This window comes from Ovis aries, chromosome 15, assembly GCF_016772045.2.
Source record: "Ovis aries strain OAR_USU_Benz2616 breed Rambouillet chromosome 15, ARS-UI_Ramb_v3.0, whole genome shotgun sequence".
NCBI classification, from domain to species: Eukaryota; Metazoa; Chordata; class Mammalia; order Artiodactyla; family Bovidae; genus Ovis; species Ovis aries.
Genome location: NC_056068.1, coordinates 20,124,437 through 20,196,525, shown reverse-complemented (window position 1 = coordinate 20,196,525; position 72,089 = coordinate 20,124,437). Strand labels below are relative to the sequence as shown.

The following is a 72,089-nucleotide window of genomic DNA, read 5'->3' as shown; positions in this document are numbered from 1 at the left end:
TATAGCTCAGGGAACTCCACTCAGTGCTCTGAGGTGATCTAAATGGGAAGGAAATCCAAGAGGGGATATGTGTATACGTGTATCTGATTCATTTTGCTACACAGTAGTACAGTAGAAACTAACAAAACATTGTAAGGCAACAATAAAAAACAAATTTTGAAAAAGAAGATTCCTCAGGTGATTCTAATGTGCAGTAAGAGCTGAGAACCACTTCTAATCCAACATACTCATTTTGCAGATAAGAAAGCCACAGCCCAGTGGACTAGAAAATAAAAGACACTGGCCCAGTATAGGAGCAATTTTGTTCTTGTTCAGTTGCTCAGCCGTGTCCGACTCTTTGCGACCCCATGGACTGCAGCACGCCAGGCTTCCCTCTCCTTCACCATTTCCCAGAGCTTGCTCAAACTCATGTCCATCGAGTTGGTGATGCCATCCAACCATCTCATCCTCTATCGTCCCCTACTCCTCCTGCCTTCAATCTTGCCCAGCATCAGGGTCTTTTCCAAGGAGTCAGCTCTTCATATCAGGTGGCCAAAGTAACGGAGCTTCAGCTTTAGCATCAGTCCTTCCAATGAATATTCAGGACTGATTTCCTTTAGGATTGACTGGTTTGATGTCCTTGCAGTCCAAGTGGCTCTCAAGAGTCTTCTCCAACACCACAGTTCAAAAGTATCAATTCTTCAATGCTCAGCCTTCCTTATGGTCCAACTCTCACATCCATACATGACTATTGGAAAAAAACATAGCTTTGACTAGACGGACCGTTGTTGGCAAAGTAATGTCTCTACTTTTTAATATGCTGTCTAGGTTGGTCATAGCTTTTCTTCCAAGCAGTAAGAGTCTGTTAATTTTATGGCTGCAGTCACCATCTGCAGTGATTTTGGAGCCCAAAAAAATAAAACCTGTCATTTTTGTTTGTTTGTTTCCCTATCTATTTGCCATGAAGTGATGGGAATGGATGTCATGATCTTCATTTTTTGAATGATGAGTTTTAAGCCAGATTCTTCACTCTCCTCTTTCACCCTCATCAAGAGGTTCTTTAGTTTCTCTTCGCTTTCTGCCATAAGGATGATGTAATCTGCATATCTGAGGTTATTGATATTTCTCCCAGCAATCTTGATTCCAGCTTGTGCTATATTGTCTGGCATTTGGCATGATGTATGCTGCATTTAAGTTAAATAAGCAGAGTGACAATATACAGCTTTGGTGCACTGTTTTTCCAACTTTGAACCAGTCCATTTTTCCATGTCTGGTTCTAACTGTTGCTTATTGACCGGCATACAGGTTTCTCAGGAGACAGGTAAGGTGGTCTAGTATTTCCATCTCTTTAAGAATTTTCCACAAAAGCCATTTTGGAAGAAATCAAATCAGATCCTTATCATGCACTACACATCAAAATTAACTCCAGAAATGTAAACATTTTAAAAAATCAATCTTTATAAAAGAAAAATGGAAAAAAATGTGCATGTTTACCTGCTAGAAAAGTTAAAAAGAAATGCTCAGCTTCTTTGGTTAGAAAAAGAAATGTAAATTGAAGCAACACTGAAATGTCCTTTTCCATATAGTATATAAATAGGATTTTTAAAAGATGAATGCTGAACGGTGTGGGTGAGGCAGACACACACTGTATTTCTTCTCTTTTCTGAATGTCAGCTTGTGTCTTCTCATACATTACTGGAAGGAATATTCATTGTTAAGCATTCTGAGAAGCAATTCAAAAATAGCTATCAAAAACTTCGAAAATAATCTAGCAAGAGAATGTTCTATTAGTCAGAGTTTTCCAGAAAAACACAATTGATAGAATGTGCAATATATATATATATATATATAGAGAGAGAGAGATATTCTAAGGACTTAACTCATGCATTTATGGAGGCTGAGAAGTCCAAAATCTACAGGATGAGCTGACAGACAGGAGACAATGTTGTAGTTCAAGTACAAAGGTCATTAGGAGACTCAGAAAAAAGTTAAAGCTTGCAGTTCAAATCTGAAGATATCTGCTGCAAAATTCCCTTTGCTTGGAGTAGGATCAGTTTCCCCCCTCCTAGGCCTTCAGCTGACTGGATGAGACCCACCCACATTATGAAGAGCAATCTGCTTTACTCAAAAAGTGAAGTCGCTCAGTCGTGTCCGACTCTTTGCGACCCCATGGACTGTAGCCTACCAGGCTTCTCCGTCCATCGGATTTTCCAGGCAAGGGTACTGGAGTGGGTTGCCATTTCCTTCTCCATTTACTCAAAGTCTATGAATTTAAATGTAAATCTCATACAAAAACACACTCACAGAAATATCCAGAATAACGTTTGAGCAAATATATGGGTATTGTGGCCCAGACATGTTGACTCATGAAATTAGCCATCACAGATGTATTTTAGAATTAGACCAACCAGCATCTTAATCCCAGTTTTGCCACTTAATAGCTGTGTGACTCTCTGAATCTTCTTTCATCAGTAAAATGCAAATAATAATACAAAGCTTGCCGGATTATGAGCGTTAAATACATAATAAAGTGCCTGGCATATAGTAAGTGCTTAATAAATGACAGACATTTGTATTAATGTTACTCATAGATTCCTCTTTTGGTACTGTGTACTTTAATAAATAAACTTATATATGAAAAATTTTATCATCAAATACATTTATTACTATACTAGTTATATTGAAAAAATAGGAAATAACCTAAATGTCCACCCATTGAAGAATGGCCAAACAAACTAGAAAGAATATTAAGCAGTCATTAAAACTGATGAATGCAAAGTATCCTCAACACCTATATAAAGTAACGCTATTTCAAATCCTGAAAGATGATGCTGTGAAAGTGCTGCACTCAATAGGCCAGTAAATTTGGAAAACTCAGCAGTGGCCACAGGACTGGAAAAGGTCAGTTTTCATTCCAATCACAAAGAAAGGCAATGCCAAAGAATGCTCAAACTACCGCACAACTGCACTCATCTCACATGCTAGTAAAGTCATGCTCAAAATTCTCCAAGCCAGGCTTCAGCAATATGTGAACCGTGAACTCCCTGATGTTCAAGCTGGTTTTAGAAAAGGCAGAGGAACCAGAGATCAAATTGCCAACCTCCGCTGGATCATGGAAAAAGCAAGAGAGTTCCAGAAAACATCTATCTCTGCTTTATTGACTATGCCAAAGCCTTTGACTGTGTGGATCACAAGAAACTGTGGACAATTCTGAAAGAGATGGGAATACCAGACTACCTGACCTGCCTCTTGAGAATCTGTATGCAGGTCAGGAAGCAACAGTTAGAACTGGACATGGAACAACAGACTGTTTCCAAATAGGAAAAGGAGGACGTCAAGGCTGTATATTGTCACCCTGCTTATTTAACTTATATGCAGAGTACATCATGAGAAACGCCGGGCTGGAAGAAGCACAAGCTGGAATCAAGATTGCCAGGAGAAGTATCAATAACCTCAGATATGCAGATGACACCACCCTTATGGCAGAAAGTGAAGAGGAACTAAAAAGGCTCTTGATGAAAGTGAAAGAGAAGAGCGAAAAAGCTGGCTTAAAGTTCATCATTCAGAAAACGAAGATCATGGCATCCTGTCCCATCACTTCATGGGAAATAGATGGGAAACAGTGGAAACAGTTTCAGACTTTATTTTGGGGGCTCCAAAATCACTGCAGGTGGTGACTGCAGCCATGAAATTAAAAGACGCTTACTCCTTGGAAGAGAAGTTATGACCAACCTAGATAGCATATTGAAAAGCAGAGATATTACTTTGCCGACTAAGGTCCATCTAGTCAAGGCTATGATTTTTCCAGTGGTCATGTATGGATGTGAGAGTTGGACTGTGAAGAAAGCTAAGCACCAAAGAATGGATGCTTTTGAACTGTGGTGTTGGAGAAGACTCTTGAGAGTCCCTTGGACTGCAAGGAGATCCAACCAGTCCATTCTGAAGGAGATCAGTCATGGGTGTTCTTTGGAAGGAATGATGCTAAAGCTGAAACTCCAATACTCCTGCCACATCATGTGAAGAGTTGACTCATTGGAAAAGACTCTGATGCTGGGAGGGATTGGGGGCAGGAGGAGAAGGGGACGACAGAGGATGAGATGGCTGGATGGCATCACTGACTCGATGGATGTGAGTCTGAGTGAACTCCGGGAGTTGGTGGTGGACAGGGAGGCCTGGCGTGCTGTGATTCATGGGATTGCAAAGAGTCGGACATGACTCAGCGACTGAACTGAACTGATATAAAGTAATAAAAGCAGGAAACAAAAATCACGTACACTGTATGTGCTCAACTATGTGAAAAGGATACTGAAATATTAATTATTAAAATATTGATGATTTCTTCTTTCTTTATTTTCTAATTCAACAATGAGCTTTCATGTTTTAATAATTAAGCAAAATTAAAATAATATAGGTTTAGATGGCCCTCAGTGATGAGCTGTATTTGGTGTGGTGGCAGAGTCGTGACCAAGAACACCTTCTCCCTAGCCTGATCTCCCTCAAACTGGGCCTGAGCTGTTCATGGGCAGACAAGGTAGGCACAGCCCAGGCTGGCTGCCAGTTTCTTTGCGTGGTTTAGAGCCAAGCTGCCCCAGAGAAATGCTCCATATATTTTTTCATTAATTGATTCTCTGACAGAATAAAGCCACATTTCCTATTCTGCAGGTGACATAATAGCAGTTCCATTTTCTTGATTTCTTAAGAAAAAGTGAGGAGGTGGTCACAGGCATTAGAGCTAACTCCAGTCTCCTATCCTCGCTGGTGCAGTTAGCAGACAAAAGTTTGACACCCAGACTCCTGAGAAGCACTCAGGTGAGCTGAGAGTCTTAGTATAAGGAAGAGAGATGTCCAGCTAAAATCACCAACCTCTCCAGGCAACAAGAGCTGGCTGACCAGAAACCTAGTGTCCAGGAACTGAAATAACACCTTGCATTGCTTCACCCCATGAGCTCATGTGATCAGGGGAAAATTACTTACTACAGAAATCACAAAGTAAGAAGAGATTAGGAAGGAGAAACCAAGGAGGTAGTCTGCTCTCTGCAAGTGAATATACATAACGAAAGCATAAGAAGTGACGAAGTGATGTCGCTCAGTCGTGCCCGACTCTTTGCGACCCCATGGACTGTAGTTTGCAAGACTCCTCTGTCCATGGAATTTTCCAGGCAAGAGTACTGGACTGTGTTGCCATTTCCTTCTCCAGGGGGTCTTCCCGACCCAGGGATCGAACCCAGGTCTCCCTCGTTGTGGGCAGACGCTTGACCATCTGAGCCACCATGGAAGCCCAACTAAAGCATAAACTGGGCTTAAAATTCTGTCACTGTGACCAAAACTGAATTTCTGCTAGGGATGGACAGTCAGGAAATGATTTGTGCATCATATTAATAATTTAATCTTGGTCTCTGCAATAATCATCATGAATGAGCAATGCCCTTTTGCACTAAGGTTCCCTTTTCTCCACATTCTTAGCACTCTTAGAGTGGTTGATAATAACCACTCTAGCAGTTGAGGGTGATACTCATTATGCATTTCCTGATTTGACCAGTGATGTTGAGCATCTTTTCAGGTATCTGTTGGCCATCTGAATGGCTTCTCTGGGAAAATGTCTATTCAGATGCTTTCCCCATTTTTAATTGAATTCCTTAAGGAAGAATTGTCTGATCTTACAAAAATCCTTTTAAGTCCTAGAAGAAGTAATAACAGTTAACATATATTGGGGTTTCCCAGGTGGTGCTGGGGGTAAAGAACCTGCCTGCCAATGCAGGAAACATAAGAGACGCAGATTCGATCTTCCTGGATCGGGAAGATTCCCCTGGAGGAGGACATGGCAACCCACACCAGTATTCTTGCCTGGAGAATTCCGTGGAAGAGGAGCCTGACGGGCTATGGTCCATAGGGTCACAAAGAGTCAGATATGACTTAGAATGCACTCATTCAATATGTATTTGATAGTGATATGCCAGGTATTATTCTAAATGTTCTCTATTTATTACATTAACTTATCTGGCCCTCACAGCAAACTTGTAAAAATACTACTGATTTCACTGCCATTGCTAGATAAGGAAACATGGGCAGAGGTGGTGAGTAAGTTGCTGAAGCTCCTAGCTAGGAAGTGGAATAGAGAGCCACAGTCACTTTGGCTTTAGAACTTGGGGGCTGAATCACCGTAAGACGGATGGTAAGACTCAAAGTTTGAACTGGAGTCAAAAGTTCAGAGTTCAGAGATAAGGGCAGAACTGCTCATGAGATGAGGAAAGACACATGTTGTTGAAGCAAGAGAAGGTGGTGGGAAGAAGGAATGGGAAGGGAGGAGAGCAGAGTCTAAGGATGATGCGGGAAAGCGCCAGGAGAAGACCTACTCATGGTGAGGAAGCCTAAAATGGATCTCTGGAGAGCAGGAATGTTTATAATTTTTTTTAACAACAGCTTTATTGAGGTACAATTGACATGAACTGTACATGTTGAAAGGAGACTATTTGATAAGTTTCAGTTCAGTTCAGCCGCTCAGTCGTGTCCAACTCTTTGTGACCCCATAGACTGCAGCCCACCAGGCCTCCCTGTCCATCCCCAGCTCCCAGAGTTTACTCAAACTCATGACCATTTGAAAACTTGAAACTATCACCACAATCTAGATAGTGAACACATTCACTATCCCCACCAGCTACCCATCCAGTCAACCAAGACCTCTTTTCAGTCATTATAGATTAGTTTGCCTTTTGTGGAATTTTATATAAATGAAATCACATAGTATGTACTCTTTTTCTGTCTGGTGTCTTTAACTCAGTGCAATTATTTTGAGATTCATTGACAATTCATTGATAATTGATACTAGTCATTTATTTCTTTTAAATGGACAAATGCATTTATTCTACTAGAAGTAAAGTACCTGGGTCATATTTTTGCTGTTGTTGTTTAATCCCTAAGTCTTGTCCAACTCTTTGCAACCCCATGGACTGTAGCCTGCCAGGCTTCTCTGAGTATGGGATTTCCCAGGTAAAACACTGGAGTGGGTTGCCATTTCCTTCTCCAGGGTCATATTTCAGGTTTAGGTTTAACTTTTTAACAGATTGCTTTCAAAAGTAGTTATACCAGCAGTGTATGAGAATTCCAATTCCTCCACATCCTCAAGGATATTTGGTATCATTAGTCTTTTTCGTTTTAAACATCCTGCCAGGCTCCTCTGTCCATGGGATTTCCCAGGCAAGAATACTGGACTGGGTAGGCATTTTCTTCTCCATAAAGATTCTAAAAATATGTATCTCATCTAGTAGCATCTTATGTGATTTAATTTGCATTTCTCTAATAACAAATGAGGGCTTCCCTGGTGGCTCGGACAGTAAAGAATTCACCTGCAATGCAGGAGACCTGGATTGGGAAGATCCCTGGAGGGGGACATGGCCACCCACTCCAGTACTCTAAAACCGGCTTAAAACTCAACATTCAAAAAATGAAGATCATGCCACCCGGTCCCATTACTTCATGGCAAATAGATGGAGAAACAATGGCAACAGTGACAGATTTTATTTTCTTGGGCTCCAAAATCACTGCAGACAGTGACTGCAGTTACGAAATTAAAAGACGCTAGCTCCTTGGAAGAAAAGCTATGACCGACCTAGACAGCATATTAAAAAGCAGAGACATTACTTTTCTGTCAAAGGTCCATATAGTCAAAGCTATGGTTTTTCCAGTAGTCACATATGGATGTGAGAGTTGGACAATAAAGAAAACTGAGAGCCAAAGAATTGATGCTTTTGACCTGTGGTATTGAAGAAGACTCTTGAGAGTCCCTTGGGTTGCAAGGACATCAAACCAGTCAATCCTAAAAGAAATCAGTCTTGAATATTCATTGGAAGAACTGATGATGAAGCTAAAGTGCCAATACTTTGGCCCCCTGACATGAAGAACTGACTCCTTGGAAAAGACCCTGATGCTGAGCAAGATTGAAGGCACAAAGAGAAGGGGACAACAGAGGATGAGATGGTTGGATGGCATCATTGACTCAATGGACATGAATTTGAGTAAGCTTCAGGAGTTGGTGATGGACCGGGAAGCCTGGCATGCTGCAGTCCATGGGGTCCCAAAGAGTCGGATATGACTGAGCAACCGAACTGAACAGAATAACAAACGATGTTGAGCATCATTTCATGTATTTATTTACCATCTACATATCTTTCTTTATTAAATACCCATTAAAATATTTCCCCATTTCTCTTATTGAGTTGTTTTACTGAGTCTTGAGAGCTATTTATACTGTTGGATACAAGTCCTTTACCAGACATGTAGTTTACACATTTTTTTTCCACTCTGTGACTTGACTTTTCATTCTCTTTAACAGTGCATTTTGAAGCAGAAGTTCCCAATTTTAGTGAAGTCCAATTAATTCGGTCTTTTCTTTCCTGCATGATGCTTTTGGTGTCACAACTAAAAAACCTTTGCCCAACTCAAGGTCCCAAAGATATTCTCTTATTTTTTCTTCCAAAAGTTTTATACTTCTGGGTTTTACATTTAGATCCAAGATCCATTTTGAGTTCATTCTTTTGACATGGAGCAAGTATGTAGCACAGATCATATTTTTGCATATGGACATGAATTATTCCAGCACCATTAGTTAAAGAACATCTTTCTTCCACTGAATTGCCTGTATACCTTTGTCAGAGTCAATTGACCATTTATGTGTGGGTCTATCACTGAACTCTATTCTGCTCCATTGATTCATATATATCTATCTTTATGCTAATATCACATTATCTTGAGGACTGTAGATTTATAATATATATTAGACTAAGGTGATGTAAGTCTTCAAACTTTGTTCTTCAAATTATTCTGGCTATTCTAGGTCCTCTGTATTTGCATATACATGTTAGAATAAGCTTATCAATTTCTATATAAAACCTCTTAGAATTTTGAAAGGGACTGTGTTGAATCTATAGATCATTTTAGGGAGAACATTATAACAATGTTGAGTCTTTCAATTCACAAGAGTGGAATATTTCTCCATAAAATGGATTTTTAAATGTTGTCTGCTAACTTCAGGGAAGTCATAAACTTATAAACATATGCTCATAAAGTTTAGTGGGGTCTATGTGTGTGTCTGAAAACTGCTGAAAGAGCTTAGTTTCATGTTTTGATAACATGGTGAGGACCAAAGCGGTGTGTGTGTAGCCAAGGGCACAGGGCTATGGGAGGGTGCGTCCCCAAGAATTGATGGAAATTTGGCACTGGACCTCCACAGGCAGTGAAACTGATGTTATTATGTTATGTTAATATACTACTGAAAGATACTACTGAGATCTTAGGGGTCAGAAGTGCTTCTGGTAACATCCGGGTCATAGACTGAAAACCCCTTGCAAGAGAAAGAAACCCCCCTCATCAAGTGACCTCAGAATCAGCCTCTCCTTTCAGAGTAATGAAAAAGTCCCACCATAGCACTTCAGAAAATCTATTCACCTCTACTCCACATGACACAAGGCTCTATAGCATTGTAATTATACATGAGCACTCAGCCACATACTCACACCCTGCTCAGATTTGGCAAGTTGCTAACTATAAGTTTAAAAACTCTTTCTCTCCCTTCCTTCTTAAGTCTCTTTTGAGAAATAAATAAAAGTCTTCAGTCTCCCTAATCATCCTCTCTCCAAGATTCTGGAATGCCTTTGAAAGGTGCATTCCTCTCAATCTCTCATTTATCACTCCCAGAAAGTTGATGCACCAGGTGGAAAGTTCACCTGTTTTCACTTGCTCCCCTAGCTGTAGAAGACTACTGACTTGGAACTGGTGCTAGAACTTTCCCTGCCTGTATTGTTTACATGGCCAGTGTCATTTCGCAGTCTGGATCTACAGGGCAGGACCGGGATGCTATTTTATTTTTCAGTAGTTCCTCTACTACCTGAAACATTTTCTGTAGCTGCTACCTTCTTTGTGTTCATTAGGAACTGAGCAGCAGATGACATAATGCATCCTCCAGCTGGGACTTGGAAACCTGCCTCAACAGGGGAGTTGAAAATGAGCATATGAACTTCAGCCACCAAAAAGAGAACAGTGTTATTTTCATAGTCCCTTCCTTCTAGGAATGATGCGGGTTTCTTACAAAAGAACAGCATTCTTCTTGCCCTGAGCAGAATACCATTCCTTCAGGACTAGGGCCCTGATGTTTCCTGAATGTCCTTCGGCCAGGACCCAGAACCTATCCTGAACCCCACAGTGGAGCTGGCGTGAAGAATGGCTTTCTCTGAACCAAAATACCAGAGGGGAGTCACTTCACAGTGCATTTAGGGTTCTTGTCCTGACTTTATTCAACATTTTTGTTTGTGATTTGCTAGAAAATACAGAAAATCGTGGAATTATGACAGCAAATGTAATACAGAATATCAGTGCTCACCGGATATTTCATGTTTCCCAGCCTCCCTTGAAGGTGGGCTGGGGTCACATAACTAATTCTGGCCAATGGGCTAAGAGCTGGGAACCTCCTCCCTCTTTTCCCTTCCCCACAGCAGAGACCCTGGGATCCTTGTGTTCAGACAGCCCTGCCTCCAGGTAGAGGAGGGGAGGGGAGAGGCAATGAGTAAATGAGAAATAAACATTTTTGGATTACGTCACTAAGGTTTGCCGTTTTGTCTTTTAGGGCAGCTACTGCTATTATGCCAGTGAACAGAGCCACACTGTGGTTGAGAACCAGTATCTTGGTCCAATACTGAAGAGGATGAGCAGAGCTTTCAGGCATCAGGTGCTGTTAGCTAAAATGGAGGGCATCACTAGAGCCCCCTTTTGCCTTAGAATTTTCTAAACTAGCAGGGAAGCTTAACTCAGAGACACCATTTCAGAGAACTATGGCCAAAGGTGGTGGAAGCAGCCTTTCTGTGGATACATTTAATGATGTGTCTTGACACAGAAATTTCAGTAACCTCTGAATGAGGACATCGTTTACTGTTTACTGTGCTCTGAATGGCAGGTGTGCAGGTGTAGAAACCTCTGCCAGCCCCGAGGCAGAACCCAGATCAGGCTTTCCTTCCTGGGACCGACCAGCTTCCTATTCGTGCCAAGGGCTGACATCAAAACTTTCTTGCAACAGAAAGAAAGCAGTCTGCCTCCTTACCTCTAACAACCTCCAGCTCATTATTAGGAGGAAGGAGAAGCCCTGCCTCAGCAGGACGGGGGTGGTTTTTATCGATGCATGGTTACATAATGCTGTCTGCCTCAGAAGTTACAGTGTGCTAGGAATATTGGCATCACTACAAAAAATAAATGATAAATAAATAAAGCTCTCTCACTGGCTCCAAGCTTACCTTTGATTTGCCTTATATTGATCACAAAGAATACCTTAGGAGATTCCTTCAGGATTAGAGTCTCATTCAAGAAGAACTGGTATTAATCTACAGAGAGAATTACGAAGTGGCAACTTGATCATATTTCCCTTTTTACAAGGACTGCTTTTTTTGTTGTTTTTTTCTGTAGCCGTGGTGAACCAGTCTATTTAGAGCTCATTGCTTAAGTAGGAAAATGAACTCTGGGGGGGAAAAAGAAGAAAAGAAACTTTTAAACAGCACATTAGTCTCAAAATGGCTGAGACATCCATGTCTAAAAGAAGGAATACTCAAGACAGTTATCTGCTTATCACAGAGCTCAGGTATTTTAGAATTCCTTCAGATGTGGGGACAAAGAACTTTGAAAGATCAGCCGAAATGATAGCCTGATGTGACAGGACCAAGTGACAATTTAATCAAAGTGGGCTTTTCTTTTTGCTGTCTGCCTATGCAGCTGCTAAAGCTCATTGCTGTTACCCAAAGGAGACCAGTTCTAATGAGGTCTCAGTGGCCCAGAACTGTCCCCAGATGAGCACCCCATCTGGGTGATTGCTTCTTCTAAGCAATCAAGGGAATGTGCCATGTGGACAGAGTTTTAGGTCTGGAGGCAGATTTATTCAGGGAGAGCCTGGTTTGGCTGTGGTCTGAACCAGTCATTGCAACCATCTTTATCGAGCTCATGCACACAAAGCCCAGAAAAAGAGATGGTTTTCCATGATGCTCTCCACCAGCTGCCTTCTCACTTGGCGAGCAAGAGTGCTAAGCCTCATTCTTTCTCTAACTTCAGGGCCACCTGCGGCCTGATGGGTATCACTCAGCTCATGAGTGGGCTGTGTGGTTCAGAAGTTGAAAGACAAGAATGGCAACAAAAACAGGAAAGGCGTTCAACTGTTTCTTGTCCAGAACCCAGGTTGTTTACTTAGATTAGAATAACTTCAGATGTGGCGAAGCTATCAAAACATTATAGAAGATATCAACATTCTGTCTGGGGTCTGCTTGAAAATAACCAGAGGGTAGGGTTGGGGTAGGAGAGTCAAGTAAGGAATGTCACTTGCCACCCAGTTCTATAAGAATCTGGACATTAGGCCCTGCACTCACTGACCTGCAAAACACCCTGGAAAGAATTCGGGTGAACGCCAGCCATGAGGCACTCTATGCTCTGAGCAAACTGACAGAAAAAGCCTTCAGGTAGATTATTTTCAGGAGAAAAAAATTCATGAACCCAGATTCTTGCATCTCTCCATACTTAGATAAGCACTAAAATCATTAACTGATTGTGACTAACAGTAACCTTCTACCAAGATGTGAGCTTGACTGCACGTAACCCTTCTCCAAAATCACGTTGCTACTGACCTCCTCACCCCCACCCTCTCCGGAGCAGCTCCTCAGAGCTCTCTGTGAGGTGTCTCCTCACCTCTAGTCCTCAGTAAACCTCCAAAGAGACCCAAAACTCACATTGTGCATTTTTATTTCAGTTGACAGGGGCCTGGAGGGTGGGGTTGGAGGGGTTGAGGTTATAGAAGAAAGAGTCATTACTGGGAGTTGGCACTTGTTGAAACTGGGTGATGGGTAGATGGGGGTTATATGCTTATAGGATAGTTGTTAGGATCATACAAGTTAATGGATACAAACAGCTCAGCATATAGTGAATGCTTAATAAAAAAGCAGCTGTTGGCTCCACTTTACACATGAAGATGTGACGTTCAGAGAAATTAAGTAACGCCTGAGGTCATAAATCTAGGGCCTGGTGGAGCAAGGTCTCTAAACCACACCTACTGCATCTGAAAGCCGGGGCTCTCAGCCACTCTCCTGTGTCTCACTTCCCTCCTCCCTTCTTCAGATTTCTGTGCTTTCCCACTATCTGGCTCCTTTCTTCCCTTTCAAAGTTGTATTCGCTTAATCTCCCCTCCACTCAGAGTTCTGCCTGGACCCACGCCTGCTTATAACGTCAAGTTTCTCAATGATTCATTCAACTCACATTCAAGTGGCTGGCATGAACAGGGTGCTGGGGTGGTGGAGGTGAAGGCCCAGCTTCAGGAACTCCTAGTCTAGCGCAGCAGACTGAGGTTAACAGAGTTATCAAGGGCCTACCACGTGCCAGGCTCTCTAGTGTAAGTGTGGGCTGCACAACACGAGAACCATAAAACACGCCAAGTCCCTTGCACTCAAAATAAGAAGTCTGAGGCAGAGGTGAACTGAAGAAAGTAGGACATGGGTTATTGGCAGGGAGGCCACTGACTGTAATAAGTACTGGGGCTGTTCCTGTTCCAGCGAGAGCTGGGGGCTCAAGAAACACAAGGGATACCAGCCCAGAGTCCTAATGCTGAGCCTGGTGAAGGGGGCATGCAGCATGGGGCAGTGGGCAGAGCATGAGGAAAGGCGTGGAGTCATCCCCTAGCACGGAACACGTGAGTGGCACCTTGCCACTGCTAAGCCACTTCAGCCAGCTCTTTGGGACCTCATGGACTGTAGCCCCCAGGCTCCTCTGCCCATGGGATTCTCCTGGCAAGAATACTGGAGTGAATTGCCGTGCCCTCCTCCAGATGAATATTCCCAACCCAGGGATCGAGCCCACCTCCCGTCTGGCTCCTGCAGTAGTGCCACCAGCGGAATGGCTGGAGCCAAAAGGGCGCACAAGCGATGGCGGAATCGGCGCCAGAGAAACGGCGCTGTGGGTCTAAGGTGCCAGCCTGGGCTCCACTCTGTTTGTCTGTGCTTCCTACACAAGCCTGATAAGAATCACCCAGGTGCTTGTTAAAGGCTGAACCAGGCCTGCTACACCAGGGTCTTCAGCAAGGCTCTGAATGAGGCCTTTCAGCAAGACTTCGGTGGTTCTTATGACCAAGCACATTTGGAAACAGCCTGCAGGCAAAGTTGAGCAATGGGAGCTAATTCTAGAACAGCTCAAAACAAAATGTATCCTCACTCCTCCCCTTGCAGAAGTGCACACCCCCTGAATCTCTCCAGGGTCAGTAGGAGTTGGTCCAATGACCTGGGCTGCAGACTTCCAGATCTCATGACCTACTGAGGCTGGATGTAACCTTTGCCACCAGCAGCATCCCTGCAGGCCAGTACATTCCCACTGGCAGAAATCAAACAGCAGACAAAGAAGCAATAGAATATTGTCTGTGTCTTCTTTTCACTGTTGTTATTTTCTTTTCTCTTTATCAGGTGATGAGATCTTGTGTTTGCAGTGGGCACTAGCTATAGACTGTCTGAATACTGCAATTGAAACGGAGTAGAATGGAGAGGATGAATCCTGGAAGAAAGGTTGGAGTAGTGAAGAGAAATTTTTATGGGTCAGAAAATGAGGTTTGCAGCCATTTGGCCAAGTGTAATAGAACATGCCTTAATGACGAGACAAATGATATCTCCTCCTTCTAGCATTCTCAAGGAGTGCCAGCAAAAGCTTCCTCTGAGAGAGTGGTGAGTGATTTGACAATACAGATTCTATACATGCTGTGCATAAGTGGGCTAGGGATTAGATTTCCCTAATACCAAGTTAGTGTTGCTAAAGCTTCCCGTGATGGAAAAATGCTCTCGATGCTAAATATCTTGGCTTCAGATGGTTCAGAAAGGATTAGTGAGAAATTTTATTGCAATTCATGGTTGATTCAAAAAAAAAGGGGGGGAGGGGTAGGAGAAAAGAGAGAAAAGCAAGACAATGCCAAAAAATGAAAACTCATTTTAGCTCTTCTATTAAAGCCAGATGTATTTTAGGCCCTGTTTCTAGGCAACTGCATAATGGTAATATTCCTGAATCTTTTTTAAAGACTCACAACTGTCAGAGTCAGTAAAGGTCAGAAGGTAATTATAAAGTAATAAGGATGACATATGAGAGGCAGAATCACTCCAAGCAGTGACATTTTGTATTTCGCATTCATTTTCAGAAAATCTAAGAACTTCCTTGGGGCACTCAGAGCTGCCCTCTGGAAACACCGCTGACTTAGCGAAACCTGAACGTGACATCACCTGCCCACCCTATCATCACACCTCTCAAATCATCCTTGAGAAGGATGGAGTCCCCACAGTGGGCACAAGCTGGTTGCTGAGGGGGTGTAACTAGCCTCTAAAACAACGTAGAACCAGTGAAGAACTTTCTAACTGAAAACTGCCTGAGAGAGAAGTCCAACAGGCTCCGTACATGGACGAGAAAACTGAACCCAGAGACAGGGCGGGAAAAGGAGAAAGAAGGCAACTAAGACCTAGGAAGTGCATGGTTGTGCCTAGGCTCTGTGAGTGCCTTATATTTATCGTGTTGACTTTGTCCTTAATTGTGGGTGCCATCTGAGGACAAAGAAGGAGATGAACATTCGTTGTGTTCCCCAAGCACTTTGCTAGGCCTTTGATATACACTAGCATGCTGATAGGTATAATTTCTATTTCACAGGGGACGAAGCCAGGGCTTGCACAGAGGTTAACTCTCCCTGATCCTTAGTCACTCCAAAGAGGTGTGACTTTGGAAAAGATCATGCAGGCTCTCATCTGCAAAACGATGATCAAGTACCTTGTGGGGTACTTTACAAGACTGAATGGGTAGTTTATGTGAACGTCTAGCACAGAAAGCTGGGTGGTCAGAACATCACTGACTCACCAATCAGAACATCACACGGCTTTTCTCAAAAACTTCCAGCAGCTTCCATCCCACAGGAATAAGTCTCCTCGGCCTGTTCCCCCTGTAAATGCCCCTCCACACACAGATCTTTTAACCCCATCCTGATCCTCTTGGCTCCTGCTGTCCCTGAGGCATCCACCTGAGACCACCTCACTTAAAATGCAGTTCCTCACCCCCATCCTCTCCTCAACGCCGTGGCTCTCCTCTGCTTTTTTATTCTCCAAGGCACTTACCACCATCTAAAATATCCTATGTATTTTCATTTATTTTCTAACCTCCCTTGACCCTGGAAAGTTAAACTGTGAGGACAGGAACTTGGTTTGTTTGTTTTTTGTGCTTGCTGAATCCCCAGCACTACTAGATGCTCAATAAATATTTGCTAAATGAATACATGGATATTATCCTCCTTTCTCCCTCCTTTCCTTCCTCTTTCAAAGTCACACAGCCCACCCTTCCAAAATATAAAAAAGGCAAGAAGAAAACTTAACCATGAAAGTGAAAGTGAAGTCGCTCAGTCGTGCCCGACTCTTTGTGACCCCAAGGACAGTAGCCTGCACCAAGCCCCTCTGTCCATGGGATTTTCCAGGCAAGAGTACTGGAGTGAGTTGCCATAGCCTTCTCCAGGGAATCTTCCCAACACAGAGATCGAATCCAGGTCTCCCACATTGTAGACAGATTCTTTACTGTCTGAGCCACAGACTTAACCATAAGTAACTATCACTTCAGTTCAGTTCAGTCACTCAGTTGTGTCAGACTTTTGCGACCCCATGAATCTCAGCACGCCAGGCCTCCCTGTCCATCACCATCTCCCGGAGTTCACTCAGACTCACGTCCATCGAGTCTGTGATGCCATCCAGCCATCTCATCCTCTGTCATCTCCTTCTCCTCCTGCCCCCAATCCCTCCCAGCATCAGAGTCTTTTCCAATGAGTCAACTCTTCCCATGAGGTGGCCAAAGTACTGGAGTTTCAGCTTTAGCATCATTCTTTCTCCAAAGAACACCCAGGGCTGATCTCCTTTAGAATGGACTGGATGGATCTCCTTGCAGTCCAAGGGATTCTCAAGAGTCTTCTCCAACACCACAGCTCAAAAGCATCAATTCTTCATCACTCAGCCTTCTTCACAGTCCAACTCTCACATCCATACATGACCACAGGAAAAACCATAGCCTTGACTAGATGGACCTTAGTCGGCAAAGTAGCGTCTCTGCTTTTCAATATGCTATCTAGGTTGGCCATAACTTTTCTTCCAAGAAGTAAGCATCTTTTAATTTCATGGTTGCAGTCACCATCTGCAGTGATTTTGGAGCCCCCCAAGATAAAGTCTGACACTGTTTCCACTGTTTCTCCATCTATTTCCCATGAAGTGATGGGACCAGATGCCATGATCTTCGTTTTCTGAATGTTGAACTTTAAGCCAACTTTTTCACTCTCCTCTTTCACTTTCATCAAGAGGCTTTTTAGTTCCTCTTCACTTTCTGCCATAAGGGGGTGTCATCTACATATCTGAGGTTATTGACATTTCTCCCGGCAATCTTGATTCCAGCTTGTGTTTCTTCCAGCCCAGCATTTCTCATGATGTACTCTGCATAGAAGTTAAATAAGCAGGGTGACAATATACAGCCTTGACGTCCTCCTTTTCCTATTTGGAAACAGTCTGTTGTTCCATGTCCAGTTCTAATTGTTGCCTCCTGACCTGCATATAGGTTTCTCAAGAGGCAAGTTAGGTGGTCTGGTGTTCCCATCTCTTGAAGAATTTTCCACAGTTTCTTGTGATCCACACAGTCAAAGGCTTTGGCATAGTCAATAAAGCAGAAATAGATGTTTTTCTGGAACTCTCTTGCTTTTTCCATGACCCAGCAGATGTTGGCAATTTGATCTCTGGTTCCTCTGCCTTTTCTAAAACCAGCTTGAACATCAGGAAGTTCACGGTTCACGTATTGCTGAAGCCTGGCTTGGAGAATTTTGAGTATCACTTTATTAGTGTGTGAGATGAGTGCAATTGTGCAGTAGTTTGAGCATTCTTTGGCATTGCATTTCTTTGGGATTGGAATGAAAATTGACCTTTTCCAGTCCTGTGGCCACTGCTGAGTTTTCCAAATTTGCTGGCATATTGAGTGCAGCACTTTCACAGCATCATTTTTCAGGATTTGAAATAGCTCTACTGGAATTCCATCACCTCCACTAGTTTTGTTCGTAGTGTTGCTTTCTAAGGCCCACTTGACTTCACATTCTGTGGGGCCCTAACTGGGAAACCTTAAAAAGAAGGGCTAGCTTTGTGGTTTAGAGCTAAGATGGTGCCTGGCGGAAGAGATGAGGGCACGGCTTAAGTTGTTTGTCAAACTTTTTGATTGGCTCTCTTGATTTCTGTGCATGTGGACAATGCGTGATCATGATAGACCCCTGTCATGATGTAAGCACATGGTAATCTGACCTTTAACTTGACTGGTAGAACTATGGAAAGTCCCTCGCAAAACCCCCCTGCTTGCCTATATAAACCAGGAGCTTACGACAATAAAGCGGAACTGCTTAGACAGAACCCCTGTTGCGTCTGATTGTCTCTTGCTCACCGAGGGGCTGGGTTGGCAGACAGCAGGCTCACTTTTCCTCGGGACCCCTCAGCTCTGCTAAGGGAAGTTCCACTGCCTTCCTCTTTCTGAGGAGTACCCCCTGCAACATTCCAGGATGTCTGGCTCTAGGTGAGTGATCGTGCCATCGTGATTATCTCGGTCGTGAAGGTCTTTTTTGTACAGTTCTTCTGTATATTCTTGCCACCTCTTCTTAATATCTTCTGCTTCTGTGAGGTCCAAACAATTTCTGTCCTTTATTGAGCCCATGTTTGCATGAAATGTTCCCTTGGTATCTCTCATTTTCTGGAAGAGATCTCTAGTCTTTCCAATTCTGTTCTTTTCTCTATTTCTTTGCATTGATTGCTGAGGAAGGCTTTCTTATCTCTTCTTGCTATTCTTTGCAACTCTGTATTCAGATGCTTATATCTTTTCTTTTCTCCTTTGCTTTTCGCTTCTCTTCTTTTCACAGCTATTTGTAAGGCCTCCCCAGACAGCTGTTTTGATTTTTTGCATTTCTTTTCCATGGGGATGGTCTTGATCCCTGTCTCCTGAACAATGTCACGAACCTCAGTCCATAGTTCATCAGGCACTCTATCTATCAGATCTAGGCCCTTAAATCTACTTACTACTTCCACTGTATAATCATAAGGGATTTGATTTAGGTCATACCTGAATGGTTAGTGGTTTTCCCTACTTTCTTCAATTTAAGTCTAAATCTGGCAATAAGGAGCTCATGATCTGGGCTACAGTCAGCTCCTGGTCTTGTTTTTGTTGACTGTATAGAGCTTCTCCATCTTTGGCTGCAAAGAATATAATGAATCTGATTTCAGTGTTGACCATCTGGTGATGTTCATGTGTGAAGTCTTCTCTTGTGTTGTTGGAAGAGGGTGTTTGCTATGACCAGTGCATTCTCTTGGCAAAATTCTATTAGCCTTTGCCCTGCTTCATTCCGTATTCCAAGGCCAAATTTGCCTGTTACTCCAGGTGTTTCTTGACTTCCTACTTTTGCATTCCAGTCCCCTGTAATGAAAAGGACATCTTTTTGGGTGTTAGTTCTAAGAAGTCCTATAGGTCTTCATAGAACCATTCAACTTCAGCTTCTTCAGCGTTACTGGTTGGGGCATAGACTTGGATTACTGTGATACTGAATGGTTTGCCTTGGAAATGAACAGAGATCATTCTGTCGTTTTTGAGATTGCATCCAAGTACTGCATTTCGGACTCTTTTGTTGACCATGATGGCTACTCCATTTCTTCTGAGGGATTCCTGCCCGCAGTAGTAGATATAATGGTCATCTGAGTTAAATTCACCCATTCCAGTCCATTTTAGTTCACTGATTCCTAGAATGTCAACATTCACTCTTGCCATCTCCTGTTTGACCACTTCCAATTTGCCTTGATTCATGGACCTAATATTCCAGGTTTCTATGCAATATTGCTCTTTACAGCATCAGACCTTGCCTCCATCATCAGTCACATCCACAGGTGGGTGTTGTTTTTGCTTTGGCTCCATCCCTTCATTCTTTCCGGAGTTATTTCTCCACTGATCTCCAGTAGCATATTGGGCACCTACTGACCTGGGGAGTTCCTGTTTCAGTATCCTATCCCATTTTGCCTTTTCATACTGTTCATGGGGTTCTCAAGGCAAGAATACTGAAGTGGTTTGCCGTTCCTTTCTCCAGTGGACCACATTCTGTCAGACCTCTCCACCATGACCTGCCTGTCGTGGGTGGCCCCACAGGGCATGGCTTAGTTTCATTGAGTTAGACAAGGCTGTGGTCCTAGTATGATTAGATTGACTAGTTTTCTGTGAGTATGTTTTCAGTGTGTCTGCCCTCTAATGCCCTCTTGCAACACCTACCATCTTACTTGGGTTTCTCTTACTTTGGACGTGGTGGTATCTCTTCACAGCTGCTGCAGCAAAGCAGCCACTGCTCCCTACCTTGGTAGCTCCTCTCAGCCCTCCTGTACCCGCACAGCCACCGTTCCCTGGACATGGGGTTGCTCCTCTCGGCTGTTGCCCCTGACCTATAAAAAACATTTTAAAGGGCTCCAAGACAAAGAACAGGTCCAAACCAAGGTTTGGACCAGGTTACCAGCGCTAGTGTTACCAGGGCCTCTGGATTCATATTATAACTCCTTGCTGAGTTTGTGATATTTGGTACTTCGCCATTTTTTTGGTTTTTAGTGCTCACGTGGCTTGTCCCCCTTGCATGGAGGCACCCGCTCGCTGCCTTCCAACACTTCAGAACAAGCATCTGCTGGCTGACAAGTGTGTGTTGGACACCACGTTCTGGGCATTGTGATACCCAAGATGGGGCTCAGTCGGTGGCAGACAAACACCAACAGCCAACCTCAGCACATTCTAATACGGCAAATGCTAAGAGGAGAGTACACCCTAGGGGGCCCAGAAAGGGGGAATTTAACCCCAGTCGGGAATTCAGAGATGACTTCCAGAGACATCCGGAAGAGATCAAGCCAGCCCCAGGCCAAGAAGGGGCAGGAGGATGATCCAGGGGCCACTCTAAGTGCAGTTGCAAAACTTCATGATGTGTTTGGGGAACTACCAGGGTTGCGTGTTACCAGACATAAGATATGAGCTCAGAGTCTCTTACATGCTATATGCAGGGGAACAGACTTCACATTTAGAATGTGAAATGACCCCATTTTTTGCAGACTGATCATTTGAATGGAGGACAGTTTTAATGCAGGCTTGTGAAAGGTTCCTTAGGTCTATGAAAGCAAGACTTGGTGAGATCTTGGATGATGCATCTGGCCTTTTTCATATGGTAACAGGAGAAGATACAGACCCTTCAGAAGCTGCTGTAGCCAGCAGTGGTCTCCAATCTTTTTTGGTAGCAGGGGTGGATTTTATAGGAGGGTGTGGAGGGATGGTTTCCAGATGATTCAAATGCATTACATTTATTATACACTTTGTCTCTATTGTTATTATGTTAGCTCCACTGCAGATCATCAGGCATTAGATTCCAGAGGTTGGGAACCCCTGGCCTAGAGGATTTTTTATTAATAGAATTAGGAAAAATGCCTAGAGCAGCTGGGTGATCCACTAAAGTACATGGTCAACCTACAGGCTCACTCCAACTGTTGAGCCTGCTAAAACCAGAGAAGCAAGTGAATCAACTTTGAGACTTCTCGAAAATCAGATTCATTGAAAAAGACCCATGTTGACATTTCAGAGCCTTCTGAGTGTCATGAAAATCCTAACAATTAGGACTCAACCAACTCACTTCTCAGGGATTCTCTAGACCAGAGGTTGCAAAGTAGCAGCCACTATATCTGCTCAATGCTCTTTTATTCATCCCATGTAATATTAAAAACAGAAGCTAAAACAACTTAAAATCCATGCAAAAATATCAAAATCGGGAGATTTCACATGAAAATATGGGTCCCAGCTTTTTTTGGAGAAAATAATCTGAAAATACTGGCCTGCCTTCCTGTGTCGCAACAACTGGCTGGAGGGAAACAGCAGCTGCCACACCGCCCTGTCTTCCTCCTCCCCCCAGATGAGGCATGACATCACATGCCAGTCCTGCTGGGGCCCCTGCAGGGGACTTCTGAGTCTTCAGCAGTGGACCCTAAACATTCTTAGGTGTCTTCACCTTAGTCAAGACCACAGCCCCTCATCTCCCTCTAGATTCATCAGGTGATCGAACTGAAAAATTCTTTCAAGACTAATGAGCATTACCCACAGCTCTCTCTGGCCAAGTCCTCAGTGCTATTATTGGGTTCAATGTGGAAGATCCCTTAGTAAAGGAGGATATAATGGGCACTAACAGAAAGGAAGAAAAAGACAACGGAGGGTCATGTAGGAGTCAGGGCAGGCAGAGCACCCTGATGGATCAGAAGGGTTTATGAAGCTGATTAAAAAGATAACAATAATAATAAGACAACCACAAAAAGAACGGAATTGGGTCATTTGTAGTGATATGATGGACCACTTAAAGAGTGGTAAGTCAGGAAAAGAAAAACAAATATATTAACACATATGTATGGAATCTAGGAAAATGGTACAGAAGGACCTATTTGCAGGGCAGGAATAGAGATGCAGATATAGAGGACAGATGTCTGGACACAGTGAAGGAAGGAGAGGGTGAGACAAATAAGGAAAAGTGATGGTGGTGGTGGTTTAGTCGCTGAGTCATGTCCGACTCTTTGCAACCCCATGGACTGCAATCTGCCAGGCTCCTCTGTCCGTGGGATTTCCCAGGTAAGAACTGGAGTGAATTGCCACTTCCTTCTTCAGGGGATCTTCCTGACCCAGATCAAACCTGCGTCTCCTATATTGCGGGCTGTCTCCTGCATTTCAGGCAGATTCTTTACTGCTGAGCCACCAAGGAAGCCCGGGAAAGTGTGACTGACACGTATTACACTGCCGTGGACAATTTAGTGGGAAGCTGCTGTGTAGCACAGAGCTCAGCCTGGTGCTCTGTGGTATTTGCATGGGTGGGATGGCGGGGGAGCTTCAAGAGGAAGGGGATATATATACACACACACAGAGAGCTGATTTACTTCATTGTACAGCAGAAGGTAACACAGCATTATAAAGCAATTATACTCCAATTTTAAAAAAAAAAAATTGAGAGAGAGCTTGCTTTCTCTCTCTGCTCTCCTCCAGGTGAGGACACGATGAGAAGCTGGGAGTCTGCAACCCTCAAAAGGGCTCTTGCCAGAACCTGATCATGCTGGCACCTTGACCCCAGGCTTCCAGCCTCCAGATTGTGAGAAATAAATTTATCTTGTTTACAAGCCAAAAAAAAAAAAAAAAAAAGACCTAAATGGAGAGGGGAAGGATAGAGGTGGGGGGAGGAGGCACTAGAATGGAATTAGTATCTTGGCAGAAAGTGTGAGTGGGACAGGGAGGGATTCCTCTCCGTCTCAAGCCTCATGGTAAAATCTTTAAAAAAAAAAAAAAAAGCATTAGTAGTCACGCACTTCTAAATTTTATTACTAATTAGAATTTAACATGCTTGGGGGGTTGGGACGAGGTGTTAAGTACCAAGTATGTTACCTTGGACAGGGTGAGCTTTTTCCAGTTCAGAATTAATACCCCTACAGAAAATAAGAGCAAGGGGATGCCTCACCCAGATGGTTTTGCTCTTTGGTATCTACACATTTTGAAAACACTTAATGTACTTTTAAACTTTTTTGTGCACTGGCATTAGGTGATGACCGCTGGCTTTGCTCTCCAAACAACTTTTAGTTTGGAAGGCTGCAGTCAGCCCACAGTTGTACTAGTGGCATAAAAAAAATTGTGTAATAGTGGGGACACATGAGTGCCAACAGGTGGTTTTGCAATCTAATGTCTTATGATAACTTCTGTCATCCTGTTGCTCAGCATGAATTCTGAGCCTGATGATGGTTGTTTTGCGGTGTGCACATTAACCACATCAAGATGAGGCTCTCACCCACTCAGGATAGAGTCTCATGGGGGCTTTGGAAGGAAGGGTTCCAAGTCTGAACATGAAGTGAACTGAAAGTTACTCAGCTGTGTCTGACTCTTTGCGACCCCAGGGACTGCAGCCCAACAGATGACTCTGCCCATGGAATTCTCCAGGCAAGAATACTGGACTGGGTTGTCATGCATGACTACACAAACATAACCAGCCTGAGAGCTGGTACAACAGTTAGACAAACATTTTAGCCCCTGGTAGAGGAAGGAAAAGCCAAGGAACTCAGCTTCTTACTACCCTCTTTGTCTTCCACAGTAAGAAGCCTCCATCTCCTGAAGGTGTGCTCACCAGGCAGGACACCCCAGACAGTAGAATCTGATAGAAATGGGTGCCAGGTCAAAGTATGTCCACTCCACTGTTAGGTATATGAACAATTCCAGCCTTGTAAATTTTGGCAGCATCCTTAAAAGAAATAATCATCTTGTCCTTCTGAAGAGTTCAACTGCCTGGCAAGAGTAATAAAAACACTTGAGAGTCTGTCTTCTCATCATTCTGGTGATCGCTATGTGTGTGTGTGCGCTCAGTTGTGTCTGACTCTACGCAACTCCATGGCCTGTAGCCTCCAGGCTCCTCTGTCCAGGGAATTTTCTAGGCAAGAATACTGGAGTGGGTTGCCATGCCCTCCCTCCAGTGGATCTTCCCGACCCAGGGATTGAACCTGAGTCTCTTGCACCTCCTGTGTTAGCAGGTGGATTGTTTACTGCTGAGATACCAGAGAAGCCCCAAGAACAGCTATATCCCAAGACTTTAACCCTGAAAGCTGTTGATAGCATATAAATTTTTTGCTTTTCCTTTGGTTTAGTGGACTCATTTAACATAATCACACTTACTTAATCCAAACCCCTAAACTGAGATTTTCTCCTCTCAATCCCCTCCCACTTCACCCCTGAAACCTTTCAGAGTGCAGTGGTGGGCAAAGGAAATGGGTCTTTTTCTAGGAATTTCATTCAATAAATTCAACCAATATTTAGTGACCACCTACTATATGTCAGATACTCCTCTCAAGGCATTTGGAACATAATAAATAAAAGACTGAATGATTTACCTTATCATGAGCAGTGATCATGCTTTAAAAAATTTGGGGTATCAAGAAATGCATAAAAATTTTTTGAGCTGATTTTAAAACTATATTAAAACTCATAAGTATATCTTAGTTTACGGGAAGGGAGTAAGCTGATCACAGAAGTGCTGCTATTCTTTTCAAAACATGTTTCCATTAATAAAAAAAACCAAACAGGTTTCCATATAGCAATTTGTATTAATATTTTAGTATATGAATAAATGTGTGGTTTGAAAGAACTGACATTGCTCTAAAAAGTAAACAACTTATTGCTTCATTTTTCAGCAATGGGGCCCTCACTCCTGTCACTTTTATTGAAAGTTGCTCCTTGCTTTTTCTTTCAATAAAAAGACAGTTATTTCCAGTTCAGACACAGCTGTATTATCTTATTTGGTTCCTTTTGTAGTTATCATAGCCTAGAAATTTTCAACTCGTAACTGCTTCTTGAGAATTTAATATATGTGGTTACCAATGGAATATGTCTAACATAAAATATCATAATAAAGCAATTTTTAGTGCATTCATCAGGCGGGTAATAGGCTTAAGAGTAATCCCTTTGCATCTGCTTTTCAGAAATAACACTTTGAACATAAAAGTCAAAGAATCGAGTCTCAGTTTGCAATTCATACGTAACAGGGATTTCATGTTTTAATACCTGTTAGATTTTGTCAAGAAGCAACCAGTGCTTTACAGTTAACAAAAAATGTTTATATGCATCATCTTAAATAATTCCTAAACTGTGTCCAGCAGATACTACATCGCAGATGAGAAAGTAGTTTAGTTCAAGTATGGGTATTATCATCTCTACTTAAGATATGTAACCAGAGACTCTGCAGGGTCTCCCTGACTACCTCAAGATGGAACATTTGTGAGGAGGCATAGCCAGGCCTTAAGTGGACACTGTACAATTTCCTACAAATTATAAAAAACTCTCATACAAAGGTATAGTGACCACATGTCAAAGATTTAACTCATTAGCAAGGAGGTTAGCAGAATGACAAGGCTGGTTCAAAGACAGACAGGAGAAACTGATACACAAACACACACATGCGCACGCAGAGGGAAAACAGAATGCTGTTCTAAGACTGCAGAGATAGATGCAAAACCAGATGCCTTTCAAGGCAAGAAAACGGTAACTCAGAGTTACCTTTTTTACCAAACAATTCCTTTGCAACTTACCAGTCTTCTCTAAATTATCTCACATCTAACTTTAGAGGGGCTGGGGCCTAGTCAATAGTAAGTACCAAGTTACCTTCCTCCTCTGGAGCAGGAGTCAGCAAATTTTCCCTGTGCAGGGCCAGACAGCATATATATATACGCATCAGGCGTTCTAGGCCATTTGGTCCCTGTCACAACTACTCAACTCTGTTGTTGTGACATCAAAGTAGCCATAGGCAACAAATAATGAATGAGCATGGCTATGCTGCCCTAAGACATTACTTACATAAAACAGGGGATAGGCATGGTTTGACCCATAGGATACTTTGCCAACTTCCTTGCCCTAGAGCTTCAGATGATCCTTGGGTAGCCCAGTTAGACAACCCTCTAAGTACAACTTTGAAGTGACCTGCAGTAATCTTTCTGCTTTATTTCCAAGTTTTAGGTAATTTTTTAAAAACGATAGTACCCAGGATTCATGTTGATGTATGGCAAAACCAATACGGTAAAGTAAAATAAAGTAAAAAAAAAAAAAGCAACAACAACAAAGAAAAAATGGTAGTACCCAGGCTTTCAAACAACTTCTGCGGTGCTTTTCCTGCACTATATGACAGCTTACTTTGCTGTCTCTCTAAGGCTCATTCAGGCTTTGGACTTCTGTTACAGCACAGAAGGCTCTCATTAAAGAACTTTAGGGGTTTCCCCAGTGGCTCAGCAGTGAAGAACTTGCCTGCAATGCAGGAGACATCGCACGAGCTGTGCTTCAATTCTTGGGTCAGGAAGACCCCCTGGAGAAGGAAATGGCAACCCACTGCAGTATTCTTGCCTGGAAAATCCCATGGACAGTCCATCCGGACACAAAAGAGTTTGACATGACTTAGTGACTATACAACAGCAAAAAAGAACATTAAAGCAAAACCACTGAGTTCTTTTCAGTGTCTTTGCTTGCTTGGTTTGGAGAGATTCTGACTTCCTATTCCTTTTCCACAGCCCTGAAGAATGCTCATCAGAACTGATGGAAAACCCAGTGCTGATGCTAACTCACTGACGGCTACCATAAATACAGGATGCCAGGGCTTTCCTGGTCAAGACCCTGTGCTTCCACTTCAGGGGGTGCAGGTTCAATTCCTGGCCAGGGAAGTCACGCATGCCAAGCGGTGTGGTGAAAAAAACTACAGGATGTCAGACACTTCTAAGATGAAGCACCACTGATCTGCAGGCACGGTGGCAAGTGTCACACGATTCAAGAGAATGGAGTCCATGTATCACCTATAGGACCTCAGCACTCAGACTTCAGGAACCAGTGAAATCTTAAGACCAGCAGAGGGATCTGCATTGACCTCATTCAAAACTGTTTCGGCCAAAATGTTAGGAAAAAAAAAAAACACCACCTCATTCTTCTCATGGCTGAGTAGCATTCCAGTGTATATACAAATCTTCCTTACCCATTTATTTGTTCATGGGCATTTAGGTTGCTTCCATACTTTGGCTATTATAAATAATGCTGTTCTGAACAACATTGGAATACACGAATCTCTTTGAATTTTCATCTTTTCCTGGTATATGTCCAGGAGTAGGGCTGCTGAAACATACGGTAGTGTTGCTTTTACTTTTCTGAGAAAGCTCCGTACTGTTCTCCAGTGACAGCATCAATTTACATTCCCACCAACAGTGTACAAGAGTCCCCTTTTCTCATCCTTGAAAACATTTGTTGCGTTCTTGATGATCGACATTCTGATAGGTGTGAAGTAATATCTCATTGCGGTTTTGATTTGCATTTTCCTGGTAATTTACAATGTCGAGCACCTTTTCATGTGTCAGCTGGCTATCTGCATGTCCTCCTTGGAAAAATGTCTACCCATCTTCCATTCATTTGTAATTGGGTTTTTTGATATGATGTGTAGAGGATGCTAGTGTGTTTTGGATATTAACCCCTTATCAGTCATATCATTTACAAATATTTTCTCTCATTCAGTAGGTTGTGTTTTCATTTTGTCTATGTTTTCCTCTGCTGTGCAAAAGCTTTTAAGTTTAATTAGGTCCCATTAGTTTATTTTTTGCCTTTGTTTCCTTTGCTTTAGGAGACAGATCCAAAAAATACTGCAATGATTTAAGCCAAATTTTGCCACAACATGCATGGACTTGGAGAGTATTATGCTAAGTGAAATAAGTTAAACACTGTATGATATTACTTATATGTGGAACCTAAAAAACAAACTAGTGAATATAACAAAAAAGAAACATTCACAGATAAAAAAAAAAAAAGTGATTACCAATGGAGGGAAGGAGGAAGACAATATAAGGCTAGGGGGTTAAACAGTACAAAACTGTTACATATAAGCTACAAGGATATACTGTACAACACAGGGAATAGAGCCAGTATTTTAATTATAAATGACTATAAGCCTTAAAAACTGTGAATCACTACACTGTACACCTATAACTTACATAATATGGTATATGAACTATACTTCAATTGAAAAAAAAATCACAAGTTGAACACCATCCTTTTAAATATAATGGAGATTATCTGACCTCTCAAGAAAATACTCCTATGTATCTGACTCCCATTAAACTGGAGTTAGGATACAGGCACAGTATAAGGCCTATACTGGGCTCATGTAATCCCATCAGCAACAGGTGACTGCTGAAGAGCAAAGTGCCAGAATCACATTCCTTGTAAGACCAAGTTTTGATTAATTCACCTACGTATTATATACCTTGTTGTTTAGTCGCTGAGTCACATCTGACTCTTTTGTGACCGCAATGAACTGTAGCCTGCCGCTCCTCTGTGCATGGGAATTCCCATAGAGAAATACTACAGTGGGTTGCCATTTCTTTCTCCAAGGGATCTTCCCAACCCAGGGATTGAATCTGCAGCTTCTGCACTGCAGGCAAATTCTTTACCACTGAGCCACCCATGCTTCCCAGTGTACACCTACTGTGGGCTAAATACCACAACAGAAACTGCAAAGCTGAACACAACGTAGTCCTTACTCCAAGTGACCAGCAGACAAAGGGACAGAGGGAGCCAGAAAGGCACAATGGCTTTTCTTAATTTTATAACATTATTATCAAATCAAGTCTAAAAATTAAATGACCAATAATACATCCAGATAATAAGATAAGCAAATGGGATTCAAAAGGGAAGAGGAATAAGACATTGATTAGGTGATTTATTACTAACAGCTTTTGCAAAAGTAACACCTCTCACTGTAAAGATCTTTCCCATCAACTTCTCAAGTTGCTTGGAGATTTAAATTATCTTTTAACTTCCTGTTTCTGTTGTCATAGCCACATTTATTTCTGTCTGCTGGTGATCATATTTTCCTCCTGCCAGCTGGCTGTCTAATTTTTCAGTTTCTAGCAACTTTGAAACAGAAGAAAATCTGATAAAAATAACTTGATATCATGTGATGTGTTGATATGTTAAAGGAATCCTGTTGTTGCTTCACAAAGATCATGATTCTATTCTTGAAAACTTTTCCAACAAGAAACAAAGTTTATATATAGTTTCGGAATATCTATGAATGGTTTACACTTAGAATAAATTTTCACAGGCTGTTTTTAGGAATATGCATATAATTATTTTGTTTTTTTATTTATAGTGATGTGATCCTACAAATAAGAAAGTCATAAAAGAAATCCTGATCTCAAAATGTGGTTTACCACAAAATTTCAAGTAGCTTAAAAAAAGAAAAAGCAATTATAAGAGCTGTAAGAAGGAAGAAAAAAATAGAAAAACATATACTGAATCTAAATTTACCTCAGAAAACATTTTTCCAAGTGAAATGTAATTGTTCTATTGCTTAATGGCCACAAATACCATATGGATCACCATGGATACTTGAGTAGTTATTTAAAAAGGAGGACAGTTGTCCTTTAAGACAAAAATTTGACAGTATTTTTCACAGTGAAACTTAAGCAAAAGGTTTTGGAAATTCTTAGAACTGTTCACTTAAACAAATTCAGCAGTTCTGAATTACTTCCATAATTACAGGATGGTTTTATCTGTGAAAACCAAATACAACATTAAGTATTAGCACGTAACCAACAATTATATAGAGTACTGTGCCAAAGGAAGGTGCATTTCTTGATGGCAAAGTGACAGAGAAATGTAAACTAAAAATTACCCAGCTTTGCAAGAAAGCCTATCTTTCTTCTCCTGGATTTAAACCATCAAGAAGAAAACTATGAGGAGTCAGAATAAAAGAAATGAACCATCATAATAAAGGAGACGTAAGAATCTTTTGAAACACAATTGAAGAGTAAAACCTAGCCCTCTTTAAAAGTTTAGAGTACTGTTAATTAAAAGGCTAATCTTCACAGGCAATGAAGTGCTAGTAAATTAATCTGAAAGTAATGGTTACTGTGATGGATCAAAAATGTTGTCTGAAAATTCTCTGACATCCCACAATGCAAATGATGGGTCAGACTTGGTGTCTCACTTCTAATCAAACAAACAAGCACAAGCAATACTCCATGACTTTCAGCTTCTGCCTAGCAAAGCTTATATGCCCTCTTAGGGCACTGGCTCTCAGAAACCACCTAACCCATTGTAAGGACATCCGGCTCACATGAAGGGACCGTACATACATGAGGGTTTCGGTCAACGGCCCCTGCTAGATCCCCAGCAGACACCAGCATCAACTTGCCAGTCACATAAGGGAATCATAACCCTTCAGATGATTCTAGCACCTGGCTTCCAATGCTCAAAGTGCACAGATGTACTTGAAGCTAACTCAACTTTACAATTCACTTTGCACTAATTTTTTTCTGCCCTTCCCCATTAGTCCAAAATAGTTAGTTTCATTATACTTCCAAGAGCATACTTCATACCCCTTTATTGTCATTTATCAGTTTATTCAGAGTAAAGATAAAATACAAATGTCTGCCACACATGGATGGCGATCTGAGGGGCTCAAGCCCCCTGTCCCTCAGGACCTTGCCTGCGTGCTCACTGCACACCACTTGGCTCTGTCCTGGCCTCATTCCCTTCTTAGAACAGAGAAAATCTAATCCGTAAGATATCCATTTTGTCACAGGGAGAGATTTATAAATAAGCATTACTTTTTAGAGATTACAAAGACAGACCATTCTAATCAGGATTAAAAAACACATACACACACACATCTAATTTTTAGTTTACTCCTCTACCTCAGTCAGAATTGAGACCAAACATCTTTGACAGTGCTTTATTATCTGTGCTCAGACTTTAAATAAGATATCCCTAATATCCCCAGTTTCGATTTAAACATGCACAGTTCTGGTACTGACCTTCTAATTTGCAGTAGGGTCCTAGACAAGCCACCTTACATCTCTGCCTCTACCCACATCCAAGAGAGAGAATGATACCCTTTTTTAACCTACTTACTTATAGGTAAGTAGGCATAAGATTTATGTTGCTGATCAATCACAGGTAAAATATATAAGGTTTTATCCTATTAACTACGTTCTAGTATTTGTTTTTATAATTTAATCAAAATAAAAATGGCATACATCCAGAACTACAAAATTCAGCAGTTATATCAGATGAATTAAGTAGTAAATCTAGTCATAATAATAAATCCATTCATCCATGTTCTCATTTAATTACATTAAGAAATAATAATTATAAAAATAGGGTAAAATGTTGTGAAAATATTCCTATTTATTCTATCTTTGAGGAGTTCATGCCCATATCAATGGACTCTCTGGCATCAGACACGGCATCAGGTACTCGAACAGTCATATTGTCCATAGCCTTTGTCAAACAAATCTGGCAGCCCAACCGCGATCTGTATAAAAAAGGGGGAAGGTACGGTTTAGTATTAAGTATATCTTATTCACAAGGCAACGCAGTTAATAGGACCTTTTCTTTCCTAGAATATTGGGATTTATTTACCTTGTAAGCGTTCATTAAGTCAAAAAAGATAAATCCAACCCTTTCAACTAGAGGATAACTGAATGTAAGCATAAAAACAAAAAGTGTGATATGTCAAAGTTTTATTTTAATCTCCAGTTTCTATCTTCTACTACCTGTTTCATCAGAACTACTGCTTTTTGGTGACAGAAACGACAAGCAATGAAACAATAAGAAGACACAACAGTAAAGAAGAGAACTCAGGTTTTAGCAATGCCAAGACAGTAATTACCTTACAGTCACAACTACACTGGGAGGTGATAGGCACATCAGAGGTAGCCATCCCTTCAACTGAGTTATGGGAAATATGTTAATACTATGTATTGAATTTCATTACCATTCAAAATAATTCCAGCCCCAAAATTACACTATGGCTGATTCTTGTTGATGTTTGCCAGAAAGCAATACAATACTGTAAAGTAATTATCCTTCAAATAAAACTAAATTAATTAATAGAAAAAAGACTAAAAAAAATTAAAAATATAGAAGGCATAAATTGATAAAAGGAAAGTAAATATTTATCACTGGAAGAATAACTGTAATTTCATTTTTTTCACAGAATCCTTGGATCACAATAAACTGTGGAAAATTCTGAAAGAGATGGGAATACCAGACCACCTAACTTGCCTCTTGAGAAATCTGTATGCAGGTCAGGAAGCAACAGTTAGAACTGGACATGGAACAACAGACTGGTTCCAAATAGGAAAAGCAGTATGTCAAGGCTGTATATTGTCATCCTGCTTATTTAACTTACATGCAGAGTACATCATGAGAAACGCTGGGCTGGAAGAAGCACAAGCTGGAATCAATTGCTGGGAGAAATATCAATAACCTCAGATATGCAGATGACACCATCCTTATGACAGAAAGCGAAGAGGAACTAAAAAGCCTCTTGATGAAAGTGAAAGAAGAGAGTGAAAAAGTTGGCTTAAAGCTCAACATTCAGAAAACAAAGATCATGGCATCTGGTCCCATCACTTCATGGGAAATAGATGGGGAAACGGTGGAAACAATGACAGACTTTATTTTTGGGGGGCTCCAAAATCACTGCAGATGGTGACTGCAACCATGAAATTAAAAGACATTTACTCCTTGGAAGAAATTTATGACCAACTTAGATAGCATACTGCAGAGCAGAGACACTACTTTGCCAACAAAGGTCCGTCTAGAACTGATGACCAATTTTATGTTTAAAAAGGAATCTGACGCGGGATGCAGCATGCTTGGGGCTGGTGCATGGGGATGACCCAGAAAGATGTTATGGGGAGGGAGGTGGGAGGGGGTTCATGTTTGGGAATGCATGTAAGAATTAAAGATTTTAAAATTTAAAAAATAAAAAACTAAAATTAAAAAAAAAATGCACAAGGTGGAAAAAATAAATAAATAAAAAGGAATCTTAAACAGTGATGTACAAATCTACGTCTCAGTTCAGTTCAGTTGCTCAGTCGTGTCCGACTCTTTGCAACCCCATGAATCGCAGCACGCCAAGCCTCCCTGTCCATCACCAATTCCCAGAGTTCACTCAGACTCGTGTTCATCGAGTCAGTGATGCTATCCAGCCATCTCATCCTTGGTTTACATAGCTCTAAATCTAAGTATAAACAAATCTTTCAACAAGCATAAAATGTTAAGTTATAAGGTCATTTTACACCATATTTTAATTAGCAGAGCTTTTTCTTTCTTAATGGCATGTAAAAATAAATACTATATTCGTCTCATATTCCAACTGCCTTCAAAAATTTTGATGGAATGTGATATGCAGGTCTTGGTTTCATCAAAATACTCATCAAGCACCTGCTGAGCATTTAAAGAGACAGAATTAAATGTCAGTGGGTTTGCAAAGAGCAGTTCACTTCGAACCTTACTGAACACCTCTTACATGCCGGGTACCAGGGACGCCAGGAGGAGGCAGCACGGGGGCTAGAACCAAACAGACCAGTGGTCCAGATCCAGCACTGAATATGACGTGTTCACAGGCAACTTTCTTAATCCTGACAAGTATTAGTTTCCAAATGTCATCCTAAAGATGGATAATAAGTGGGTTCCTCACAGGACTGCTGTAAGGATTAGTTGCTAATATCAGTATCAAGGCGTGAACTTTAAATCAAATAGAAGAGCTGAGACACATTCACAGGTAATTAACATGTGAGACTGTGACAAATGTCATGGGAGAAGGCTGAAAGGTCTGAGGAGAAGCCCTGACTTCCAGCTGGGGAGGCGGTGTTTCTAATGGGTTCTGAAGACTGGGTAGGATTTAATAGTTAATAAAAGATAAAGGAGAAAGGCACTTGAGGCAAAGGTAATAAGGGTTCAAGGCAGGCTTGAGTTAATATGGGTTTCTGACTTGGCTGCTGTGCAGGCCAGACAAGGACAAGAAGAGTGATGGGCTAGAAAGCTAGTCAGGCCACGGACAGGCCTGAACACCAATGAAGGGGTGGTTCATGTTTTTACTAGTGAGCAATGAGGGGCCCTGGGAGGTTTCTGAAAGGGAGTAAGTACTACAGTCATGGGCTTCCCTGCTGGCTCGGTAGTAAAGAATGCACCTGCCAATGTAGGAGACACAGGTTTGATCCCTGGTTTGGGAAGATCCCCAAGAGAAGGAAATCGGCTCCAGTTCATGGGGTCAAAAAAGAATCAGACACGACATAATGACTCAACAACAACGAACAACTACAGTCATGGAAAATATTGACTGCTGATAGAAAAAAACCCCTTTCTGTTAGCAGTTCCTATTTGTTGAATTAGAAACAGTCCTGACAATCTTGAGCAAAGAATGCTCAAACTACCGCACAACTGCACTCATCTCACATGCTAGTAAAATAATGCTCAAAATTCTCCAAGCCAGGCTTCAACAGTAGGTGAACCGTTAACTTCCAGATGTACAAGCTGGATTTAGAAAAGGCAGAGGAACCAGAGATCAAATTGCCAACATCCACTGGATCATCCAAAAAGCAAGAGAGTTCCAGAAAAATATCTACTTCTCCTTTATTGACTGTGCCAAAGTCTTTGAATGTGTGGACCACAACAAACCCTGGAAAATTCTTAAAGAGATGGGAATACCAGACCACCTTACCTGCCTCTTGAGAAATTTATATGCAGGTCAAGAAGCTACAGTTAGAACTGGACATGGAACAACAGACTGGTTCCAAACACGGAAAGGAGTCAGTCAAGGCTGTACATCGTCACCATGCTTATTTAACTTATAGGCAGAGCACATCATGAGAAATGCTGGGCTGAAGGAAGCACAAGCTGGAATCAAGATTGCCAGGAGAAATATCAATAACCTCAGATATGCAGATGACACCATCCTTATGGCAGAAAGTGAAGAACAACAAAAGAGCCTCTTGATGAAAGTGAAAGAGGAGTGAAAAAATTGGCGTAAAACTCAACATTCAGAAAACTAAGATCATGGCATCTGGTTCCATCACTTCATGGGAAATAGATGGGAAACAGTGGAAACAATGACAGACTTTATTTCTGGGGGGCTCCAAAATCACTGCAGATGGTGACTGCAGCCATGAAATTAAAAGATACTTGCTCTTTGGAAGAAAAGTTATGACCAACCTAGACAGCATATTAAAAAGCAGAGGCATTACTTTGCCAACAAAAGTCCATCTAGTCAAAGCTATGGTTTTTCCAGTGGTCATGTATGGATGGGAGAGTTGGACTGTGAAGAAAGCTCAGCGCCAAAGAATTAGAACTGTGGTGTTGGAGAAGACTCTTGAGAGTCCCTTGGACTGCAAGGAGATCCAACCAGCCCATTCTAAAGGAGATCAGTCCTGGGTGTTCTTTGGAAGGAATGATGCTAATGCTGAAACTCCAGTACTCTGGCCACCTCATGTGAAAAGGTGACTCACTGGAAAAGACTCTGATGCTGGGAGGGATTGGGGGCAGGAGGAGAAGGGGGACGACGGGGGATGAGATGGCTAGATGGCATCACCGACTTGACGGACCTGAGTTTGAGTGAACTCCGGGAGCTGGTGATGGACAGGGTGGCCTGGAGTGCTGCAATTCATGGGATCGTAAAGAGTCGGACACGACTGAGCAACTGAACTGAAGAGTAACGCTAGTCTTCAAGGAACTTGAGGAAGAAGATAGAAAAAGCTATCAATGATATAGGTCAGAATCAAGTAAGCACAGTAACAGAAGAAGCAGAAGTACTTAGAACACAGGGAACCCCTCCTGGTTCTGTAACCCGAGAGGATAAGGCAGTGGTGCTGGGACCGCTCTCACTCCCCTACTTTCTCCTGGGATGTCTCCAGCTCTAAGGTGAACCAGTGTAAAACCTCTAGAGAAGGAGCTGAACAGCAAGTCTCCCTTGATTTCACTATTAATCCCACAAAATCTCCCACTTGTGCAAACCTTGAAGACATTTTCTACAGCCACTTTGTCATATACACCTGACAGCGGAAATATACTAGGTGTGTTAACTTGACTTCTGAAGTTTAGTTTTCAAAGCAAAGAAGCAGCCTCAAACTATAAGAAACCAACGGCTTTGGGGTCCAGTGTAACTGACTGAAACCAGGGCTCTGTCATTCTCCAGCTATGTGGCCTTGAGCAAATCTCGCCCTGTTCTATAAAGTGGTGATAATATTGCAAACTCTGAAGGTTAGAAACAATCTTTGTTAAGATTGTAAGCATTATAGTAAATGTCTGGCATTTGAATTAATATTATTATAGTTAAAATGGCAACAAATGCCAACCATTGAGTGAACGCTTTTTCCATCAGACACTATTTAAGGAGCTGCACGTGCATGTATTAGCTGACATGACACAACAATCCTATGAGGTAGGTACTATTTTATTATCCCCATTTTAGAAATAAGAAAATGAGGTCTCTGTGTAGGTTATCCATGGAAACTGGTAGCAGAGAGCAATGACAACTATCAAAAATAGATTCACAAATAATTTCTGAATCTATCAACCATTAATTCCAAAAATAGCTGGTGATGATGCCCTTTGTGAGTCAGGCACTAGAGATATAATAATGAAATATTAGATCATCAGTTTCCTTCCAACAAAAGTAAAAAAAAATGAATTGGAAGTATTAGAAGATAAGTTCTAGATCCTAATGAATCTTCTTTCATCTATTTTTATTCAAGGAATTAATATTTGTCACAATTTAATGAGTGGAGAAGAAATTTGACGCCTTTTCTGTATTCTTGAAGGACAGATTTGATAACTGAAAGAACTCATAATGAAAAGTTTTACCTACTCGAGATAATACAGTTTTTAGAAAAACTTAATATATAATAATAATGTTAAAATGAAAAGTTTTAATTGTACATTAAAGAAAATTAATCAGAACTTATTATTAATGGATCATCAGTCCATTATTAATCAAGGCTAAGTACACTCTATAAAAACATTAAAATGCTCTTCAATCTAAAAATTAAGGACAGTTACATCAAACTTAATTTTAAAATAAACTTAGATCTAAAGACTGAGTTTCCTTTAATCTTTGGAAGTATATAGTACCCTAGAAATAGAAGTTTACATACAGTTACCATTTTTGAACAAAATTATTTTCATTCCATTTTATCAGTGCTTTCTAAATCCTACCTGTTAAAAGCATTATACTCTTTCCCCACACCCTACTTATATAACTTAAATGTAGAGTACATCATGAGAAACACTGAGCTGGAAGAAGCACAAGCTGGAATCAAGATTGCCAGGAGAAATATCAATAACCTCAGATATGCAGATGACACCACCCTTATGGCAGAAAGTGAAGAAGAACTAAAGAGCCTCTTGATGAAAGTGAAAGAGGAGAGTGAAAAAGTTGGCTTAAAGCTCAACATTCAGAAAACTAAGATCATGGCATCCGGTCCTGTCACTTCATGGGAAACAGATGGGGAAACAGTGGCTGACTTTATTTTTCTGGGCTCCAAAATCACTGCAGATGGTGACTGCAGCCATGAAATGTAAAAGACGCTTACTCTTTGGAAGGAAAGTTATGACCAACCTAGACAGCATATTCAAAAGCAGAGACATTACTCTGCCAACAAAGGTCCGTCTAGTTAGTCAAGGCTATGGTTTTTCCAGTGGTCATGTATGGATGTGAGAGTTGGACTATAAAGAAAGCTGAGCGCAGAAGAATTGATGCTTTTGAACTGTGGTGTTGGAGAAGACTCTTCAGAGTCCCTTGGACTGCAAGGAGATCCAAACAGTCCATCCTAAAGGAGATCAGTCCTGAGTGTTCACTGGAAGGACTGATGTTGAAGCTGAAACTCCAATACTTTGGCCACCTGATGCAAAGAGCTGACTCATTTGAAAAGACCCTGATGCTGGGAAAGATTGAGGGCAGGAGGAGAAGGGGACGACAGAGGATGAGATGGTTGGATGGCATCACCGATTCAGTGGACATGGGTTTGGGTGGACTCTGGGAATTGGTGATGGACAGGGAGGCCTGGTGTGCTGTGGTTCATGGGGTTGCAAAGAGTTGGACACAACTTAGCAACTGAACTGAACTGAACTTTCCCCACAGAGCATTTCTACTAAAATTTTTGCACTTAAGAATACCAGCTATAAAAAGTCATAAAAGCTATTTCTTGCTTTCCATTATTTTGTTCTAAAATTTCTGAATTTCACTATCAAAATTTTTGGCTAGCATTTGCAATAGGCCTTATATCATCTCACAGTCATGTATCTCTCCTAAATGAAGCTCTCCCTTTCCTCTCATTTTTTCTTTTGGTTCAGAATATTATCTGTTACATGCACCTATAAATTTTATCTGAATAAAAGAGCAAGCAGCTGGCTATGGTTCTCCCTCACATTGAGAGAAACAATTTTCAGAACCAAATCAACACAACCACTGAGTGTGTTCTATGTGTTATCCTTTGAACAGAAAAGGAGGTGTTGATAGAGAATGTGGCACCTGAAGATGCGAGGGGAGACTGGTAGGAGGCAGCCACAATAAAAACCAATGAACTAAAAACTTCTGTGAGGATTACAGAGTTAACATCAAGGGTCTAAGAAAATGATGGTTACATAATACACATGAAATAAAGTTTATTATTACTTTTTTATTGTTTTCAACTATTTTTCATTAGGGTCACCAAACTGGAGTTAAAAGTCAAAGCCAACCTGAAGTAAACTCTGATTATCTTGCTCTTTGAAACATTAAATTAACTCTGTATCTTCCCTAACTCAAACGAAAATTCTAGATAATTTTTTAAAAAAAGGTATCATTTGAGATCACTTACTACTATAAATCTTACCACTTCCAAATTTAAGAATAATTCTATTAATAACAAGAATAATATCTGAGTTTCTTCAATGTACAATTAAAACTATTCATTTTAACATAACTATTATATATTAAGTTTCTGAGAACTGTATTCTCACAAGTAGGCAAAACTTTTCATTATAATTTCTTTCATTTATCAAATCTGTCCTTCAAGAATACCATAATAAAGCATTATATTTCATCCCAACTCATTAAATTGTGACAAATATTAATTCCTTGAATAAAAATAGATGAAAGAAGATTTATTAGGATCCAGAACTTATCTTCTAATACTTCCAATTAACTTTTTTTTCACTTCTGTTAAAAGGAAAGCTTCATAAGGGTTAAACTGTAGAATACATGGAGAAATGTCACATATTTGATATTCAAAGTTTGCGACTTATCTGTCTACACTGGGAGAACACTATTACATGCATGCAGATTACATGTCTCTGGTCAGAGACAGACATGAACAAATAAAACTTTCACCCTCCCAGATGATTCTTACACCAGAAATGGTCTGAAAATCTTACCTATCTGTTAGTCCATATGCCAGATCAAGCATGTCATTCTCCTCATCAGTGATTGCTTCCAATTTCTCATATATGTGCTGTTCAAAGATGAGGTGACAGGTAGAACAAGCCAAGGTCCCCTCACATGCACCTACAAAAGCAACAAACATTGAACACGCTCCTCTCTACATTCAGCAAGATTCAGAATTGCCTGGAATGAAGTAATTTCTAAATTTAAAGATCAGCATTAGCACACATCAATGGTAGGACTTTATTTCTGAATAATAATGAGAATTAGGGACAACTCCCCATACCCAGTACACACAGAGTTGGAAATCACTTTCAAATATTACTTTTAAGAGGTTATGGGTTAAATGCTGTGAGGGAGACTCAAAAATACAAATCCTAATATGAAAGAGTTTACAAGTTAATGAGACATGTATAGATACAAAAATATATGCCTTTTAAATTTATACAGTTATTAATTTACATACAGCTGTGGAAGTTACTTACCTTTTCCTAGAAAACTCAACACAATTTATAGGAGCTTTTGTGGTGTGTAAGAGGGATCAGAAAGTAATCAAACTGACATCTAAATAAAGTTAAATATTCTTCCCTCTCAATCTTTCTTTATAATCAGGACATAATCAAATAAGTCACTTTAAGAGTCACACTGGTTTAAAATAAAGAGAATATTTCTCCTGCTCCATGTTTTTAAAAGTCATTAATTTGACAGTTATTTATTAAGTGCCTATTACACACCAGGCACTATAAACAGAGAACTGAAAAGTCATCTAGTCCGACCAAACTCTGACTGAATATGCTATACAACACCCTTTTCTCAGGGTTTACCATCTCTTGCTCGAAACCTTCTGGCAGAGAAGTCCTCCTGCGTAAGCCGGCTGATCTCACATTTGGCTGCTTCTGTGCTAAAGTCTGTCACTCTGTAACTTTCCAACTACTGCTCCAACTCTACCCCATGGAGTCGAATCTTTCTTTTCCTTCTGGTTCTACTGAGGTAAAATTCACAAAACTGTAAGATATTTAAAGCACACATGATAATGATTTGATATATGCATATACTGTGAAAGGACTCCTCTCAGGACCCCAGTTAATACACCTGTAACCCCATATATGTCTATTTATTTATTTTCCATGAGAACATGTAAGGTCTACTCTCTCAGCAAGAGTTATAGCCACCATGATTTACATTTGATCCTCAGTCCTTAATATTAGAGGTAAAATTTTAAACCCTTTTACCTATTCACCTATTTCCATGATCTCCACCAAGCCCCTGGCAACCACTTTTCTACTCTCTGTGTCTATAAGCTTATTTAGTGAATCCTTCTAAACAACAGCTTTTCATATATTTAAAAATGCTCTTCTCCAGGCTGAGCATATGCAGGTCCTTCAGATTTTTCTTACATAGTAACATAGTTCTAAATCCCTTCTTTCAGTCTGGTTGGGTTTTCCTTAAAATACAGCATCCAAGAGCTGACCCGATAAAACAGAACCATCCATATCATGTTCTCATTAAACTCTACCTTAAAAAGTTGTTCTGGTTTCATTTTTAAATAATTTTTAAAGCCATAATACAATTGTAAAGATTATAGACTCTTGGAAGTAACATCAGTTGGATTTAGATTCTCTTGGTCGATAACATTATATAAAATATTAATAGAACTATTATCAATAGTTAGTGAATTTCTTACTTTTCCTGTGAAAAAATTTATCATTGTAATAAGAATTGTTCTTCCACAATTTAAACATTTGTTACTCATATTTTATTACTTTAAAACATAAAGAAACAAAAGAGGCTTCCTTATACATTCATTTTTATTAAATTTCATCCAAAGCAGATTTTATTAAATCTCATTCAAAGCGAAACAAGATGAAGCAGAGACATACCATATAGTGACGTACAGGGGTCATAAGCATGGACTCTGGAGCCAGATTCCCTGGCTTCAGTCTCAGCTCCACTTTTTACTAATGGCATCACCTTGGGCTACTCCACCCTCCATGCCTGAATTTCCTCAGTAGTAACTGTACCAACCTCACAGGGCAGTTGCAAGCATTACATATGAATGTGTACTTAACATATATACTTGCAACCATGACTGACTGGTAGAGTAAGACCAATTCAAGTGTTGGCAATTAATATTATTTGGAAGTTATAAGAAAACTTAAAAGAATTTCAACTTTCTTATATATTAAATTATATGTATGTTTATATAATAAATATATAAATATGTATATACATTTATGTAATATACAAATATATACGCACACCAATTAGTTATTTGAACAAGCAGTTTACTTTTCTATTTTTGCATAAATTTGAGGCTTTTCACACAAAAAGGTAAATGGATATATTTTACTTAAAAGGAAGTGGGCTTCCTCTGCTTAAAAAAAGGTAGGTAAATTGTGTTTAGTCGCTAAGTTGTGTCTGACTCTTGCGACCCCATGGACTACAGCCCACCCAGCTCCTCTGTCCATGGGAATTTCTCAGGCAAGAATCCTGGAGTGGGCTGCCATTTCCTTCTCCAGGGGATCTTCCCAACCCAAGAATTAAACACACGTCTCCTGCAGTGGCAGGCGGATTCTTTAGCGCTGAGCCACCAAGTAGGTAGGCAGAGAGGTAGAGAGAAAGAAAACCTCTGCAGTAAAAGGAGAACTGGTGGAGTGCAACCCTGAGGCCAGCTGGGCTCTTGATGAATCTGCCACACTGTCCGCTGTGTCCTGGGCAGGCCTCTCAAGGACCTCAATTTTTTTCTCATCTGTATCATGGGAGATTGAGGTAGATGATACCGAAGGGCCTGTTCACTCTAATATTTTATGACTCCACAAAGAAGAATTGTAGTTCTTAATGGATTTGTTCACTAGTATTCAATAAATACATACTAATTTTGCTTTCTGTTTTTATCTGATCAGTACCCAATCCAGACAAACTCAAAACTAAAATATCAAATCCATTTGGAGATACTGGGGGACAAAGTTCAGGAAATTCAGCATGTTTTGTCTTAAAATGTAAGTAAAACCCTCCCTAAAATATACCAAGCAACTACCCTAATTTAAAAAGCTTTAAAAAGCTTCAAGTTTTTATTATTAAAAAAACAAATCCTGAGAACTGCAAGCGATGCATAACAGAAGATGCAAGAAAAACAAACTCACCATCCTGGGCAGAATGCGGAGTTGGGAGCTGGCTATAGAGGCAGACGGAGGACCAAGCACAGAGCTCTCCCAAGCCCTCCTAAGGAGCCTGAGCGTGCGCTGTAAGCACGTGCTCCACTTGCCGACACACTGGGTAGGTAAACTAGCACATTCTCAGTGGGTGAGTTGCCACAGAGATGTTTCTGGCTGGGGATTACCAGCAACTGTCACTCTACCACCCTCTTGAATCCAGCCCCTGAATCCAATCCAGTGGTTGCTGCTGAAGTTCCAGGAAGCTACTAAAGGATTCTGAGCAGGAAAGTGACATGGCATGTTTATTTTGGATATATCCTGCTGGTGCCTGTGTGTAAAGGATGGGTTTGACATGGACAAGACAGAAGCAGAAGTCATGACATTTCACCAGAGAGGAGGGGGGAAAGAGGAAAAGAAGGATAAGAGACTGCGAGAGTCAAGGAGACGCTTTCCCCCACCCACCAAGAAAAGGAGTTAAAATACAGATGTGTCAGCTGGAAAACAGAGAACCAGAAAAGGGTGATATAAGAAAAGCCCAGGGAAGAAGCCAGTGCATACAATATGGTCTCAATCATCTTGGAATTCACAGAAAAGTCCACATGCCAATAAATCCCTGCAGAAAATTTAGGACATTCTTTTTACCACCTGGTCAGTCAAAATGAAGAGTTACCATCCGTGTTCTAGGTCTTTGCTTTCTTCCCTAGAAAATCCCAATTCTTTTAACCTTCTCTTAAAGGCTTTATTTTCACTCTCTAATAATTTTCATAGCTCCTCTCACGAACCTTGCCAGCTGATTCCACATCTTGCTTAGGATGCCAAGTTCAGAGCTGAAGAGAGTATTCTAATAAGAATCTGACAAATGTTGAATATATACAAAAGATTAACTTCTGGTTCCTACACTCAAGTTCCTATTACACATTCTAGTCCCATATTTATTCTTTAGATAAACACATCATGCTTGGGATTCCTCCTGATTTTACAGTTTCTTTCAAACTTTTTCTATCACAAGTTGTCAACAGATATGCTTTTCTTATTCTTTGTAGTGGGAAGAAACTCAAATACAATAGAAACTTTAAGGTTCAGGATGAAATCAACTTAGCCTATATAAAATGGCTATCACTGAACCAGAGACACATATGGTCATGTTGTGGAACAAATATCACTATAGAAAAAAAAATCTGGAGCAAAGATTTACAAACCCTGTGAATAGTACTTAAAAGAAGAAATAGTCTATCCTGCAAAACTCCAAAATAATACAACAATCTGAGCATTTTGGGGGAGGGTTTTTTTTTTCCTTAATCTGTATGTTCTATAAAAAAAGAAAAAAATTAGAGAACAGTGAAGACATGTCCCTGATAAGGTGTTTGGAGGAAAAAAGAGATTTTAAAAGACAACATAAAACTGTGAGAAGAAAACTTTAAGTTACTCCATTAAAAAAATTTTTTTTTCATCTCATGATTTCATGATGGGTATTTGTGCCAGTTTGTTTCCTGGTCTTGTAAAAAGCATCTGACTTTTGTCTTTTCGGTATACAGGTCTTTGAACCTTAACACATGTGCACCCAGTACGACAACCAGGACACAAAGCAGGTTCATTACCCAGAAGAAAATCCTCATGTCTGCTGTGCTCTCGGAGACACAGCCTCCATTTCTCCATTCAGGAAACAATTCCATTTATAATAGCATCAAAAAGAATAAAATACCCAGGAATAAATGTACCTAAGGAGGTAAAAGAACTATACTCAGAAAACTGTAAAACATTGATGAAATGAAAGACAATACAGACAGAGAGATACACTGTGTTCGTGGGTTAGAAAAATTAATATTGTTAAGATGACCACACTATCCAAGGCAATCTACAGATTCAGTACACTTCCTATCAAATTACCAATGGCACTTTCCACAAAACTAGAACAAAATTTTTTTCATTTGTATGGAAACACACAAGACCTGAAAAAGCCAAAACAATCTTGAAAAAGGACAGAATTGTAAGTATCAATTTCCCTGACCTCAAACTATACTACAAAGCTACAGTAAGCAAAAGAACATGGGACTGGCATAAAAACAGACACATAGATTAGTGGAACAGAATAGACAGCCCAGAAACCAACCCACTCATCTATGGTCAATTACTCTATGACAAAGGAGGCAGTAATATACAATGGAGAAGAGAGTCTCTTCATTAAATAGTGCTGGGAAAATGCTATTACATATAAAAGAATGAAATTAGAACAATTTTCTAACACCATATACAAAAATGAACTCAAAATGGAGACAACACAGTCTCTTCGGTAAATGGTGCTGGGAAAACTGGCTATTACATGTAAAAGAATGAAACTAGAACATTCTCTAACACTATATACAAAATAAACTTAAAATGGATTAAAGACCTAACTGTAAAACCTGAAACCATAAAATTCCTAGAGGAAAACAGAATATTCTTCAACATCATAGCAATATTTTTTTTTGATCTATCTAATAAAGCAAAGGAAATGAAAACAAAAATAAACAAATGGGACCTAACTGAAGTTTTTGCAGAGTAAAGAAAACCACTGACAAAATGAAAAGACAACCTACTGAAAAGGAGAAAATACTTGGACACAACTGAGCAACTTTCACAAGATATGAAGACAACCTAAGTGTATGCCTATGGATGAATGAGCAAGATACTATACATAAACACAACTGAGTATTATTCAGCAATAAAACAGAAGAAAATCCTGCCATTTGTGAGATAAGAGTAGACCTTGAGCTATTATGCTAAGTTGAAATAAGTAAGACAGAGAAAGACGAAAACAGTATGATCTCACTTATATGTAGAATCTAAAAAAGTCAAATTCATAGAAACAGAGAGTGAGGGCAGGGACTAAAGGAAATGGGGAGAGCTGTCAAAGGGTGTAAACTTTCAACTTTAAGACGAACAGGGTCTGAGGATCTACTGTGAAACATGGTGACTATAGATACAACACTGTGTTATATGTTTGACATTTGCTGAGAGTAATCCTAAATGTTTTAACCACCAAAAAAAAAGGAATGATGTGAGGTTAACCCTATTGTGATAATCATTTTGAAACTGATAAGTGTATCAAACCATTACATTGTACATTTTAAACTTACACAATGTTAGTCGTCAATTATATGTCAATAAAGCTAGAAAACAAATAAAACCAATAGTGATGATGGTTACATAACTGAATATTCTAAAAAAAAAACCCAAAAACCTGTATACTTTCAATGAGTAAACTATATGGTATGTGAATTAAATCTCAGTGAAGTTCTTCTCCAAAAAATCAACTAGACCAATTTTTTTTTTGGTATTATTAGACTGTCTTGCTTACTGTAACATCAAGGTTTTTTATCTGTACTACACGTACTTCCAACTTTATCCTTCTCTTCTAAAACTGGCTGTTGTAGTTCCTTTGTTTTCCTGTAAAAAGTTCAGAATCGCTTGTTTGTACCTACAAAAAATCCTGCTGAGATTTTAACGGGAAATGTAACAAATCTATATATCAATAAAAACTAGCATCTTTACTATGCTGTCTTCCAATTCATGAATATAGTATGTCTCTCAACTACTTAAGTCTTTGCTTTCTTTCATCAGAGTTTTATAATTTTCAAGAAATTGATGTTATATTTTGTTAAACCTAAAAATTTCATTTGGGGTAGGTATTATAAATGTTCTTTTAAAAACTTTTTTGGTTCCCAACTATTCATGCTGGTATACAGAAATACAATTGATTTCCATGTGTTGATCACATACTAGGACCTTGGTAAACTCACTTAGATCTAAGTTTTTGTTTGTTTTTTTTTTAAGATTCCTTGTGATTTTCTATGTAAACAGCCATCTAAAAACCAAACAGCTGTATTTCTTTCTTTTAAATCAGTATGCCTTTTTTTTTTTTTTTTGGCTTCATTACATAGACTAAGACTTTCATCATAATGTTATAATAAGATGTTAAGAACAGACATCCTAAGCTTGTTCCTAATCTTAGGAGAAAGACATTTCCTCCTTCACTATTAGGCATGATATCAGCTGTAGGTTTTTGTAGATAACTTTATCAGCACCAGATCTTCACCAGAGCTGATCTGGCACTGCCTACTTGTCTTTAGTTAAAATGCAAGAGCTGCCACCAATTCTGTATCCTATTTGACACTAACTTCATGTCCTTACTGACCATCCCTGCAGCTCCAAGCTCGACTAAAGCCACAACTCAAACTGCACACGCTACAGGCAAGAACAAACTGAACGACACTCACCTTGGGCTTCATCTTCTAACTTTTCTTCCACATTATAGAATTCCCAGGTTCCTATCCACCGTGAAATCACCAGCATTGAAAATCAGCAGTAAATATATTCCTACTACCAAACTGGAATGCATATGAGGGGATACATGCATTGTGCCTATGCAGTATGTGGGCCCAAGGAGTTTAGAAGTTCTTGATCTAGTATTAAAAGTTAGACATTGTAATGCAGTCTCTCATAGAAACCAGGCTATAAATGGTTAGTTAGCTATTAAGTTAGTTCTGTGGGTTGGCCTGAAAATTTAGCCATCATGTGTAACAGTATTTCCATGGGAAAACAAATTCCAAACACTAAGAAGTTGACCTAAAAATGAATCTGGTAAACAAAACCTATCCCAGAAATGAAAAGTGTTTGTTGTTTTTTATGCTAATCACATATATAGGGAACAAGTCCACAAAACAGTGGGAGACAACTTATCAAACAAAAAAGGATACACAAGCACCAACTACTATAGAAACTTCAATCTAAAACTGATAATCTAAAATAAAATTTAAAAGTTAAAATGATAGCTGATCAAAATATGGGTATATTGATACAATAATACATGCGGAGAGATGGGAACTGAAAGTACAAAAGTTATGTGACTTATGCTTATACACAATCCCAAAGCAGTACTGACAACTTTTGGTTTTAAGTGTCTTTGTAAGTGGTTGGCTATAATAAAGTAAATTAATAGATAAAATCTGTAGATATGTGTGTATATATACACATGTATGCTGCTGCTGCTAAGTCACTTCAGTCGTGTCCAACTCTGTGCAACCTCATAGACGGCAGCCCACCAGGCTTCCCTGTCCCTGGGATTCTCCAGGCAAGAACACTGCAGTGGGTTGCCATTTCCTTCTCCAATGCATGATAGTGAAAAGTGAAAGTGAAGTCGCTCAGTCATGTCTGACTCTTAGCGACCCCATGGACTGCAGCCTACCAGGCTCCTCCGTCCATGGGATTTTCCAGGCAACAGTACTGGAGTGGGGTGCCATTGCCTTCTCCATATACTTATATATACAGATACATACTCACAATATATTAAACAGAACATGATCACATTTTATGAGGAAATATTCTCAAAGATTTTGAAATTGTTAGAAGTCTCACAATTCAAGAGTTATATTCTCAATGAAACAAAATGGATTCTTACGGTCCATAAATCTTTAATCTTCAAATCATTATTTTTGTTGCAATATATACTTAACTAGAACAAACATTTGAAGTGAAACTTTTTATACTACTATGTCCACCTTTCAAATAATCAAAAATACTCTGTGCCTTACAACAGACGATAATCTGATACGACTTAGGGACACATTACAGCCTCATGAGCCCACGGTACCAACATTTTACCATCGTCCAATAACTGTCATGAACTTAAAGGTATATCCAGTTTAGTGCTGCTTTCATTTTGCTGGCGTTTTGCCTAATAATTCAGAGTTCTTTCTCCTAAATTAGCAGTAATAGAAATTATGACAGGTTTTTGGCTTCCTTCACTGCATTCTGTCACATTTAACTTCTGTTCCAAAATAATTCATTTTCAGATGCATTTTTCAGTATTAACACTTAATGAATGCTTGGCTGAAACCGTCATGGGCTTTAAAATGATATTAAACTATAACCACATTTTAAAATATCAGCACTACAGTCAACAAAAATCACACAGACATCAGATGTCTGGAAACAGCACAGTTTACATGATACTGACAAAGCTGACAGATATTGGCTTGTAATTGTAAAAGGTATCGAAACAAATACACAATTTATAAATTCACAGTCTGCCAGCCTGAAATTATGGGATTCTTGACAAAAGTTTTGGGCTTCACAGTACTTCTGATTTTACTAGAGTAAGAAACTTAATATTATTAATCTGTACAATTTCAATTTTGTATAATTTTAAAATTATGTTAAGTAAGGTATTTTGTTTAGTAAGGCATGGCTATTGGCTAATTTCAAGGCTGATGATGAATAAAACTTGTTTTTTGTTTTTAACAAGACTAATACTAAAGATTAAAATTCCTGTCATAAAAAAAAAATTCCCAGAATAAGTTAGCTATCTGCAGACTACTACTCCTTTCATGTAACTTAAGAGTTTTCCACCAGGAATAGATTGTTTCATGGGTGTGTGCATGTGTGTGTGTGTCTGTAGCTTATATTATACTAAGAAAACTTGGAGCTCTATAATGATGCTGACAAGAAAGATTGCTAACCCCTTTCTCAAACAAAACTCCAGAGGATAGCTATGCTGGAATATTATATCCTAAAAATATGAAATGCTATATAAATATTAAAACCTAATTTTCTAAAGTAAAGCTTGATTCCAGAGCCAGAAAGAATCAATTAACATGACATGAATAAATATTTATTCGATCATCATCAGGACCACACAATTTGAATAATTTCCCTCAAAACAGTCACACAAAGGAAATACATAGTAAGAAAATATAAATAGTCTGAGATAATAAAGGAGGTACATTTGATCAGAGAGGTGTAACTGCCCCCTAGTGACAGAATACTGTAATACTGAAAACTTCAGAGATCATCCAAGAAAACCTACATTAACATAAAAGTTGGAAATAAGAATGTTTATAAATTGATTGCTTCCAAAATTTACTTTTTACTCACTGATCCATTCATTACTTCACTTCATATGTGAAAACAAGAATCACTTAATCCTTCAATACAGTCTCCAGGGAGAAAGATGCAGAAATAAACAAATACATAAATAGATTGTGATGCGATGAAAGAAATGAACAGGATGCTGTGATGGAGAAAAACAGATTCAGGGTAATAAAAGAACTGCTATTTTGGACTGGGTGGTTGGGCAAAGTCCCTCTAAGGAAGTAACATAAACTGAGACCAGAAAGATGAAAAGCAACACATAAAGGATTTTTCAGGAGGGAGAGGAAGTGTCCCGGGCAGAAAAAAGCGTCAAGTGGACATACAAAGTCTTCAAGCTAGAAATTCTAGGTGAGTTCAGCTCTTGATAAATGGCCAGTGTGGCCAAAGCAACAGAAAGAACAATGAGAAGTGGGAGAGAAGAGGAAGGGCAGAAGGAGCCAGGTAATGCAGAGGCTAGCATAAGGAATGTAGATTTTATCCTAAATGAAATGGGAATTTATTCATGGTTTTTAATCAGAGGATCTGTCTTATTTGCAATATGATGAATGACCCCAGATACTGGGTTCAAAAGCAGAAGCAGAGAAGTGCAGCTCCTGGAACACGTTAAGCGGCAGCCCCAGGCAGTGACTGCAGAAACAGTGAGAACAGGACCTACTGGAGATAAACAGAGCACATCTGAGAGGAACTGCTGATGGCCTGAAGAGAGGATGCGGAAGAAGGAAGAATAAAAGATGCTCTCCAGTTTCGGGTTTGAGCACCTGAGAGATGCTCATTGCTGAGAGTCAAGATCCTCAGAAGGGTAAGTTTCAATAAGGCAGCGGGGGCGGGGGGGGGGGGGGACGGAATCAAAATCTGTTTAAATATGACAACTTTTTCCAGTTCAGTTGCTCAGTCCTGTCTGATTCTTTGCAACCCCATGGACTGCAGCATGCCAGGCTTCCCTGCTTCCCTGTCCATCACCAACTCCCAGAGCTTGCTCAAACTCATGTCCATCGAGTCAGTGATGCTATCCTATCCAACCATCTCATCCTCTGTCATCCCCTTCTCCTCCTGTCTTCAATCTTTCCCAGCATCAGGGTCTTTTCAAATCAGTCAGCTCTTCGCATATGTGGCCAAAGTATTGGAGCTTCAGCTACACCATCAGTCCTTCCAATGAATATTTAGGACTGATCTCCTCTAGGATTGACTGGTTTGATCTCTTTGCAGTCCAAGGGACCCTGAACAGTCTTCTCCAACACCACAGTTCAAAAGCATCAATTCTTTGGCACTCAGCTTTCTTTATAGTGCAATTCTCACATTCATACATGACTACTGGAAAAACCATAGCTTTGACTAGACAGACCTTTGTTGGCAAAGTAATGCCTCTGCTTTTTAATATGCTGTCTAGGTTAGTCATAGCTTTTCTTCCAAGGAGCAAGTGTCTTTTAATTTCGTGGCTGAAGTCACCATCTGCAGTGATTTTGGAGCCCAAGAAAGAGTCTGTCACTGTTTCCATTGTTTCCCCATCTATCGGCCATGAAGTGATGGGACCAGATGCCATGATCTTAGTTTTCTGAATGTTGAGTCTGAAATAACTTTTCACTCTCCTCTTTCACTTTCATCAAGAGGCTCCAAGAAAAGATATAAAGTAGGAAGCTGTGCAATCTCCAAGAAAAGATATAAATAGGAAGATGAATCTCTAAGTCCAGGGCTCAGAGGGACACTGTGAGCTAACAACAGTCTATGGACATCTAGGTGGGATTTAACGCCACAGAAGGGATAAGATCACCCAGAGAGAAACCGCAGACACTCTGAACTAGGCCAATCTCAGCTGTGTACAATGTTCACCTGTTGAGTGAGACTAGAACAAGGGCAATATTTAAAGTGTCTCCTGTATTCAGCTTTAGAAATGAATGAAATAGCTGGCCCTGCATACCTGCCAAGTCGCTTCAGTCATGTCCGACTCTCTGCAACCCTATGCACTATACCCTGCCAGGCTCCTCTGTCCATGGGATTCTCCAGGGAAAAATACTGGAGTGGGTTGCCATTTCCTCCTCCAGGGGATCTTCCCGACCCAGAGATCAAAGCTTCGTCTCTTATATCTCCTGCATTGGCAGGTGGGTTCTTTACCACTAGCTCCACCTGGGATGCACAGTTGTCCCTTACAATGTTGTTATAATCTCTTCTTTATAAACATGGTAGTTCAGACTTCTTGATTTCATTTCTTCCGTTTTTATTCTAGAAAGTGACTTAGGCTTAACTCTTATCTTTTGTGAGCCTAGTTTAGCTTATCTCAAATTTATATTTACATGCCCAAAATTCTGGACACATTAGGATCCTTGATCTTTAAAGTATCTCTTCTATGTCCATGTAAACAAATGCAGAATTCTTATTGAATTACTAAAGACTGTGTTGGCATTAAACTTTAGGTACTTCTAGGAAGCTGGGGGGAAAGGACTCTTTTAGCGTTTATCTCTGTGTTAAGACTATGGGAAGTAACAATTTTTTAACGTGTTTTAAAAATTTGTTATAATGAAAAATGAACCTGTAGTAATAACTATGCTAACAAGAATAGCTAACATTAATTTAGCCTTGCTTAGATAACCTCATTTGATCTCTAAGCAACCTAACAAAGTACTTAAATACTAACATTATTTCTATGTTACCCTTAAGGAGACAAGGTATAAAGAGGTTAGAGATCTAACTGAAGGTCACAAAGGTGGCAAAGTGACAGAGCTGGGAAGCAAACACAGGCAGGAACTTCATTCTTAACATTCCAGGCAACAGCTTTCCAAAAAGAAAAAATATATATTTTAAATTGTGACTCATAGTATGAGTCCCATTTTACATTACAACCTGGTATAACATATACTTTGTACAATAGCTAAACAAGCATTTCATGGAATAATACAAAAGATGGTGTTTTTATATTTTCTTTTTAATTACTTTAACTGCTGAGAGCTACTAAACTGATTATATGACTAATGGTTGCAAACTGCAATGTGAAAAACAGTGTTATTGCAATATATAATCATGAATAATGAAAGAAAAAATACTTTAAAAATTTTAAAGTACTTTTAAGTATTAAGGTCAAAATGTGCTTTTATTTCAAAGAAATGGAAAGCAACTTATGAAAATTATCTACTGTAAATAAAATATTTTATATTATTTTGACCAAAATGTAGCTCCATGTAAAACAGAGATTAAGAGCCCTTCAAATAAATGTTTAAAATTAATTTTCATTTTCATTAGTTTTTTTGGTCAAACAGCACATTTAAAGAGCCTTTCCTAATGGCTAAAAATACCTCATCAGAAAAGCAGACAAATAATCTGAGCAATTAATAAAACAATTTTACTAAGTAATTCTTTCCCTAGGAATTTACCACAAGGAAATTACAGAACACAAACATAGAAAAGTACTCTTGGGGATGTTCACCTTAAGGGTATTTGTAATAGCTGAAAAATGGAAGTCATCTAAATGTTCAAAGAAAGAAATGGATTAAATATACCATGGAATTAAAAGCTTCCCTCCTGCCTCCCTCCTACCAGTAGGTAACTACTGATATTTGTTTTCAAGACTCCTTCCACAGTTTTGTTGTTTTTTTTAATGGAGTAATATAGTATCCCCTTGCATGACTAAATATCAGTCTTCTATCAATGGGCATTTGCTTCTTTCAAATCTTTTGCTCTCACAAATAACTCTGGAGTAAAGAGTCTAGTATATATGTATTTTCATAAAGCTGAGACTTAAGCTGTGGAGAAATGTATAAAAACAGATTTACTGGATCACAGCCTCCACATTAGCTGTTCCAGAACACAAAAGTTTAGCTTTCTCAAGGACAGCAAAAACGTGCTTTACTTCTTTAATGTACCCTCACACACAGTGGTAACAAAGTCCACACACAGTGATGTACAAAGGCCAAAGATCATCCCCACATACATTCCTTCAGCTCTCTGAACTTTGATAACAGCTGATTCAACATCTTTGTCTAGTAAGTCTAATAGCTGGGACTCCTCGGGGACAGCTTCTATTGACTGCTTTTCTTCCTGAGTATGGGCCATACTCTCCTGTTTCCTTGGGCGTCTTGAATTTTTTATTGCACAGTAGGCATTTTAACTAATATAATATGGCAGCTCTGGAAATCAGGGCTCACCACTGTCTCCCCTAGGTTTGTTGCTGTGGCTGGCTTTTTGGCGGTTGTTCTTGCAGCTATTTGTTTCTTTAGTGACTTTCCCAAACTAACTCTGAGATCTGTATTCCCGGCAGCATGTGATCAGCGATGTCTCTGTTCAGTGAGCTTAGTGATCAGCTAGATCACTATCTGGAGATTTCCTTCAGGGCTTTGAACCAGTAAGGCTTCTACCCTCTGCTGAGGAGCACAGTTCATGATTAGGCACACCTTCAACATTCAAGTACTCTGCATGTCTGTCTTGGCCTTCACCTGCATGAGACCCTCAAGGTCAGCCAGAGAGGCACAGATGGGAGACTAAGGCCCTATCGGGTCTTTTCTGGGCATAAATATAGTCCTGCATTTGTGCATGGCCTTCAGATCCCCAAAGTATTTCAAAGCCCACTACAGACATTTCATTCCCCAGATTTTTCTTTTAGGCTTTCTGGCCAGGCTCCTGTTTGCTCCAAGGGGCATCACAGCCTCAGGCAGCACAGTGTTAAACAACTGCAGGTCATTATTTCAGATGAAAGTCCTAGGGACGGAGCCTCCTCACAGAGCAATCTCTGAGGCAAATCGAATAACAACTCCTTGGAATGGAGCTTTTCTGAGAAGCTGCAAAATAAGTGATGACATTCTAGAGAACGCTTCTGAGGAAGTCAAATCAGTTTGTTCCTCCAGTGGCTTCAGGGCTGCCAGTTTTTAAGGCTATTGCTGAACAGGGAAGAGGAGGAGAGCAGACCAAGTTAAAATGCCACAAATTCTACTGTTCTTACCAACGTAGCCACTGTGCTAAGCACTTCACTTCCAATATACTACTTAATCTTCAACAATCCTATGATGTTAGAACTATTACAACCACATTTTACAGAAGAGGAAACTGAGGCATACAGATATAAAGCAGCTTGCTCCAGGTATTATGGCTAGTAAGTAACAATGTTGGTTTATGAAGCACAATTTGTCTGATTCCAGGGTCTATTCTCAATTACTGTGCAGTGTATTACTTTTCATTTGTGAGAGAATAATTCAGAGAAACCAAGCTTAGTCAACTAAGTGTTGCTGAATATGAACTCATGAGGGAACTCAATTATATATAAACTTTACAGAATATATATTAATTATCCATGGGTTCTTTTCCATAAATCAGTCAATCTATGGTATGGATCTGAATCATGTAAATTCAAAAGGATATCTGCACAACTTCCCACTCTCCCTATACAATCAGGACATAACATATTTTAACATTTCTACAGAATTCTGAAACTCAGTCCCAGCCAAGAACCACCACTTTAGAGTAAGAAATTCCTTAAAACTAGAACTATAGCAACTATGTCATCACCTAATTTCTGTAACAAGTGTTCACAAAGGAAAGACACTTCTTAAGAGAAAAATGGCTTACAGGAAAAAGCCGAGGTTTGGGAGTTAGGAGAAACTTAGGCTTGAATCTTATAAGGCCTTCTCACTTGCTACTGTATGATCCAGGGAACATTAAGTTTCTCTGAACTTTATTAGTTTCTTCACCTATAAACTGGAAGTTAAAAAAGAAAAAAAAACTGCCTCTTAGAGTTGTTACAATAATAGATAACATATGCTGGAATGCAGTAGGTCCAGTTATAATTATCCCTGTAATTGACATTAGATTCAGAAATTTAGCAAATATTACTGAGTGCCAACTCTGGTTACCTGAGTGATAAGAGTCTTCCAAAAGCACACAATCTAATAAAGGGAAGGAACATTCTCTCTAAAAAAGAAAACTGAAATAAGTATTAACATAGAGACGTATATTTAATATATCATGGGAAAACGGAAGGGAAGAAATAATTCTGATCTGAAAAGAGTTTTTAAGAGTGCAATATGAACAGTACCTTGAATGAAAAATAGTCAGATATCCTCCTTGGACCTGACTGCAGACTAGTGGTTCTCAAACTTTCACATGCATCAAATCACATGGAGGGCTTGTTAAAATACACATTTCTGGGCCTATCGCAGACTTTCTGATTCAGGAAGTCCAGAGCAGGGCCTGAGAATGTGAATTTCCCAAGTGGCACTGATGTAGAGGACTACCATTCTAGACTAGAGAGAATGCTCAAGCAAAACTGGCAAGTGACATACAGTGTATCCCTGAGCTCTAAGATGGCAGGTTCCTGGATATGGGCTTTCTGTGAGTGGTTAAGGAATAAGGTGAAAAGTCTAGGAGTGAAAATTTCCTAAACAAAACACCTCCTTAATAAGAAACAGATTAACTACCCTTTCAAGGAAGGTGAGCTGACATCCCTGACTGTATAGTGCATGCGTGCTAGGTCACTTTAATCATGTCCAACTCTCTGAGATCCCATGGACTGTAGCCGGCCAGCCTCCCCTGTCCATGGGATTCTCCAGGCAAGAAAACTGGAAAGGGTTGCCATGCCTTCCTCCAGGAGGCTTTCCCAACCCAGGGATCAAACCTGTGTCTCTTACGTCTCCTGCATTGCTAGCAGGTTCTTCACCACTGGTGCCACCTGGGAAGCCCACGTAAGCCACAGAGATCTTCAATGTATGGTGATGAATGCTATTTGGACTTACTGTGATCTATATCACTTTGCAGTACATACAAGTATCAAACCTTTATGTTGTATGCCTGGAACTAATATATTAACTACATCTCAATTAAAAAGTAGTAAGTAAAATAAAACTCGCTTAAAACAAAAAGAATGCGTAAGTTCAATGTAACTAAGAAAATACCAGTCTGGGAATTCCCTTGGCAGTCCAGTGGTTAGGACTCTTGGCACTTTCACTGCCAAGAGCCTGGGTTCAATCCTTGGCGGGGGAACTAAGATCCCATAGCCTCTGTAATATGACATTATGACATTTAGTATCTCAACCTGGTATTTTTCTTTTAAAAAAAATTTATTTAATTGGAGGCTAATTACAATATTATGGTGGTTTTTGCCATATACTGACACAAATAAGCCATGTGTCTCCCATCCTGAGCCTCCCATCCCATCTCTCAGGGTCATCCCAGTGCACCAGCCCTGAGCATCCTGTCTCATGCATCAAACCTGGACTCGTGATCTGTTTCACATATGATAATATTCATGTTTCAATGCTATTCTCTCAAATCATCCCACCCTCGCCTTCTCCCAGAGTCCCTGGTATTTTTCAATTCCACACACTACTCTCAGCTTTGCATCACACATATAATCAATAAGGTAATGAGGCAACAGACTTTAGGGCATATAGCTAACTAAATGTTCAAAGAATAGATACACAGTGTCACTCTTATTCTTCATAATTGAGAATATAACACTAAAGTATCCTGAATTTTAATAGTTCACTTCCAGTCCATGGGGTCGCTAAGAGTTGGGCACGACTGAGCGACTTCATTTTCACTTTTCACTTTCATGCATTGGAGAAGGAAATGGCAACCCACTCCAGTATTTTTGCCTGGAGAATCCCAGGGACAGGGGAGCCTGGTGGGCTGCCGTCTATGGGGTCACACAGAGTCGGACACGACTAAAGCGACTTAGCAGCAGCAGCAGCAGCATGCTATAGTTAAAATTCTTCAAAAAGAAAAAAACAAAGCTGAAACCTATTTAATAGTTTCACTTATACATTTTAAGGAATGTTCCATACTCACCAAAACCATCAATATCTAGATTATTTTCAACCACAACATCTAGCAGAGAGTCACCCACTTTTCCTTTGGTTGTTAATGTTTCACCATCACGGTTTATAAAGTTGACTGTTACTTTATCTTCTGAGCTGGAAAAGGAAACAGTTCTTTATTACTTTCAGTAATTTCAACAGACTTTAAAATAGCTGCTTGAAGAACCCGTAAGGTGAAATAATTAGGTTGTGTGTGGGTCTGTGTGCATACAAATATGCTCCTTTATAGGATTTTCTTTTCTTTCTAAAGTTCATTTGGGAAGGAGACACCAGAAATCAGAGGTATAACTATCTACCCACCAACCGGAAGGGAAGTTCTGCCACCCTAAGGGGAATAGCAAGTACGTCACTATCAAGGCCACCTGAAGTATGTCTTCCCAGTGGTCACCATCAGTCACAGTTACATGAAATCATTAGCAATCATTATCACTTGTGAAGTCTGTTTTGCTCTCATGCAGATCCTCCAAAAACCAACATCTCTATGAATGTGTCCCTAAAAACTAGATGAGGGCTATGGAGAGCTTTAAACACAAATCATGCTATTGATAAGGCAATTGTTACGCAAGTGTCTGACAGATACAGTCACCAAAAGGCAGCAGATTGATAGCTTCGAGTAGTTGAACATTTCATTTTGGCAGAAAACCAAAGGTACTAGAAGAAGGTTTCCTCTGTTTAAATCTGCGGGAAGATAAATATAACCCTCCTTATATATCTCATTAGTATAGGATATCTATCAGTCAGTCATCAAACTTATTTACATTTCTTACCCTTCTCTCAAACATGAGTCCAAATTTTGGGAAGAGAAATCATACTATCAACTAGATAATACCCTCCCACCATTGGTTATTTAAATTTTTACTTCATAATTGAAAAGATGTACTTCAGCTTAAAATAATTAGTTGTAATTTTCACCACTCCCAATAGACAGTCATAGTTCATCAAAGAAAACTGTTTAATGTAAGTAAAACCTAGAATTGTATAATTTCAGAGCCATAAATATCATACAAATTACCAAGTCCAGTCATCTCATTTCACAAAAAAGGCAGCCTTATCAAATAATATCTTCCCTGATAACTCAAGGCAAAAAAAAAAAAAAAGGATTCTATTAAAAATTGATCAGAATTGTGTTGAGAAAGAGAGAATGTCCCTTAAATGGGCCTGTACTCTCCAACTTCTTTTCACAGGGGAAAAAAAAAATGCTTTAAAGCAAGTACTCCCAAACATGCATGATTTTCAACTGGTATTTTTTCAAAGAAGAATGACTAAGAATGAAGATACATACTCTGGAGGCAGGGAGAGCTCTTTGGAGGTTATAAAAGGGCATAAATGAAGCAACAGTGTAGGAGATACTAATTTAGGAGATATTCAGGAGACAGAATTAAAAGGTTCTGGAGAGGGAGGAAGTAATGCTGAAATTTCTTGCCTGGGCAATGGGGAACACAGGTTAACTAAGGATTAACTTAGGAGGAGGAGTTTTGGGGGAAGATAGAAAATGGGTTCAAGTTTAGATGTGTTTGATTTAATAACAGAAAAAACATATGCTTCAACACATTTGAACCTTCAAATGTTTGAAAACATTTACACTCAGTTATATAAGCCTGGTTATGCTGCACTCAATATGCCAGCAAGTTTGGAAAACTCAGCAGTGGCCACAGGACTGGAAAAGGTCAGTTTTCATTCCAATCCCAAAGAAAGGCAATGCCAAAGAATGCTCAAACTACCGCACAATTGCACTCATCTCACATGCTAGTAAAGTAATGCTCAAAATTCTCCAAGCCAGGCTTCAGCAATACATGAACCGTGAACTTCCAGATGTTCAAGCTGGTTTTAGAAAAGGCAGAGGAACCAGAGATCAAATTGCCAACATCCACCGGATCATGGAAAAAGCAAGAGAGTTCCAGAAAAACACCTATTTCTGCTTTATTGACTATGCCAAAGCCTTTGACTGTGTCGATCACAATTTTCCTTTGACTGTGGAAAATTCTGAAAGAGATGGGAATACCAGACCACCTAACCTGCCTCTTGAGAAATCTGTATGCAGGGCAGGAAGCAACAGTTAGAACTGGACATGGAACAACAGACTGGTTCCAAATAGGAAAAGGAGTACGTCAAGGCTGTATATTGTCACCCTGCTTATTTAACTTATATGCAGAGTACATCATGAGAAATGCTGGGCTGGAAGAAGCACAAGCTGGAATCAAGATTGCCGGGAGAAATATCAATAACCTCAGATATGCAGATGACACCATCTTTATGGCAGAAAGTGAAGAGGAACTAAAAAGTCTCCTGATGAAAGTAAAAGAGGAGAGTGAAAAAGTTGGCTTAAAGCTCAACATTCAGAAAACAAAGATCATGGCATCTGGTCCCATCACTTCATGGGAAATAGATGCGGAAACAGTAGAGACAGTGTCAGACTTTATTTTTCTGGGCTCCAAAATCACTGCAGATGGTGACCGCAACCATGAAATTTAAAGACGCTTACTCCTTGGAAGAAAAGTTATGACCAACCTAGATACTATATTCAAAAGCAGAGACATTACTTTGCCGACTAAGGTCCGTCTAGTCAAGGCTATGGTTTTTCCTGTGGTCATGTATGGATGGGAGAGTTGGACTGTGAAGAAGGCTGAGCGCCAAAGAATTGATGCATTTGAACTGTGGTGTTGGAGAAGACTCTTGAGAGTCCCTTGGACTGTAAGGAGATCCATCCAGTCCATTCTCAAGGAGATCAACCCTGGGATTTCTTTCAAAGGAATGATGCTAAAGCTGAAGCTCCAGTACTTTGGCCACCTCATGAGAAGAGATGACTCATTGGAAAAGACTCTGATGCTGGGAGGGATTGGGGGCAGGAGGAGAAGGGGATGACCCAGGATGAGATGGCTGGATGGCATCACGGACTCGATGGATGTGAGTCTGAGTGAACTCCGGGAGATGGTGATGGACAGGGAGGCCTGGTGTGCTGCGATTCATGGGGTTGCAAAGAGTCAGACACGACTGAGTGACTGAACTGAACTGATATATATATATTAATACATAAATTTCCCAGAAAAGGCAAATCTGTAATGACAGTGCAGATGAGTGGTTGTCTGGGACTAGGGTTGGACATCCGGACTGACTGGAAAATGTCAAACTGTCTGGTGAAATGAAATTGTTCCAGCACTGGATCGTGTTTGCTGCTGCTGCTAAGTCACTTCAGTCGTGTCCGACTCTGTGCGACCCCACAGACGGCAGCCCACCAGGCTCCCCCGTCCCTGGGATTCTCCAGGCAAGAACACTGGAGTGGGTTGCCATTTCCTTCTCCAATGCATGAAATTGAAAAGTGAAAGTGAAGTTGCTCAGTCGTGTCCGACTCTTCGAGATCCCATGGACTGCAGCCTACCAGACTCCTCCATCCATGGGATTTTCCAGGCAAGAGCACTGGAGTGGGGTGCCATTGCCTTCTCCGGCTGGATCGTGTTTATGGCTGGACAAATTAAGAAATGGTAATGGCTGCAGAACCCTAAAGATTTGCTAAAAATCACTGAATTTTATATTTATCAGTATATTTTATGATTTATGTTATACCTCAAATAAATGTTTTCCTAATTCTATCAAAAGTTATGATATGCTTAGCTAAAGATAGAAAATTGATGTGTCTAGTGATTATTAAATCGTTAAATCATTAAATTGTTAAATCTAGAAAATCTTTATTCCCAGTTCACTAAACTGTGTACTATTATCAGAAATAAAACTTATCTTGAACATACAAATAATAATAATAATAGGAAAAACAAAGGTCCAGAAGCCAAAGGGAAATATATGTCTGAGACCCAAGAAGTCTAGAGATCTGACATCAAAAAACACCTGGTACACTAAGCGACAGTAAGCACAACAGAAAGATTTCCATAGTTTACACACACTACTGAAGGCTGGAGATTTGGGGACTGCTGCTCTTCTAGGGCACCCTAGAGCTAAGCTTTGTTATTGCTGTTTAGTCACTAAGTTGTGTCCATGGACTATAGCCCCCCTTTAAATATGTTACATAAATGTGTTCAATAAGAGTCCCAATTTATACACAATTTTTCAAGAAAGCAACCGACGTAGAAAACAAGGCATCCAGGTAGATGAACGTCAAAGACTGGAAAGTAACGAATAACCTCAGCTTGCCTTCCCCATTATCTCCTTCACAGTTCACGCAACAAAAATTTAGTGAACACCCACTACCTCACAGATTAAGGGGGAAAAGATGAGTACGTCCCACACCCTATTCTCAGGAACTTCACAAAGAAACTAGAGAGGAACACAAACCCAGCTGGTTTTCCTTGCTTCCTACTACGGGACAGCAGGTCAGAGAGCTATTCAGAGACCTACATTATATTAAGGCTCCATCCACCACAGTGCTAAACTCTGACATTTTGAGTTCATTTATCTCTATTGTATCTAAAGGGGATTGTGTCTTTGAGAAACAAATCTACCCAAGAATATAAAACTGCAACATATTCTGGGCAAATTTTTTTCACATCTCTTTCGACATTTCGTACACAATACTCAACGCTGAGGGCTTAGGAGGTGGCTGAGGCTAACAGGTGGGATTTACTGAGCCCCTCAGACTCCCTGCAATATGTGTATGCTCCTATTTGTTTCTTTAATTAATCCTCTGAGGCCTACATGACTCTTAACCCCCAGTTACAGACATTAGACAAACTGGATACTAAGTGTCAAAGCCCAGTTTAAAAACCCTGGCTTTGCCAGTCCGAAGCAGGGGACTTTTTATCCGACAGCAACCAGGAGTGGAGAAGGGCATGGCATCCCACTCCAGTATTCTTGCCTAGAGAATCCCACGGACAGAGGAGCCTGGTGGGCAACAGTCCATGGGGTCGCAACCGGTAGGACACGCCTGAAGAGGCTTAGCACACACCAGAGGGAGCACACAGGCAAGCGGGTGTACCCTAAATGGACTTGGAGACAGAACGTTTCCAGACCCGGCAGGAGGAAGAGGGCCCAGAAGAAAGCCCTGGCCGCGACACAAACTGGGTGCGAGGTTCACCGCGGGGCAAAGGTTAGATCCACGCCAAACAGCACGGAGAACCAGCAGCAGCAAAGTCCTGAGGGCACAGGAGGCGCTGGGACAGGGAAATCGGGGGTCCCAGGCCCCAGTTCCCGGCCAATGGACCCGAGAAGCAACTTGGCAACCGGACAAGGAGGAAGCGACCGCACGGGACGACCAGCCCGGGGACACGGAGAAGGCAGCGGGGCTGGGCTTGTGGCCCGCAGGCCGGCGCCCGGGAGAGGACGACAGAACTGGAAACCTCTGGAGGCGACGGAGGCGCCGCCACCTGAGGACCCACGAGCTCGGCGCGCCCCCGCGCGCGCGCGCGCCTCACCTGCTCTGCGCTCGCCCCGATACGCTCAGTGTCCGCGTCGGCGCCGCGCCGCCGCCCAGGCCCGGCCCTCGGCTCCCGCGGAGGCCGCCGGCTCCCGCGCGCGGTCGCGCGAGAAGCCGCCACCGGCCGGCCGTGTCGCCGAGGGCGGCGGAGGCGACTCGCAGGAGGCGGGCGGCCATAGCCTGTCGGGGAACTACGGGAGGCGACGCAGGCCGCACGGCAGCGGCCGCGGGGGCAGACTCAGCGAGTACGGGCGGGCTGACGCCGCGCGGGTCTGCGGAGAGAAGAGAGGTGCAGAGGGCTCTCAGGGCCGAGGTTCCCTCGAGGGCCTGCTGCGTTCGCGAGCGGGGACCCCGCGCGCCTTCCGGGTGACTATAAGGCCCGCGCGCCCGAGCGCAGCCCCGCCCCCTGCCCGCGCTCCGCCCCGCCCCCTGCCCGCGCTCCGCCCCGCCCCCTGCCCGCGCTCCGCCCCGCCCCCTGCCCGCGCTCCGCCCCGCCCCCTGCCCGCGCTCCGCCCCGCCCCCTGCCCGCGCTCCGCCCCGCCCCCTGCCCGCGCTCCGCCCCGCCCCCTGCCCGCGCTCCGCCCCGCCCCCTGCCCGCGCTCCGCCCCGCCCCCTGGCCCTGGCTTTAGGGGCGGGACTCCGCGCCTTGTTTTACCTACTGACCAGGTTTTGTCTTGTTCTTGCTGCTTCGTTGGCATCTAGGCTCCCGTAGATGTTTAAAGTGAGAACACTAAACATCCCCTAGATGTTTAAAGTTTAAAGTGAAAACATTAAACTTTAAAAGATAGCAGAACGTCTGACAAAAAGATACAATAAAACAATCCCCAGTTAACTATACAATTTTTTTTTCTGCACTTCCCTCCTTCTCCTATTAAAAAAAAAGTGGGAGATGGCCATCTGGGAGTTCAAAAAATAGAAGAAAAGAGAATTACAACAGTTGTTTAAAAAGGACCGTAGGAAATTTCAACATGCTAATAGGCAAACACAAAGAAGAATAACTGACTATAAAGTTATAAAGAATCACAGTAATGAATGAACGAGGATACCGGAGAAGGCAAGTGATGTTCCCAGACTTTGTGTGGCAAATAAATACTGGTTGAGCAGCTGAAATCCACGAGCCTGAAGAGGAAACTTTGATGAACTGAGAGCTTTTTAAAAGAGTTTTACAAAACCAGGAAGATGAATTTAAAAATACACTTCATCGTGGTTAATACGTTGTGGGGAACACGTGGGCTTTGAGGTCAGAAATAGCGATGTTCAAATCCAAGGTCTACCACTTTTCAGCTCTTGAGACCTTGGATAAATTACTCTCTTAGAGGATCAGAATCCCCGAACATTTTTACGTGGATAAGATGTTCCATTCTTCAGGGCCAGCCTGAGGGTTAGACAAACTAACCCACACGATGAGGTAAGGATGGGATAGTGCGTCACAGAGCCATAACTCTTCCTGGGCCTTCCTGCCAAAGGCTACTCTTTAAAGGTTAAAGTCAGGTGGCTCTTGCAAATATGCTAAACACAAGAAAAGATACTTTAAAGAATATCCAGAACAAGAAAGTATAGGCCTGAGGAAAGCCTCTCTGGAGACAATGTACAGTGAGTATTGAACCGGAAGGCAGAGAGACCCGCAGTATATCAGCTCCTAAATTGTCTCAGTCTTCCGATAAAGACCGTGAAGTTGAACCGTCCTCAGCAAACCCTGAGAGTAGCCTGGGAGAGGAAGTTGCTTAAAAAAAAACACAGTTAATCATTTTTTTAAGATGAAATTTCCAAGGTCAGATGAATTACTTGTAGGAGAAGAAATGGAAACCAACAAATGCTCCAGAAACTTCTCAGCCCTCCTATAAATCCAGCTTGAGCTCTACTGAGGCACTTAACAGATTTCTGCTTTGTGGGGTAGTTGTTTGTATACATACTTCCTTGTAGTAGCCCCCATGGTTCCAGGGCCTTGGCCTTGAGCATATCAGGGTTTCAATAAGTATCTGTAAATAAATGAATAGTATAATCTCCATTAGTAATCATCAGAATTCATGAACCATGTGCAGGAAGATTAAAGATGAAAAAAAGTTTTCCAGATTTTCAAAGGGCAGTAAGGGTAGATTCCGAAAATTACAGACATGCAGATTCAGCAGTATTCCAAAGGGAATTTATAAACATAGGTTCATAAACAGAGATTAAAAAGTAATATGGAATTACTGAGGACAAGCTTTTGCTGCTGTATTTATCTAAAACTCCCACTCTCCCATCTGTCACTCCTGTCAAAATCCATCTGTATTCTGAAAGTGTGAAAGTGAAAGTCTCTCAGTCGTGTCCGACTCTTTCTGACCCCATGGACTATATCGTCCACGGAGTTCTCCAGGCCAGAATACTGGAGTGAGTAGCTAATCCCTTCTCCAGGGGAATCTTCCCAACCCAGGGCTCAGACCCAGGTCTCCCACACTGTAAGCAGATTCTTTATCAGCTGAGCCACAATGGAAGCTCAAGAATACTGAAGTGGGTAGCCTATCCCTTCACTCATGTCATATTTGATCTTTGCCATGAAGTTATAGCTACTAATTGCAAAAGATCATCCCTCTCTCTGCTAAATGCCTGAGACCTTTGTTTATTCTTGAAAACTTTATGGTCCCCATTGTTTCAAATAGGATAAGGTTCATGAAAGTGTGTTGTAAACTGTAAACTATTATAAAAATTCTGGTTCAGTGTTTATTGAGCACCTACTCTGATCTTCAGGGTAACATGTGCTCTATCATAAATACTTTGTATAGCCCCTCTAGAGTGAAAGTATCAAAAGTAGGAAGGCTGTCTTCAGTTCAGTTCAGTTCAGTTGCTCAGTCGTGTCCGACTCTTTGTGACCCTGTCCATCACCACCTCCTGGAGTTCACTCAGATTTATGTCCATCGAGTCCATGATGCCATCCAGCCATCTCATCCTCTGTCATCTCCTTCTCCTCCTGCCCCCAATCCCTCCCAGCATCAGAGTCTTTTCCAATGAGTCAACTCTTCCCATGAGGTGGCCAAGTACTGGAGTTTCAGCTTTAGCATCATTCCTTCCAAAAGAACACCCAGGGCTGATCTCCTTTAGGATAGACTGGTTGGATCTCCTTGCACTCCAGGGGACTCTCAAGAGTCTTCTCCAATACCACATTTCAAAAGCATCAGTTCTTCAGCACCTCAGCCTTCTTCACAGTCCAACTCTCACATCCATACATGACCACAGGAAAAACCATAGCCTTGACTAGACGGACCTCTGTTGGCAAAGTAATGTCTCTGCTTTTCAATATGCTATCTAGGTTGGTCATAACTTTCCTTCCAAGGAGTAAGCATCTGTTAATTTCATGGCTGCAGTCACCCTCTGCAGTGATTTTGGAGCCCAGAAAAATAAAGTCTGACACTGTGTCCACTGTTTCCCCATCTATTTCCCATTAAATGATGGGACCAGATGCCATGATCTTCGTTTTCCGAATGTTGAGCTTTAAGTCAACCTTTTCACTCTCCTCTTCAACTTTCATCAAGGGGCTTTTAGTTCCTCTTCACTTTCTGCCATAAGGGTGGTGTCATCTGAATATCTGAGGTTATTGATATTTCTCCCGGCAATCTTGATTCCAGCTTGTGCTTCTTCCAGTCCAGCGTTTCTCATGATGTACTCTGCATATAAGTTAAATAAGCAGGGTGACAGTATATAGCCTTGACGTCCTCCTTTTCCTATTTGGAACCAATCTGTTGTTCCATGTCCAGTTCTCACTGTTGCTTCCTGACCTGCATATAGGTTTCTCAAGAGGCAGGTCAGGTGGTCTGGTACTTAATCATCTTCATATTCCCAGCACCTGGCATAGTGCCTGGCAAAAAAGCAGCCATTTAATAGTATCTTTGTTAAGAACTGTGTTACAGACTTTCACAATGTTTTAAAATTAAAGTGTCCTTGATTTACAATATTATGTTTCAGGTATACACCAAAGTTATTCAGTTACTTTTTTTTTTCAGAGTATTTTCCACCATATGTTATTACAAGATACTGAATATAGTTCCCTTTACTACACATAAATCCTCTTTGCTTATCTATTTTATGTATAGTAGTTTGTATCTGTTAATACCATACTATTTATCCCACCCACTTTCCTCTTTGGTAACCATAAGATTGTTTTCTATGTCTATAAGTCTGTTTCTATTTCGTATATAGATTCATTGGTGTTACTTTTTATATTCCACCTATAAGTGATATCACATAACTCTCTTGTCTTTGTCTGTCTTACTTCACTAAGTATAATAAACTCTAGGTCCATCCATGTTGCTGAAAATAACAATATTTCATTCTTATTTGTGGCTGAGTAATATATACACCAGCATCAGCCCCATGGCCAGACCACAGGACCCAATAAGCACCGGGGACTCAGTGCTGGCAACACAAGGCGCCTATAGAATGCTGTACATGTTGATACCTGGCACCATCTGCATGCAGTATTGGGGGAACCTCGGCACGACCCTACTCGAGATGACTGATACCCCTCCCCTTCTAGCCCTAGATTGCCCACCAGTGATGTCTATAATACTTATCTCACATCTTAAGCCACTTGTCTTTTGATGAGCACTTGGATTGTTATGTCTTGGCTATTGTAAATAGTGCTATGAACATGTATGTTTTTGAATTTGAGTTTTCATCTTTTCTGGGTATATACTCAAGAATGGGATTTCTGGGTCATATGATAGCTTTCTCTTAGTTTTTTAAGGAAACTCCATACTGTTTTCCATAATGGCTGCACCAGTTAACGTTCCCATCAACATTATAGGAAGTTCCCTTTTCTCCACACCCTCTCCAGCATTTATTTCTAGACTTTTTGATAATAGCTATTCTGACAGGATTGAAGTGGTATTTCATTGTGGTTTTGATTTGCATTTCTCTATAGTTAATTTTGTTGATCACCTTTTCATATGCCTGTTGGCCATCTACATGTCTTCCTTGCAGGAAAGTGTTTATAGATCTTCTGCTCATTTTTTGTTTGAATTGTTTGTTTTTTTGATATTGAAGTATAAGAGCTGTTTGTTAGAAATTAAACCCTTGTCTGTTGCATCTTTTGCAAATATTCTCTCCATTCCATAGATTGTCTTTTCATGTTGTTGATGGGATATTTTTGCTGAGTGAAATCTTTTACATTTTATTAGGTCCCATTTGTTTGGTGACACTAGTGGTAAAGATTCTGCCTGCCAATGCAGTAGACACAAGAGACACCAGTTCAATCCCTGGGTTGGGAGGATCCCCTGGAGAAGGGAATGGCTAATCATGCCAGTATTCTTGTCTGTAAAATCCCATGGACAGAGGAGCCTGGCAGGCTACAGTCCATGTGGTCACAAAGAGTCAGACATAACTGAGCAAGAAACAGGACATGTTCATTTTTACTCTTATTTTCTTTGCCGTGCAAGACTGAACTATGAAAATATTGCTACAGTTTACATCAGAGAATGTTTTGACAATGTTCTCTTCTAGGAGTTTTATGGTATCATATCTTATGGTGGTGGTGGTGGTGGTTTAGTCGCTAAGTTGTGTCTGACTCTTGTGATCCCATGGACTGTAGCTTGTCAGGCTCCTCTGTCCATGGGATTCTCCAGCCAAGAATACTGAAGTGGGTTGCCATTTCCTTCTCCAGGGGATCTATCTGACCCAGGAATTGAACCTATGGTCTCTTGCATTACAGGCAGATGATTTACCAACTGAGTTATGAGGTCTTTAAACCATTTTGAATTCATTTTTGTATATGATGTGAAGAAAGAGTGTTCTAGTTTCACTTATTTACATGTGACTATCCAGATTTCCCAACACCACTTATTGAAAATCTGTCTTTTTCCATTGTATAGTCTTACCTCCTTCATCATAGGTTAATTGACCATAGGTATGTGGATTTATTTCTGGGTCTCTATTCTCTTCCATTGATCTATATGTCTGCTTTGAACCAATACCACACTGTTTTGATTACTGTAGCTTTGTAGTATAGTCTGAAGTTTGGAAGGGTTATACCCATAGTTTTGTTCTTTATTCCTCAGGATTGCTTTGACAATTCTAGGGCTTTTATGATTCTATATAAATTTTAGGCTTATTTGTTCTAGAAACTTTCATAATTTTTATCTCATACCATTACCTCAGCAACTCTGTAGAGAAGACATAAATATTTACTGACATTAGCAGTGTGAAAAATCACGATAATCACGATGCTAGTGCTGAAGACACAGCAGTGAACAAAACAATCCCTGCCTTCTTATTTCACAGATGAGCAAACTGAGGTACACAGTGGTTGTGACTTTCTTAGAATTATACTGCTAGTAAGTTGTGAATCTAAAACTTAAATCCAGGTCTTCCTGGTCCCAAGTCTGGGGCATAAGCATAAGAAATGACCATTTTATTATTTTATTATATATATTTACACATAATTTTTGTTATTATATTACTGTACATTTTTGTATTATTTACATTTGTAAATGTAATTATTTACAAATTAATGTAAAAATGTATTCTTTACATTTTATTAGGTCCCATTTGTTTGGCGACACTAGTGGTAAAGATTCTGCCTGCCAATGCAGTAGACACAAGAGACGCCAGTTCAATCCCTGGGTCAGGAAGATCTACATTTTTGTACAATAATATAATAATAAAATTTTATGTGTAAATATATACAATAAAATAATAAAATGGTCATTTCTTATGCTTATGCCCCAGACTTGGGACCAGGAAGACCTGGATTTAAGTTTTAGATTCACAACTTACTAGCAGTATAATTCTAAGAAAGTCACAACCACTGTGTACCTCAGTTTGCTCATCTGTAAAATAAGAAGGCAGGGATTGTTTTGTTCACTGCTGTGTCTTCAGCACTAGCATCGTGATTTTTCACACTGCTAATGTCAGTAAATATTTATGTCTTCTCTACAGAGTTGCTGAGCTAATGGTATGAGATAAAAATTATGAAAGTTTCTAGAACAAATAACCCTAAAATTGGGGAAAGATATAAGCATCTGAATGCAGAGTTCCAAAGAAGAGCAAGAAGAGATAAGAAAGCCTTCTTCAGCGATCAATGCAAAGAAATCGAGGAAAACAACAGAATGGGAAAGACTAGAGATCCCTTCAAGAAAATTAGAGATACCAAGGGAACATTTCATGCAAAGATGGGCTTGATAAAGGACAGAAATGGTATGGACCTAAGAGAAGCAGAAGATATTAAGAAGAGGTGGGAAGAATATATGGAAGAACTGTACAGAAAAGATCTTCACCACCCAGATAATCATGATGATGTGATCACTAATCTCGAGCCAGACATCTTGGAATGTGAAGTCAAGTGGGCCTTAGAAAGCATCACTACGAACAAAGCTAGTGGAAGTGATGGCATTCCAGTTGAGCTGTTTCAAATCCTGAAAGATGATGCTGTGAAAGTGCTGCACTCAATATGCCAGCAAATTTGGAAAACTCAGCAGTGGCCACAGGACTGGAAAAGGTCAGTTTTCATTCCAATTCCAAAGAAAGGCAATGCCAAAGAATGCTCAAACTACCGCACAATTGCACTCATCTCACACGCTAATAAAGTAATGCTCAAAATTCTCCAAGCCAGGCTTCAGCAATATGTGAACTGTGGACTCCCTGATGTTCAAGCTGGTTTTAGAAAAGGCAGAGGAACCAGAGATCAAATTGCCAACATCCGCTGGATCATGGAAAAAGCAAGAGAGTTCCAGAAAAACATCTATCTCTGCTTTATTGACTATGCAAAGCCTTTGACTGTGTGGATCACAATAAACTGTGGAAAATTCTGAAAGAGATGGGAATACCAGACCACCTGACCTGCCTCTTGAGAAACCTATATGCAGGTCAGGAAGCAACAGTTAGAACTGGACATGGAACAACAGATTGGTTACATATAGGAAAAGGAGTACGTCAAGCCTGTATATTGCCACCCTGCTTATTTAACTTATATGCAGAGTACATCATGAGAAACGCTGGACTGGAAGAAGCACAAGCTGGAATCAAGATTGCCGGGAGAAATATCAATAACCTCAGATATGCAGATGACACCACCCTTATGGCAGAAAGTGAAGAGGAACTAAAAAGCCTCTTGATGAAAGTGAAAAGGAGAGCGAAAAAGTTGGCTTAAAGCTCAACATTCAGAAAACGAAGATCATGGCATCTGGTCCCATCACTACATGGGAAATAGATGGGGAAACAGTAGAAACAGTGTCAGACTTTATATTTTGGGGCTCCAAAATCACTGCAGATGATGACTGCAGCCATGAAATTAACAGACGCTTACTCCTTGGAAGGAAAGTTATGACCAACCTAGATAGTATATTCAAAAGCAGAGACATTACTTTGCCGACTAAGGTCCATCTAGTCAAGGCTATGGTTTTTCCTGTGGTCATGTATGAATGTGAGAGTTGGACTGTGAAGAAGGCTGAGGCGCTGAAGAATTGATGCTTTTGAAATGTGGTATTGGAGAAGACTCTTGAGAGTCCCTTGGACTGCAAGGAGATCCAACCAGTCCATTCTGAAGGAGATCAGCCCTGGGATTTCTTTGGAAGGAAAGAAAACTGAAGCTCCAGTACTTTGGCCACCTCATGGGAAGAGTTGACTCATTGGAAAAGACTCTGATGCTGGGAGGGATTGGGGGCAGGAGAAGAAGGGGACGACCGAGGATGAGATGGCTGGATGGCATCACCGACTCGAAGGACGTGAGTCTAAGTGAACTCCGGGAATTGGTGATGGGACAGGGAGGCCTGGCGTGCTGCGATTCATGGGGTCGCAAAGAGTAGGACACGACTGAGCGACTGAACTGAACTGAACTGAGCGACTGAACAACAACAAATCAAAGTTCAGGGTGGTAATGGCTTTTCATTGACCGGAAGTGTAGTAGTTTCTCATTGGCTGGGTTGTTGCTGGGCAACAGCCTACTGTTGGGTATGTAAAGTAAGCTGCTTCCTGTTAGACAGTGAAAGAAAGCTTCTTCCTGATGGAGTCTGCAAGGGGCAGTTAGTGATAGTGTGTGAGAGTTCCCCCTTCAGGACTTCCCAACTCCATTGTATTTAATTTTTTTT

General features: G+C 40.7%; 1 protein-coding gene and 2 long non-coding RNA genes across 5 annotated transcripts; 2 read left to right on the top strand and 1 right to left on the bottom strand.

The window, feature by feature from the left end:
- Positions 1-14,194: 14,194 nt before the first annotated feature.
- On the top strand, positions 14,195-16,276 carry LOC121816638 (uncharacterized). Its single transcript, XR_006056288.1, has 2 exons — positions 14,195-14,699; positions 15,164-16,276. It is a non-coding gene; the product is annotated as an uncharacterized LOC121816638 (long non-coding RNA).
- A 2,128-nt stretch (positions 16,277-18,404) lies between these two features.
- Positions 18,405-28,118, top strand: LOC105613784 (uncharacterized). The gene is made up of 2 exons (XR_001435779.3): positions 18,405-18,585; positions 27,135-28,118. It is a non-coding gene; the product is annotated as an uncharacterized LOC105613784 (long non-coding RNA).
- A 3,205-nt stretch (positions 28,119-31,323) lies between these two features.
- Positions 31,324-64,160, bottom strand: FDX1 (ferredoxin 1). Of its 3 annotated transcripts, none has more exons than XM_015100905.4 (6): positions 64,080-64,160; positions 63,689-63,774; positions 63,032-63,305; positions 57,643-57,767; positions 39,808-39,937; positions 31,324-31,921 (listed from the first exon to the last, which is right to left on the bottom strand). In XM_015100905.4, the coding sequence occupies exons 2-6, from the start codon at positions 63,729-63,731 to the stop codon at positions 31,795-31,797; spliced, it is 699 nt and encodes a 232-aa protein (XP_014956391.2). In that variant the 5' UTR covers positions 63,732-63,774; positions 64,080-64,160; the 3' UTR covers positions 31,324-31,794. The 3 variants fall into 3 exon arrangements, with proteins under 3 accessions (XP_014956391.2, XP_060255257.1, XP_060255256.1); XM_060399274.1 differs by having other exon boundaries at positions 63,697-63,774; XM_060399273.1 differs by having other exon boundaries at positions 63,697-64,160.
- Positions 64,161-72,089: the final 7,929 nt, after the last annotated feature.

Bases quoted from the DNA above. Each gene is read 5' to 3' on its own strand.
- FDX1 (XM_015100905.4), bottom strand. From the start codon at position 63,731: ATGCCAACGAAGCAGCAAGAACAAGACAAAACCTGGTCAGTAG. The intron at 57,768-63,031 runs GTGAGGCGCGCG...TTCCTTTTCCAG, and splicing joins TCGGGGCGAGCGCAGAGCAG to CTCAGAAGATAAAGTAACAG. The intron at 31,922-39,807 runs GTAAGATTTTCA...TTTTTTATACAG, and splicing joins GCATATGGACTAACAGATAG to ATCGCGGTTGGGCTGCCAGA.